The 72089-nt window shown below is 43.2% G+C and overlaps 1 protein-coding gene across 1 annotated transcript; it reads left to right on the top strand.

Moving 5' to 3' along the window:
- Window positions 1-39823: 39823 nt before the first annotated feature.
- Window positions 39824-70914, top strand: LOC147451924 (RNA-binding KH domain-containing protein). The gene is made up of 12 exons (XM_086517803.1): window positions 39824-40144; window positions 40436-40512; window positions 41100-41210; window positions 41301-41369; window positions 41474-41530; window positions 41634-41672; window positions 69373-69474; window positions 69545-69627; window positions 69748-69829; window positions 69968-70111; window positions 70295-70393; window positions 70504-70914. The coding sequence occupies exons 1-12, from the start codon at window positions 39952-39954 to the stop codon at window positions 70591-70593; spliced, it is 1146 nt and encodes a 381-aa protein (XP_086373929.1). The 5' UTR covers window positions 39824-39951; the 3' UTR covers window positions 70594-70914.
- Window positions 70915-72089: the final 1175 nt, after the last annotated feature.

Here is a 72089-nt window from a genome sequence, read left to right as displayed (position 1 = left end):
GCCACTTGATGCATATTAGTACACAGTCATGCTACCCAACGTTTTTGCACATCAGAACACATGAGCAAACGACTAAATTGCACACAAGCTATGTCGAGAAGTGCGTAGTGCGGCTAAGAAAGCATTGGGCCTCGAACTGTGAGGGTTCGAAGAAAAATCAAGTGATTTGTAGAACCTTTGAAGCGAAAGACACACTTCAAAAGACCAAAACTCCAGCCATGAAATCATCACTCTAGAAAACAACCAATATCATTTTAAATTTCTTGTGTGTATGGTGATTTGGTGTAGCCTCACTCCCAATTGCACATATGCGATGGTCTTTTGCTCTCATGAAAACCCTAAATTTATTCTTGATTATTTCATCATGACCATTTCATGGGATCTTCAAAACTTCATTAGATAGGCCCAAGTGATTTTTTTAAGGAGGAAACCCTAATTGGTGGCCTCATAGCCTCCAACATGCACTAAATCCTGACTTGGAACTGTAGTATCTCCTTTGTTAGATGTCCAAAAGAGCTCATTCTTGGCTCTCTAAACTCACCCTCAACTTGATCCAGGATGGCACCATCATTGATGTGGAATTTTGAGCTATTTCATGCTTATTCTATGCTATTTTTTTAATGTTTACTCATCAGTTTTAGCCCTTTTTAGCTCAAAAAATGTCCTTTTTCGTTCGTAAAAAGCTCAAACAAGCTGCAAAGATTTCCAAAATTTGTGGAAAACTCCCATTAGGTTCAAACTTCATGTTGATCCTCATTTTTCCACTTGGAAAGCACTTTGAACACATCTTTAATGGCCACATTGTCAAGAAATGTGTAGTGTGGCTAGGAAAGCATCAGGCCTCCACTTGTGAGAGTTCATAGAAAAAGCAAGAGAGTCATAGGAGATTTGAAGAAAAAGACACACTTAAAATGATAAAAACTCTAGCCATGAAAGGTTCACTTTGAAAAAGAACCACGATAAACTCAAAACTCTTGTGTGTGTGAAGATTAGATGTAGCTTTGCTCCCAATTGCACAGATGCGGTGCTCTTTAGCCCCGATAAAAACCCTAAATTATCGCTTCAATTCTTGGTCATGACCATTTTATGGAAGCTTTAGAACTTCATTGGAGGAGCCTATGTGGTTATTTGAAAAGGGGAGACCCTAATTGGTAGCTTCATAGCCTCGAACGTGTAGTGAAAGTACCACGGGACTGCACAGTATCTCTCTTCTTCCAAAAGAGCTCAATCTTGGCTCTAAAAAATCAAAAACAGCTTGAGGGACAATTTCACAATCTCTTTTGTGGCATTCTCATCTTGTTTTTTCTATTTTTGGCTATTTTGATCATTTTTAGATCTTTTTAGATCCCTTTTTGTTCATAAAATATCCAAACGAGCTAGGGGAATGACAAAATGAGAGAGAGAGAGAGAGAGAGAGAGAGAGAGAGAGAGAGAGGGTACATTGTAATATTTGGTCCCACACATCAAAAGCATTAAGAGTGAGGTAGATATTTTTAGTTTCACATTATGCACGTGCCATGGCACGACATACACCCCATCTAAATGTGCACATCCTTTGACATGTGCCACACATATAGTTTTACAGCAGGTTCAATCTTCATTTAAGTCAACATACATGTCAATTTCATCATCGCATTCAAAAAAATCTAATTAATTTTCCTCTCTTTCTTATCCTCACCCATATCATTTTCATCAGAGCCTTCATTTTAACTTTCCTGTGAATCAAAGGGATCTATATCACCTCTTCTTTTGAATAACTTGATTCTTTTCCTTGCAATGGGAATCTTAATTTCAGTCCTATGTAATTCATGTAGGGTATAAGTTGCATTCCCATGTACATGCTTGACCACATAAGGACCAACCCATCTCTTTGGAAGCTTTCCTATTGTTGAATGCTAGTTGTCAAGACTACTGTCATACACCAACACCCAATCACCTTGAATAGCTTTAGGTATGAGCCTACTCCCTCTTATCAAATTTGTCCTTATTTTTTAACCTTGCATCTTAAAGTTGTTCTACCACAATCTCAATACCTTGAGGCCTTCTTTCTAACTGCTTTATGCACAAAGAAAGAGGGTCTTTCTTACTCATTCCATGATATTCCATGTGGGAATTACATCCTCAACTGGCATTACAAGATTTTGACCAAAGTCAACTCAAAAGGCACATAATCGATAATTGAGCTATGACTTGTACGATCATTTCATAAAGCATAAGACATTAACCTAGGCCACTCTTTGAGTTTACCTTTGCAAGCCTTAGCCAATGCTTTAATGATAAGAGGATTCCCACACTCTAATTTACTATTTTTGTTAAAATTATATGCAATAGTGAAAGCAAGTTTAATGCCAAACCTAGAGAAAAATGTCCCCTCTTTTCCAGCATCTAACTCACCAATGTCTGCGATTTTTACCCCAATGCAGCCATAACGGCTAATTACATCATCCAAGAGGAACTTACATATCCTTCCGTACTTTTTTCTCTTAAAGCATGCTTCAACCTGGTTAGTTAAGTCTTCTCATGCAACACTATGCAATATCATTTGTCATAATCCCAATGGCATTCTAACCACGGAGCTCTCCTACACCGGCATCAAGGTCATGAAAAAAGCATTAGCCTTGGCTGCCAAGGCCACACCACTATAGTATCTCAAAGGCTAGTTGTATATCTACCCACTCAGTTGGGGCACCTCCACCACCCTCCAACCTAGGGGATCTATCCCACCTCATGGCTTTGACTCGCCAAGGCAACCTCAGCATCCCCTACAAAATCACCATCTCATCACTCTCGACACCACCTTCAGCTTCTCCCTGTTCGGGACCTACGCGGAGCTCTCTCCTACACCAGCATCCAGGTCACAAAAAAAGCATCAACCTTGGCTGCCAAGGCCACACCACTGCAGTAACTCAAAGTCTAAATGTATATCTATCCACTCATAGTTTAATAATGCATCAGCGCCCAATATAAATAACTAATGGCATTACATAGGCCGTCATTGTCCCACTCATCCCTATACATGGACAACTTTATAAATGAAAACCGAGTAGTTCTCAAAAATACCACAAGGTCATTATTTGCCTCCTCCCCCTCCTCCTTGTTAGGAAATATGACGTAGCTAAATAGATGTTTGAGTAGATTACTTAATGGAGAGAGATAGATTTCACACACAAGAGATTATAGAGTACAGAGAGAGAGAGAGAGAGAGAGTACACACGATATACGTGGTTCACCCAATGTGGGCTACGTCCATGGGAAAGCAGCCACTCAATGGCTTTAGTACTTCAAAACAAGAAGTAGTTTACAAAGGGATTCTACCCTTAATAGAGCTCCCACCTTGCTTCACTCTCACCACCTCACACCCATCTTGTTGCATCAACTTCACACTATATAATGTGTGTAGAAATGGCCTCCTTTTTTAGTCCAAAAGGGCTGCCCTCTCTCATGAGAGGCAGCCATGTGTAGCCACCCTTGTGTAGATAAGTCCAAATCGGGCCCTCCAATCCGCCCATGTGTTGTTAAGTATGGAGCCTGATTTACGCTTGTAATTTTCTGTGGTAAAAGCGCACATTTGTAAGGCCCCCATTATGAGGAGAAGCCATCGTGCGTGAAGGAAAATCACTCACCGGAAACCAAAATTTTCACGGACAAGAATCAGGGGCAACTTTAAAGGCCTCGGGGGCGGAGGCCCCCGAAACTTTTTTTTTCGCCGGAATATTATGGCCGAACGGCGGTCGGAAAGTTGTCGGAAAACAACCGGTCGGTTGGCCGGTGGCCGGTAGTCAATGGCCGATGGCCGGTGGTCGGAAGTCAATGGCCGGTGGCCGGTGGCCGAATTCAAAAGCGGACTTGCCTTCTCAAGGGCGGCCACACATGGGCGGATTGGAGGGTCCGATTTGGACTTATTCGCACAAGGGCGGCTACACATGGCTGTCTCTCATAAGAGAGGGCAGCCCTTTTGGCTTATAAAAGGAGGCCATTTCTACACACATTTCATAGTGTGAAGTTGATGCAACAAGGTGAGTGTGAGGTGGTGAGAGTGAAGCAAGGCGGGAGCTCCATTAAGGGTATAATCCCTTTGTAAACTACTTCTTGTTTTGAAGTACTAAAGCCATTGAGTGGCTGCTTTCCCGTGGACGTAGCCCACATTGGGTGAACCACGTATATCGTGTGTACTCTCTCTCTCTCTCTCTCTCTCTCTCTCTCTCTCTACTCTATAATCTCGTGTATATAAATATGTCTCTCTCCATTAAGTAATCTACTCAATTATCTATTTAGCTACGTCTTATTTCCTAACAACTGGTATCAGAGCAAGGTTTGCTCGTAGCTAAATTATCTCAAGGAAAGGATTCCTTGAATTGAGTGGGAGTTATGGCGGAGGAAGGGAAGCTCAAGATTGAGAAGTTCAACGGCAAAAACTACCAACATTGGAAGATGCAGATTGAAGACTATCTCTACCAGAAGGACCTCTATTTGCCACTAGGCGGTCTTGCGAAGAAGCCCGCAACAATGGCAGATGAAGCATGGATTGTCCTTGATCGCATGGCACTGGGAACAATCCGGTTAAGCTTGGCGTCAACGGTGGCCTTCAATGTTTCGGAGATGAAGACCACAGAGGACTTGATGAAGTCACTTGACGACTTCTACGAGAAACCATCGGCATCCAATAAGGTATTTCTTATGAAGCGCTTGTTCAATCTAAAGATGGCAGAGAATGGTTCAATTGCAGAAAACCTAAATGACTTTAACACAAACATAAGTCAACTTCGATCAATGAAAATCAATTTCGATGACAAAGTACGAGCTCTCCTTATACTATCATCTCTACCGGATAGTTGGGACAACCTTGTGATGGCTGTAAGTAATTCTATCTCTGGCACAAATACTCTTAAGTTTGATGATGTTGTGGGTGTTCTCCTAAGCGAGGAAATGCGAAGAAGAAGCACAGGAGAATCATCAAGTGCTGCACTATCAGTGGAAACAAGAGGAAGGCCTAAGGAGAGGTTCAAAAACCAAAAGGGTCGTGATCGCTCAAGGCGGAGCAAGTCACGCACAAAGTCAGTTCTTGAATGTTGGAACTGCGGCAAGAAGGGCCACGTCAAGAAGGATTGCTGGTCCAAGAAGAAGAAGGAGACAGAGTCTCAAGACAACAAGCCAACATTGGAGGCCAATGTGGCAGGTAAAGTAGAGCAAGATGCTCTAATTCTCTCATTAGACAATGTGTCTAATTCCTGGAGAGTAGATTCCGGGGCTTCATTCCATGCGACACCACACAAGCAACATTTCCAAGACTACACCAAAGGTAATTTTGGGTATGTATACTTGGGAGATGATGAAGCTTGTGAGATTGTCGGCAAAGGTACAGTTTCTGTCAAAACTGCTAACGGAAATGAATGGAAGCTTAAAGATGTTAGGCATGTTCCTTCTCTTCGCAAAAATTTGATCTCTATAGGACAATTGGACGATGAAGATCACAACATTGCATTCGGAAACAAACGGTGGAAGATCTCAAAGGGATCTTTGGTGGTTGCCAAGGGAGAAAAAGTCGGTACACTTTACTTGTGTACTGTTAGCACGCAACCTTCAACTTGTGCAGCAACTACAGAAGTTGACAGTGCGGTGTGGCACTACCGACTTGGGCATATGAGTGCCAAAGGAATGCAAATCCTTCAAACAAAGAAGCTTCTACCAGGTTTGAAAGAAGTGGACTTAGAGTTCTATGAAGATTGTGTTTATGGTAAACAAAAGAGGGTAAAATTTCAAAAATCAGGAAATGAAAGAAAAAATAAAAAACTTGAGTTGGTTCATTCTGATGTTTGGGGTCCTGCAAGTACACCATCACTTGGTGGCTCATTGTACTATGTAACATTCATAGACGATGCGACTAGAAAAACATGGGTTTATGTCATGAAGAATAAATCCGATGTATTTTCCATATTTCAAAGGTGGAAAGCCTTTGTGGAGAATGAAACAAGTACCAAGGTTAAATGCCTCAGATCCGACAATGGAGGCGAATATTGCAGCCAAGCTTTTGAAAGCTTTCGTGCTAGCAATGGCATTTGGAGGAAAAGGACAACCCCAAGGACACTTCAACAAAATGGGATTTCGGAAAGGATGAACAGGACAATCATGGAACGAGCACGAAGCATGCGGCTACATGTAGGCCTACCGCTTGAGCTTTGGGCGGAAGCTGTAAGTACGTTTGTGTACTTAATCAATCGGTCACCCTCAACGGCATTGGATGGCGGAGTTCCAGAAGAGGCATGGACAGGTAAACCGGTGAATTATGCATTTCTCAAAGTGTTTGGGTGTGAGGCTTTCATGCACATAGATAGAAGCCTAAGATCAAAGTTAGATGCAAAGTCCAAAAAGTGTTTCTTCATTGGCTATGGAGAAGAAGACTTTGGGTATCGCCTATGGAATCCTGAAGATGGTAAAATCTTAAGGAGTAGGGATGTAATTTTTAACGAAAAAAATATGTACAAAGATTACTTGGAAAGAAAACAAACAAAAGAAACAGGTGATGAGTACATGGAGCTTGAGGACGGTGAAGACTCAAGGACTGCAAACGGTGACAATGTGCAACAACGTCAACCAAATGAGGAGCCTCAACCTATTCCCCGAAGATCTACAAGAGCAAGTAGACCTCCAGAAAGGTTTGTTCCTTCCTTCAACCATCTCTTGATCTCAGATTCTAGAGAGCCGGAATCATATGAAGAAGCTATGCAACATGAATCCAAAGAAGAATGGACGAAGAGCATGTAAGTGGAGATGGACTCACTACATCGCAACCAAACATGGGAGTTGGTTGAGTTGCCTAAAGGTAAGCGGGCACTTCAAAACAAATGGGTGTACAAGCTAAAGGAAGAAGAAGGTGGGAAGAAAAGGTACAAGTCTAGGCTTGTGGTAAAAGGTTTTTCTCAAAAGAAAGGTATTGACTTCAATGAAATATTTTCTCCTGTTGTAAAATGGACTGAATTAGGCTTGTCTTAAGCCTTGTGGCTGCTCATGATCTAAATCTCGAGCAAATGGATGTAAATACAGCATTCCCTCACGGTGACTTAGAGGAGGAAATCTACATGCTTCAACCAAAGGGGTATGAAGTAAAAGGTAAGGAGAAAATGGTTTGCAGATTAAAGAAGAGCTTGTATGGTTTAAAGCAAGCATCAAGACAATGGCACTTGAAGTTTGATCGATGGATGTTGGATCATGGATTCACAAGATGCAACTCGGATCACTGCGTCTACACGGAGAATTTGGGAGATGGGAAATTCATCATCCTAATGTTGTATGTTGATGACATGTTGATTGCAAGTGCTAACATGCAGGACATCAAAGACCTAAAAGAGGAGCTGTCCAAAGCTTTTTCAATGAAAGATTTGGGTGCTGCAAAGAGGATACTTGGTATGAAAATATCAAGGGACAGGACGAAGAAGACAATAAAGCTATCTCAAGAAGATTACATCAAGAAGGTACTAGAAAGGTTTGCAGTGCAAAATGCAAAACCAGTTTCTACACCTTTGGCTGGTCATTTTAAACTAACGAAGGATATGTGTCCAAAGACACAAGAGGAGATAGCCTATATGTCTAAAGTTCCATATGCTGCAGCGGTAGGTTCTCTAATGTATGCTATGGTCTGGACAAGGCCAGACATTGCACATGCAGTGGGAGTTGTGAGTAGGTTCATGGACAACCCAGGTAAAGAGCATTGGCAAGCTGTGAAGTGGATACTTAGGTATCTAAAAGGGACAACAACAAATGCTTTGTATTTTGGAGGAACTGATATTTTTCTAGAAGGGTATGCTGATGCAGATATGGCAGGTGACAAAGATACTCGAAGGAGCACTACTGGCTATGTGTTCACGGTTGGAGGCACAACAATAAGCTGGGCTTCAAAGCTGCAGAAAGTGGTTTCACTTTCTACCACGGAAGCAGAGTATGTAGCAATGACGGAGGCAAGCAAAGAAATTCTGTGGCTTCACAGATTCTTAGAAGAGCTTGGATTCAAACAAGACAATTGTGTCTTGTACAGTGATAGCCAAAGCGCTATCCATCTTGCGAAGAACTCAGCCTTTCATTCAAGGACAAAGCACATTGAGGTGAGATATCACTTCATACGCACTCTTTTGGAAGAAGAACAACTAAGCTAGGAAAGGTGCATACAAGTGAAAATCCTGCAGACATGTTTACAAAGGTGGTCAACAAAGAGAAGTTGAGCTTTTGCTCATCTTCAATCGGCATTCAAGGATAAGAAGCCAAAATGGAAAGCAGTCACAGGTTTGGTTTAGAGATCGGTCTCCAAGTGGGAGATTGTTAAGTATGGAGCCTGATTTACGCTTGTAATTTTCTGTGGTAAAAGCGTATATTTGTAAGGCCCCCATTATGAGGAGAAGCCATCGTGCGTGAAGGAAAATCACTCACCGGAAACCAAAATTTTCACGGACAAGAATCAGGGGCAACTTTAAAGGCCTTGGGGGCGGAGGCCCCCGAGACTTTTTTTTTCGCCAGAATATTATGGCTGGACGGCGGCCGGAAAGTGGTCGGAAAACAACCGGTTGGTTGGCCGGTGGCCGGTAGTCAATGGCCGATGGCCGGTGGTCGGAAGTCAATGGCCGGTGGCCGAATTCAAAAGCGGACTTGTCTTCTCAAGGGCGGCCACACATGGGCGGATTGGAGGGTCCGATTTGGACTTATTCGCACAAGGGCGGCTACACATGGCTGTCTCTCATAAGAGAGGGCAGCCCTTTTGGCCTATAAAAGGAGGCCATTTCTACACACATTTCATAGTGTGAAGTTGATGCAACAAGGTGGGTGTGAGGTGGTGAGAGTGAAGCAAGGCGAGAGCTCCATTAAGGGTATAATCCCTTTGTAAACTACTTCTTGTTTTGAAGTACTAAAGCCATTGAGTGGCTGCTTTCCCGTGGACGTAGCCCACATTGGGTGAACCACGTATATCGTGTGTACTCTCTCTCTCTCTCTCTCTCTCTCTCTCTCTCTCTCTCTCTCTCTCTCTCTCTCTACTCTATAATCTTGTGTATATAAATCTGTCTCTCTCCATTAAGTAATCTACTCAATTATCTATTTAGCTACGTCTTATTTCCTAACATGTGTGGCCGCCCTTGAGAAGACAAGTCCGCTTTTGAATTCGGCCACCGGCCATTGACTACCGGCCACCCGCCAACCGGCCAACCGACCGGTCATTTTTCGACCACTTTTCGGCCACCGTCCGGCCATAATATTCCGACAAAAAGGAATATTTCGATGAAAATTTTGGTTTCTAGCGAGTGATTTTTATTTTCGGCGAGTGATTTTCCTTCACGCACGATGGCTTCTCCTCATAATGGGGGCCTTACAAATGTGCGTTTTTACCACATAAAATTACAAGAGGTAAATCAGGCTCCATACTTAACACTCTTCACTTATTTTGTGTGATGCATATAAAGATAGTGAAGAGTAGAAATCAGATCTATAGGTACTTACTACAACTAAAAGTCACTGGATGATTGCCCTTACGTGCTACACAAATCATCCATTCCACGGCTTGTAATTACCCGCTAGCTAGCTAATCCCCGCACTATTACCACAGAGAAACCATAAAGCTGCTGTATAGTTGAGAAAAGGCATACTAGAAAAATAGCCTCTTAAGCTTGGGAAAAAACTATAGGCATGCATTCATGCACATTTTATTATATTACAAATCACTACAATTTATTTCAACATGTGTGTGATTTTGGCATCCACACATGATAAGTCATCACGATGTCTATTAAAGTTATCATTGTATTTTCCGCTAGATTCATATTAGTACACAAGCATGTTGCCCAACAGTCTTGCACATCAGAACACATCAGCAAACGACTAAATTGCACACAAGCAATGTCAAGATGTGCGCAGTGCAGCTATGAAAGCATTGGGCCTCTAGCTGTCAGGGTTCAAAGAAAAATCAAGTGATTTGTAGAACCTTTGAAGCTAAAGACACACTTCAAAATACCAAAACTCCAGCCATGAAATCATCACTCTAGACAAAAACCAATATCATTTTAAAACTCTTGTGTGTATTGTGATTTGGTGTAGCCTCGCTTGCTCTTTCTCTCTCATATAAACCCTAGATTTACGCTTGAATATTTCATCGTGGCCATTTCATGGGATCTCCAAAACTTCATTAGAAGGGCCAAGTGATTTTTAAAAGGGGAAAACCTCAATTGGTGGCCTCATAGCCTCCAACATGCACTATATCCTGACTTGGAACTGTCATATCTCCTTTGTTAGATGTCCAAAAGATCTCATTCTTGGCTCTATAAACTCACCGTCATCTTGAGCCAGGATGGAACCATCATTGATGTGGAATTGTGAGCTATTCTATGCTAATTCTAGGCTATTTTTTGACTTTTTTCCTCGTCAATTTTAGCACTTTATAGCACAAAAAAATGTCCTTTTTATCTGTGAAAAGCCCAAACGAGCTAGAAAGATTTCCAAAATTTGTGGAAAATTCCCATTCGGTTCATATTTCATGTTAAACCTCAGTTTTCCACTTGGAAAGCACTTTAAACGCGTATTTTATAGCCACGTTTTCAAAAACTTTCGTAGTGCATCTACGAAAGTGTCGGGCATCTAAATGTGAGAGTTCGCAGCAGCATCAAGAGAATCGTAGAAGATTCAAATCAAAAGACGCACTTAAACTGATAAAAACTCCATCCATGAAAGGTTAACTTTGAAAAAGAACCACAATGAACTCAAAACTCTTGTGTGTGTGAAGATTAGGTGTAGCTTCGCTCCCAATTGCACAGATGCGGTGCTCTTTCACCCCGATAAAAACCCTAAATTATCACTTCAATTCTTGGTTGTTACCATTTCATGGAAGCTTTAGAACTTCATTGAAGCCTATGTGGTTATTTGAAGAGGGGAGACCCTAATTGGTAGCTTCATAGCCTTGAACATGTAGTGAAAGTAGCACGGGGCTGCACTAGGACCCTCCCTTCGAAGAAATGTATCTCCTTTGTTCTTCCTCCTGTTGGAATTAGGGTTGCAGAGAAACACACACAGCTTGGAGAAGACGAAGGAATCTCAAGCACACAATAGAGAGTGTGTTACTTAGTGTGCAATGGAAAGATAGATAGCCCTAGAGTGATGGGCTCTGACTGTCAGTGTAGATAGTGTTGGCGGTGTCCTGTCCAACACCCAAATCAACCATAAGGCGTCTGAGCCATACACACTCAATCGTAGCTGTGAAGACTGCCATGTACTCAGCCTCACAACTCGAAGTGGCCACAGTAGGTTGCTTCTTACTCAACCATGATATACATGAACTGCCAAGCATGAAACAAAAACCACTTGTGGACACTCTCGTGTCAAAACAACCAGCCCAATTTGAGCCCGAAAAAGCATGTAAGTCTGGCGGCAATGATCCCCCCTTGGGATAAAACAAGCCAAGATATAAAGTGCCACTAAGGTAGCGGAAAATCCTCTTGACAGCCTGCCAATGCTTAGACCCAGGCCTATGCATAAATCTCCAGACCTGTGAGACTGCAAAATGAATATCCAACCTCGTGTTGCATACATAAATGAGGCAGCCAACATCAGTTTGGTAAAGAGTGACATCAGCAGGATCACCTCGTGTTGCATACATAAATGAGGCAGCCAACAGCACTTTGGTAAAGAGTGACATCATCACGATGGCCAGCATTGACGGGAGCAAAGCGAACCCCGAACCCCGACGGCCTCTAAAACACCGGGGACCGAATGGCGCACCTCGAGCCTGTCATGGTAAAGCAAACAGGGGGCACCACCTAGCTTCAGCGGCTAGGACGCAAACAACACACCACCATAACAAAGTTTTCATCCAAGAGAGATGGATGCTTAGGAGTAATGATGAAGAGGAAAGGGAATGAGATCAAGTGAGAGAGAGAGAGAGAGAGAGAGAGAGAGAGAGAGTGAGGGAGGGGGTATAGCGGCTTAGTACTTAGGCACCACAAAAGGATGGTGAATCCGCACACCCTTCACACATACACAAGCTCACTCCAAAACACAAGACTAGGTGGCGATTCCACACACCTCACATGGGCAAAACATTGCAAGAAAACATACTCACAAAACCTCAAGCATTATTTAGAGAATTAGGCGATGAAATGGGGAGCATAGGGTAGGGGAATGAGAAGGGAGAGAGTGGTAGAGCACATGGCGGATAGGTGGGAGTTGATGGCGAAGACTCGCACGAGGATTATGGCCATCATCCTTCATTTAGTTGCCCTTCATCTTCCATAGCCACGGGTGTAGAGGTCATGCTCAAGACAAGCATGGTGATTGCGGTGATGGTGATGGTGATGGTGCGAGTGTGTGTGTGTACACTAGGCACACACAGTGCATAGTGTGTTCTTTGGTGATGTTGTATTTAGTGTGATGGTGACCCCTCTTTATATAGGGGAGGAGGGGGGAGGAATTCTAGAATTTAGAAATGAAGAAATCATTATCTGCATAGGCCATGTGACTGTGGGCCCCACTTGTCTGGCTGTGTGTATATGTGCCAGAACAGCAGTCTCATGAGAGAGAGACTAAGAGAGAGAGAGATGGGTGAATGGAAAATGAGAGGTGACATGGAGAATAAAGTAATTACAAGAGGGGAGAGAGGGGAGTGTGTTCAGAGGTGAATCTGTGTGCAGATGTGTGTGAACACAAGAAAAATCAGGTAACCACTGGGTGGGGATGGGTCTGTGGGCACCTTTTTCAGTGAAACTGAGTGTGTGTGAGTGTGGGGGAGGTTATTTAGCTACAAAACAAGAGACATGGCGCCCTTTAGAGAGAGAGGGGGGTATTTGGGTCATGGGATATGATAGGAGAGAGAAAGAGGGGGTGGGGTATACTATTTTGGAAGATAGGGTAAGTTGCATGTGAGTTGGTGCATTATTGGTGAGTTATAATGCATTATTGGTGAGAGGTGGGGTAGCTTGAGGGGAGAGAGAAAGGAGAAAGGACAAGGGGAAGAAAGAGGGGGGTTGACCTTTTGAGTGGAGGAGAGGAAAAGGGACACACGATGGGGCAACAGTGAAGAAAAAGGAGGCAAGGTGGGGATGGGCTGCCCCGCAGGCATGAGGTGGCCAATTTTACCTTTCTCATATATTTACATAGTCATACTTTATTTTTTTCTTACTTTTTCCAATGCTTTTTATCACTCCCTCCCTAAGAGGGGGTTTTCATGGGGTGGGGACGAGAGAAGAGGGGTATGGGAGCTTGGCTTGTGAAAAGCCCCCATCATTAGCCCTCCCCTTTTGGCTAGAGGCATTCATGCCTCTAGCTCATCTGTTTCTTCTTCCGCTTAGCTATAGGATCCGATATCGAGTTGCCTTCTGAACTAGCCATTCCATTTGGCCATTGGTGAGATTTCTGGGATATTCATGAATCTGTAACAGGTCCGAGTGATAACTTGTTCCTTGGAATAGTGTCGGTTGATTAAAGGGGAAGCCCATGGCTTCCAGAACTTTGTGCCAGTGTCCTCCTGGATCTCAAGTGAAAAATAGGATCATTGTCTGCAGTGTCCGAACAATAAAATTTGCATGCCAAATTGGACCAAATTTGTAACCACCAATAGCGAGAGGGGAAATGAGCATCTTGGCTCCTGCAAAGACAGAACCGAAAATTATGATTCCCAAGAGTGTACCAAGAATCCACCATCTATGGCCGCCTTATTGGTGTGGTGAGCTCAAGTTGTCTTCAGAGTCCTGCTTACTGCCATGACTAGAAAAAACTGCAAGCATATCATGCTTCTTTTGGGTGTGCTCAAACATGTCAGCTTCCTTTATTGATGCTAATAGCAAGCCACCTCCCTTGCGGCTTAAATAAAAGCGTAATTCACTTACCTTTCTCCAAAGAGAGGATGCACTATTTGTAAAAAATTGTACCAAATTGCGAATGAGGTCTTCATTCTTGCATTCTATCAGGCTTTTGTCTATCCATGGCTCCTTTGCTCTTATCTCCATGCTAATCTTCTCTCTATATGTTATAGCAGCTAGCCATAGCCATAGGTCTGATGCATCCCATGCAAACACAATGATGTGTTGTGGAGGAGTTTGGAACATCCTTAAAAGGTTGGCAACATATTGATCATCAAAATTACTATGAACATCCTCACATAAACTGGAGGCATTACCCATCTCCAAGTTTATAACATCTTTCAGTAGACTAGAGGCATTACCCATCTCCAAGTCTATAACACTACACAATAAAATCTTGCTCGGCTGCCAAGCCTCTGGAGAAATATCCAACTCCAAACCTTCAGTCATACTTACCTCTTTGTTATGGTCCTCTAGTGAAACTGCCTTGATGCAAGATTCCTTTAGCTTGCTACACTGTCCTGGGTCCATGCTGGTGCACAGGCTTCCGTTTTCAAAGCCCTCCCCTTTGCTTGATATGTTGTCCATCTTCTGCAAAGCCTTGCTAATAGGCTGGTTTTCCTCTTCTCTTGTATCTTTCATGACCTTTGCATTCCTCTTACTCTGACGAGGCCTAATCAACACTTTACACCTTCTTACCCTTACTGCCCAATGCTGTCGATTGATCGCTTTGGTGACTATTTCATCCAAGGTTAAAGATGTACTCACATTTGTAACACAATTTTCTTGACTTACCTCCCCCACCTGGGTAGCATCTTTTGATTCTTTAACCTCTTGTTTCACTGCTTCAGTTCTTTGAATAGTCTTCTTACTTAATCCTTCTTCTGTTACACTCATCTTGACCTCTTCTGCAAGACCAATAATACTTGGTGTGCGGATACCAATTGGTGGTGGGCGTAGGATGATTGTAAGTGGTGATTGTGGTGGTGGTTGCATTGGTGACTGGCGTCGAATTGGTGTGGCCAGCTGTGGTTGCACCGTTGGTGGTGTGATTTGAACAGGTGGGATTGGTTGCCTGAGTGGCGGTGGTCTTGCTCTTGGTGGAGAGATCTGATTCTGTCTCCCCCCTCTATTGAAATTATGCCTCCTCGGGTGTGGGCAGTAGTACATTTCATGGCCATCTTCCCCGTAGTTGTAGCAATGATACTCCCTGTTTTGTCGTCGTGCTCTTCCAGGGTCTTGATCTCTTTCTTGACTCCTCCCTTGCTGTATTAAGTGGACAGACAAATTCTGCAGTTGGTCAGTAATATGGGCCAACATATCTTGTTGGTCATCTCTTACCCCAAGAGCCGGTGGTGGTGGTGGAATGGTGGTTGTCTTAGTTGCTGGTCGACGCTATGTTCGTGATTCTGTTGACTCGGTTTCTTTGGCTTTCATTCGCAGCTTCTTGTCTTTAAGGCGAGCAATCTCAACGGCTAACTCGTACGTAGCCGGGAATCTACCTTTCACCTTCTCCTTGAGAAGCGGCCATAAGCCATGCGTGAACCGATCTTTTTTTAGGAAATCGGGTGCAGCTTCCCCCCTAGCCAGTGACTCAACCCACCGTTCCCACAAATCCACAAATTTGGACTCATAGGTGGCATATTCTAAAAGACCCTCCTGCTTCAAGTCTTTCAACTTGTCCCACAACTTTTCTGAAGTGGTACCTCCCCCAAAGCGCCTCTTAAAAGCGGTTTTTAAGGGTTCCCAGTCATCCTTGGTTGCTTGTGGAAGTGCATTGTACCATGATCTAGCTTCTAGCTTCATGAGATGCTTAAAGATCCTAACCCGGGATTCATCCGTATCTTTGTTGCTCACTACACATGCTACTTCAAAGTCATTTAGGAAGTCTGTTACCAAATCCTCCCCCTTCTTTCCTTTAAATGTTGGAAATGCTACACTTGCCATGATTACTGAGAGAGAGCTAGAAAGACACACTGCTTAACTTGCAAAAGTTTTTTTCTTCTTTACAAGGAGGCGTGTATACCCTCTTATACTAGGACATAGATTAAAACTTCAAACGGTACATTGCCTTGTACCAAAGGTAAGACAAATGGTTGATCTGATGCCAGAACCTCCAAAAACCGCTCCCCACCCGGCATGGTGTCAATGACGTGCTGGTAGTGAGCCTTCAAATCCAGTATTACCTTGATTGAGCGTACACGTGTTGGTATGTGTGATCTGTCTTGAGGTAGGTTGTACTGATTCATGTGAAGCTTAGAGGTGCTTAGTCACTGTCCAAGCTTGTGGGAGAGGGTGGTGTTCTTTCCTGAAACAAACTCAATAGATCCCTAGTTTCTCTAGTGAGAGTGTGAGCCAATGCTTCCGTTATCTGTGTTGTAGCATCAGGTGCGACTTGAAAACTGACTATGATAATTACCTCTGTGACTTGAGTTACCCGATTCTCAAAGTAGAATAGTGTTGATTCTCTATTGTGTAGAGCTCCTTCCATTTTGTTGTTGTGGGTTGGTTGTAGGTTGCGGACATGGTTTTGACCTTCTCCTTCTTCTTCTTGGCACTTGGCCTATGTATATCCACTGGGTTTGGCGTGTTGGTTGACTCTCCCACTGCAAATCGATTACCGTTACGCCTGGCACTCGAGCTTCGATGGAGATGCGGAGTTCGTCTAGTTGTGCTTGGAGCTCTTCTTCTTCTGTCGTCCAATTAGCAAATCCTGTTAGCCATTCATCCATTCACAATAGTTTAAGGGTTTCAGTCTTGTAAACTGAAGGGTTTCATGAAAAGATCCTCAGTGGGGGCACCAAATGACGGGAGCAAAGCGAACCCCGAACCCCAACGGCCTCTAAAACACCGGGGACCGAATGGCGCGCCTCGAGCCTGTCATGGTAAAGCAAACAGGGGGCACCACCTAGCTTCAGCGGCTAGGACGCAAACAACACACCACCATAACAAAGTTTTCATCCAAGAGAGATGGATGCTTAGGAGTAATGATGAAGAGGAAAGGGAATGAGATCAAGTGAGAGAGAGAGAGAGAGAGAGAGTGAGGGAGGGGGTATAGCGGCTTAGTACTTAGGCACCACAAAAGGATGGTGAATCCGCACACCCTTCACACATACACAAGCTCACTCCAAAACACAAGACTAGGTGGCGATTCCGCACACCTCACATGAGCAAAACATTGCAAGAAAACATACTCACAAAACCTCAAGCATTATTTAGAGAATTAGGCGATGAAATGGGGAGCATAGGGTAGGGGAATGAGAAGGGAGAGAGTGGTAGAGCACATGGCGGATAGGTGGGAGTTGATGGCGAAGACTCGCACGAGGATTATGGCCATCATCCTTCATTTAGTTGCCCTTCATCTTCCATAGCCACGGGTGTAGAGGTCATGCTCAAGACAAGCATGGTGATTGCGGTGATGGTGATGGTGATGGTGTGAGTGTGTGTGTGTGTACACTAGGCACACACAGTGCATAGTGTGTTCTTTGGTGATGTTGTATTTAGTGTGATGGTGACCCCTCTTTATATAGGGGAGGAGGGGGGAGGAATTCTAGAATTTAGAAATGAAGAAATCATTATCTGCATAGGCCATGTGACTGTGGGCCCCACTTGTCTGGCTGTGTGTATATGTGCCAGAACAGCAGTCTCATGAGAGAGAGACTAAGAGAGAGAGAGATGGGTGAATGGAAAATGAGAGGTGACATGGAGAATAAAGTAATTACAAGAGGGGAGAAAGGGGAGTGTGTTCAGAGGTGAATCTGTGTGCAGATGTGTGTGAACACAAGAAAAATCAGGTAACCACTGGGTGGGGATGGGTCTGTGGGCACCTTTTTCAGTGAAACTGAGTGTGTGTGAGTGTGGGGGAGGTTATTTAGCTACAAGACAAGAGACATGGCGCCCTTTAGAGAGAGGGGGGGGTATTTGGGTCATGGGATATGATAGGAGAGAGAAAGAGGGGGTGGGGTATACTATTTTGGAAGATAGGGTAAGTTGCATGTGAGTTGGTGCATTATTGGTGAGTTATAATGCATTATTGGTGAGAGGTGGGGTAGCTTGAGGGGAGAGAGAAAGGAGAAAGGACAAGGGGAAGAAAGAGGGGGGTTGACCTTTTGAGTGGAGGAGAGGAAAAGGGACACACGACGGGGCAACAGTGAAGAAAAAGGAGGCAAGGTGAGGATGGGCTGCCCCGCAGGCATGAGGTGGCCAATTTTACCTTTCTCATATATTTACATAGTCATACTTTATTTTTTTCTTACTTTTTCCAATGCTTTTTATCACTCCCTCCCTAAGAGGGGGTTTTCATGGGGTGGGGACGAGAGAAGAGGGGTATGGGAGCTTGGCTTGTGAAAAGCCCCCATCAGCATCATGTAGACTCAACTTCAAACCTGTTTCCATGGGATTGGAAATAGGTTTGCAATCCTCAAGTCCAAACTTACATAGAAATGTCATAAATGTCCTCTGAGCTTACATTATTGTCTCTAGTACATGACAGCAAGGGTTGAACAAAATCTTCCACAAACACTACATCCCGAGAAACCAGAATACGTCTTGTTTGCGGATGATACAACCTGTAACCTTTGCTTTTAGTACGATAACCAACAAAATTACATTTGACAGCCTTATCATCCAATTTTCTGCGCTGCACTTGTGGCACCAAAGCATATGCCAAACAGCCAAAACACGCATGTTCTCAATAGAAGGCTTTCTATCATGCCATGCTTCATATGGAGTAATAGACTGCAAAGCTTTCGTAGGACACCTGTTAAGTACATAAGTGGCACACATGATGGCCTCAAGCCAAAAAGAATGCGGCAAAGCTTGACTTTTGACCATACATCGTGCCATTTCCGTCAGTGACCTATTTTTCCTCTCAGCAACACCATTTTGCTGAGGTGTATAAGGCACTGTACATTGGTGTTTTATCCCACGACTAGCCAGAAATGCATTAAATTCATAAGACATATACTCCCCCCCTCGATCGGAACGGAGGGTGCCCATAGTACATTTCGAGACATTTTCATCCATAGCCAGAAATTGTTTGAAGCACATAAAAACTTCGGACTTCGCTTTAAGCAAAAATACCCATGCATGCCTGGAGTAATCATCAATGAAAGTCACGAAGTACAGGTAATTGCCCAAGGACGGAGTTTGCATGGGCCCACAAACATCACTATGCACAAGCTGCAACCTGCATGTGGCCCTAACTGAACCATCCTTTGGAAACTTAGAACGTTGCATTTTACCCAGAATACAGCCTTCAGAAACATGTTTGACAGGTGCTTCAAGAGGCGGCAAAGAAGCAACCATATTAGATTTTTGCAAACGCAACAAGCTGGCAAAATTCAGATGACCAAAACATGCATGCCAAAGTTTTGCATCTGAAATAGCCCTTGAATCTGCAACAGCATTTGCAAAATTTTGTCCACACTTGTCATACAAAGTGAGCTTATACAGCCCACGTCACAAAACCCCAGATGCAACAATTTCATCACCAAAACTGAGATGTACATCTGTCATCCACAAATTTGACTACAAGTCCAAGTCTAGCAAGTGCGGATACAGACAAGAGATTCTTCTTGCTCCCAGGTACATAAAGTGCATCAACAAGTGTGAAAGAACTGTCATTAGCAGCAGTAAGCACAATCTTTCCAACTCCTTGAACTGGATAAGAGGCATTGTTGACACAAGTGACTTAATTCCAATGAGGGACAGACTCGAGAGAGGTAAACAATTCACGATGTGAGGTAATGTGCTTTGTAGCACCACTGTCGAAATACCACACATGTGAATTTGCAGCAACAACTGACAATCATGCATCATGGACAACAGGATTGTAAGTGCACTCTGTGCTAAAAGCCCATTCTGCATCAACATCAGCATTATAATCTCCTTTCACAGAAGACTCAACAATGGCTGCATTTGTAGTGGAACCAGCATTTGCAGTGGAACCACCCTCTTTCTTCTTAGCCTCTTTGGCCTTCAACTTAGGACACGACTTGATCAAGTGATCATTAGCTTTACAATAATGGCAACGCATCTTATTTTTGCCCTTATCACCATTGCCAGACGAAGTGCTGCCAGCAGAAGCATTAGGAACATTATTTTTGCCGCTCGCAGCAGAACCATAAGAAGTGGCTGCATTGTTGTTACCACCCTTTCTTTGAGAAGCAATAAAAGCCTGTTCAACTTCACGTTGCCTAGTCCTATTTTTTCTGGAAAGTTACTCTTGCAACAGCAATGTGCATAATGCATCAAACTTGACAACTTCAGGATTCCCTTGGGTCATAAATCTCCAAGTACTAGCAAAAGTCTGGTAAGAATCTGGTAAGGCATCAAGAACAGGTTGCACAAGGGAACTGTCTGAAATGACTTCACCTGCTGAAATAAGTTGCTCATTGATATCCTTGACACTAGCAAGGAAAGTGTCCATATCATCTTCCTCGTGCATAATCTTCGACTCCAACTCTTTACGCAACAAAGCAATTTTAGCCTCATTGCGGCTTGCATAAAGACCTGCATAAATATCCCAAGCCTTTTTTGTAGATTTTGTTGAACAAATGTGAGGAACAATGGTGCGCTTCACAGACAATGCAATCAATGCATGAGCCTGCGCATCCTTAACATCCCAACGAGCTTGTTCTGCCGTAGGCAAAACAACTCTAACAGCTGCAATCCTTGCAGCAAGACCTGCAACATCCCCAACATCGCGTACATCCTCAGAACCAGGACGGTCATTAATGCCCTGCACAATGTTCCAGACACCCTTTGACACAAGAACATGTTGCATCATATAAGCCCACATAGGGTAGTTGTCCCCATCCAACATGTCCTCGGTAGCAAACATCTTGAACACATCTGTGTTGTTGTTGTCAGCCATAGTAAATGCTGCACCTGATGTGAAAACTGCCCGAAAATAGGAGAAACGGAGCGGGAACAACCTGTGCTATATAGCACAAACCGTAGAAGACAATAAGGCACCTGTTATACAGAAAACGGCACTGACAAAAATTTGCACAAAACGACGAAATAGCATGTGCAATACTACATGTAGTGGAAACGGAGGCCGAAATGAGCCCAAACCAAAATATTTGTCGATCTGCGAACGCTTGCCAAAGCTCACTGAAATCGGAGAAAGTGAGTAGGCGTGTGCTGGAGCAGCTGGCGACTAAGCCCGGGAGGACGTGACCTGCTCTAATACCAATTGTTGGAATTAGGGTTGCGGAGAAACACACACAGCTTGGAGAAGACGAAGGAAGCTCAAGGCACACAATAGAGAGTGTGTTACTTAGTGTGAAATGGAAAGATAGATAGCCCTAGAGTGATGGGCGTATATACAATGCACGAGGGAAAAAACCTCCTAAAGAGGGAAAAAATGGCCTGGCGGTCCTAGTGTGTTCACACACATCACTACCACATGTATATGGTAACACCTCCAAAAGAGCTCATTCTTTGGTTCAAAAAAATTCACAAATAGCTGGAGGAACGCTGTCACCATCGATGATGTGGCATTTTCAGCTCTTTTTTGCTATTTTGACCATTTTTAACTCTCTTTAGCCCAAAAATACCCCTTTTTGTTCATAAAATACCCAAACGAGCTGGGAGAAATCCCTAAATTTGTGGAAAACCCCTTTAGGATCAAATTTCAATCTTAACCTCATTGTCCCACAAGGGAAGCACTTTGGACATGTCTTTTATGGTCGCGTAAGAAACCTACTATTTTTTGCCAAGATCGCTTGCATTGAACTTTCATGCAAAATGAGCGTACTACTTTGAAACACTTTGACATTTGTACATTCTAAAAGCCAAGTAGGCATGTTTTAATGTGATAAAACACGCAATAGTGCCATGTCATGGGCCTTGCCTGCCCAGAAAGGTATGTACACACTTTAAATTGTATCACATAAATCAGACTATGTCCACTGTAACATTTGGTCTCACACATCAAAAGCAGTAAGAGTGAGGTATATATTTTTAGTTTCACATTATGCACGTCCCACACACATCTTCATTTAAGTCAACATACATGTCAATTTCATCATTACTTTCAATTAAATCTAACAAATTGTCATCTCTTTCTTATCCTCACCCATAACATTTTCATTGGAGCCTTCATTTTGACTTTCCTATGAATCAAAGGGATCTATATCACCTCTTCATTTGAATAACTTGATTCTTTTCCCTGCAATGGGAATCTTAATTTTTTTCCCATTTAATTCATGCAAGGTATAAGTTGCATTCTCATGTACATGCTTGACCACATAAGGACCAAACCATCTCTTTGAAAGCTTTCCTATTGTTGAATGATGGTTGTCAAGACTACTGTCATGAGACTGTCATACACCAACACCCAATCACCTTCCTAAATAGCTTTAGGTCTAAACCTATGCCTCTTATCAAATATGTCCTTATTTTTTAACCCTTCATCTTTCAATCGTTCTACCGCAATCTCAATACCTTGAGGCCTTCTTTCTAACTGCTTTATGCACAAACCAAGAGGGTATTTCTTACTTATTCCATGCTCCCAAGGCAATACATTCCATGTGGGAATTACATCTTCAACTAGCATTACAAGATTTTGACCACACATCAACTCAAAAGGTATATAATCAGTAATTGAGCTATGACTTGTACAATCATCGCATAAAGCATAAGGCATTAACCTAGGCCACTCTTTGAGTTTACCTTTGCAGGCCTTAGCCAAGGCTTTAATGATAGGAGGTTGCCCATGCTCTAATTTACAACTTCCTTAAGAATTATATGCAGTAGTGAAAGCAAGAGTAATGCCTAACCTAGAGAAAAATTCCCTAGCTTTTTCAACATCTAACTCACCCTTAATGTCTGTCGTTATTTTCCCATTGCAGTCATAATGGTTTGGCCACCAAGGCCACACCATTGCAGTATCTCAAAGGCTAGATGCATATCTACCCACTCCTAGTTTAATAGTGCAATGAAGCCCAATATAAATAAATAATGGCCATACGTGTGCCGCCATATCCCACCCATCCCTATACATGGAAAACTTTATAAATGAATACCGAGTAGTTCCCAAAAATACCACAAGATCATTATTTGCCTCCTCCCCCTCCTCCTCACTTTTTTTGTGTGATTCATATAAAGATAGTGAAGAGTAGAAAGTAGAACTATAGGTACTTACTAGAGCTAAAAATCACTGCACGATTGCCCTTATGTGCTTCAAAAATCATACATGCCACGGCTTGTAATGACCCGCTAGCTAGATAATCTTCCCACTATTACCACGGAGAAATTATAGTGCGGCTTCATGTATAGTGGAGGAAAGTCATACCAAAAAAATAGCCTTTGAGGCATGGGAAAAAACTATCGACATATTGTGATAGGAGGATGCCCACACTTTGATTTACCATTTCCTTCAGAATTATATGCAGTAGTGAGAGAAGGTAATGCCCAACCTATAAAAAAATTTCCCTATCATTGTTGGCATCTAACTCACCCTTGTCTGTTGTTATTTTCCCAATGTAGCCATAACGGCTAATTACATCATCCAATGTTGTCAAGCTGGTGTCGTGCTTGTGCAGTCAAAACATCAACTATTGTGGATATATGTCCTCTCTGCTAGACACAAAACAAGAGTCGAGACAAATGCAAAAGATACGGGATATTGAATAAGCTGAAAGAGAAGTAGATCTAACTTTATGTTATATGTGAAGGGTCCACTACATGAAGAGTTATGGATGCTTTTCTACAAATGTCTTGCAAACCATACTTGCATTCACTTAAAATTTGACTAGGGGAAATTGGCTCAGGTCACTGAACTCGAATGGATCCTCCAGTCAAGTTCTAATTTGACCAGCTTCACTGTTAGAGAGAGAGAGAGAGAGAGAGAGAGAGAGAGCATGAGGGGACAACTGGTGAAGTTAAAGACGTTGGACAGCCAGCTGGTGTTGCAGCTTCAAGCCATCGATCGGGCACTGGTGAAGCCATTGCCTGATATTAAGTGACTAGCAAGCACATCAACTACCTACCTATGCAAGCTTTCGAAAAGAGAGCTCAAAGAATCGGAAGTTGTATTTCACAAAAAATGCAATGCTGGTAGCAAGTTCGACGACACGAGCTCCAGTTCGATTGATACAGAGACACTTCTCATTTGAGAATGGCTTATTCTAGTCTTTTTTCAGGGTGAGTATAGTTCAACAGTAAGGCTTATTTGTTGCAGGTTTGGGTGGGTGGAGGCATACTCTCTCACACCCCTTTGTGACGTGTTTTATCATCCGCAGTAGGTTGCGATTCGGTTCAAGTTATACACAGTGGTAGGGATGAATTTTGCAAGGTTTTTGCGGGCTAGTTTTTGTCAGATCTATACACCAGCTAGGTGTCAAGCAAGTGTCCTCAACGGGCTTGTGCTTGCTAAGCAGCCTGGTCTTTGTTGAGCTAGAGCGTGTTGATTCCTTTGTGGTCTTGAGACTTCTATTGGTTACTTTGTGAATTGTCAAACCCCTCATGTGTACACCAATTGTGGTTTTCCTGGTATGTGGTTTTCCTGGTACGAGCTAGGAAGCTCTTGTTCTCATTCCTTTTTGGTTGTAGAGCCCTGTACTGGCTCTACGGGTTGAGATGCATAAACTCTCTCTCGTTTCTACCCTATTGTATCAAGTTATCGGGTGAGCCAGCCCCAATAGACCCGATCTTTGCGTTGCTCCAGGGCTCGAGAGGAGCAGCCCATCTATCAATACATGCAACCACTCTTTTGCAGCAACCACTTTCTTCTAGTTTGTAAGCAAAACCATATTATGATCAACCCTGAATGCACATCGCTACGTTGCCTTTCAGATTCAGCAACTCTTTTACCATGTGGCTTTCTCATTGAAGCCTATATAATAGACTTCCATCGCTTTTTCTACACCTTAGTCGCTTTTTCTACACCTTAGTCGCATCTCCATTTGCAGTCTTATGTTCTTGCCTTGATGCAAATCGGATGGCTAGGAGTGTGCATCATCGACAGTAAAGAGGCAAAGATAAAGGTTTGATAATTTCAGCCTATAAGTATTAGCAAACAACTATATTCAATCAGCGGGTTGAATTTTTTGTCATGATAAAATAACAGCAGCCTTCTTGCGCTCATCAACTACCACATCAAAAGGCATCCATCTGCGCATGATCAGAGGGCTACCTTCTTGCGCTTATCTACAACCCCATCAAGAGGCATGCAACTTGGGGAGCAACCTCACGACAGTAATGAGAACAAGGTTACATAGAGAGAGATGCCTGTGTTTACGTGTTGATGGATTGGCTAGGGTGCATAGCTGTTCACAAAGCTACTTAAAATAGCATAGAGCCTTCTTGCCACAGTCATGTTGACATATCCTTGAATCAACACATTCCAAGAGATGACATCAAAATGAGGATGCCCATCGATATACATCTCGACCAAAGCACCGCAAGCATGGCATCTTCCTTCAACATCCCTTGACCAACAACAATTCTCTCACTCATATCAACGTCTTGCATAAGGCAACTAGCCTTGAAGATTTAAAAACATTTGGAAGATATTAAGCATTGCTTGTTAGGTAAGCTTACAAGTTTGTTGGTGAAAATGCTAAAAAAACTCAAGTTTGCCATATCCATGCTGGGAATATTTTGCAAATAACGACTTCCAAGTGACAAGGTTTTGACACAAATCTTTAGAGGCATTATTGGCTTGGGGTCAGAGATCATCGTGTTGCTAAACACAACGTTTTTTGTCAACAACCCTAGAGTAGCAATCTCATCGTGAATGCTTTGAACCATGTCGACGTTTTGCATTAGGCTAGACCTTCAAGGTACAAGAAAATGTGATTGTATCTGGAGAGTGACTTTGCCTTTGCATCTTGTGAAAACAACTTGTAGCATTTTTGCCACAACCATGTTTGACATATTTTTCAATTAATGCATTCCAAGGGACAACATTTTGACAAAAAGCTTCAGAGGCTTTACTACTAGCTTGCCAATGTGTTGGGCCATCATGTTGCTAAACATGACATTTTTTGTCGAACAATCCCCGAGTAGTAGCAATCTCATCATGAAAGCTCTCGCCTATGTCGACATTTTGCATAAGGCCACAAGCCTCAAGGCGCAAGCAAAGGTGATCGCATATGGATTGTTGATTTCTCTTTGCATCAAGTGAAAACAACCCGTAGCAGTTTTGCTCAGCATGGCAATTTTTGCATTCCAATGTGGTTTTGACATTGGCTTACCCACGTGCTCGGTGAGAGGCCATTTGGTGCAACTTACGCTTGTCTATAGCGCTAACTGGGCTGATTTGCGAAATATGCTCATTGCATCCTAAAATGCTAATCCATACAAAGTCGACCAAAGCACCGACAAGAGACCCAACTAGCAATCTCGTTGTGACTTGTCTCAACCAGGTCAATACCTTGTTGAATGTCAAAAGTCTTCAACATGCAAGAATAGGTTATTGCATTTGGGAAAACAGGCAAAGGCTGCGTTTCCCCAGGTTGCTTTGTCGCAACCATTTTGGGCATGTCTTGCAATTTGCATGCTCTAGGATTTGGATGAGGAGAGGCATAGAAGCCTTTCTCACAAGGGCTTTGTAAAGAAGGGATTCACTATGAGGCTAAGAGATGTAGTACAACTTCTCAAGAATACCATAGTAGAGTATAAGTAGCACTACAAAAACACTAAACACACAAGGGTAGAGCCACTGTAGGTGGTGATCTAGGCATGTTGAAGATATATATTCTCTCTCTCTCTCTCTCTCTCTCTCTCTCTCTCTCTCAAGCACTCTCAGTCAAGGGGTTAGAGAGAGAGAGAGAGAGAGAATAGATATTTTTATAGATATATATGAAGAGAGAGGGGGGTGGAGAGAGAGATGGAGGGGAGGGAGGTACATATAGAGAGAGATATATAGATAGAGAGATGGAGGGGAAAGAGGGACAAAGAGAGAGAGAGAGAGAGAGAGAGAGATCTCCTAAAGCTCTCTCCACGAGGGAGCTTTCTAGGAAGCTTTTTCTTTTTGCTAGTGAAGTAAAAATTTTAAAAAAAGCTCCCTGAAAAGCTCTCTTCATACCTCTACTCTAGGATTTGGACTAGGAGAGGCATAGGAACCTTTCTCACAAGGGCTTTGTAAAGGAGGGATTCACTAGGAGGTTGAGAAATGTAGTACTTCTCAAGATTCCTTGGTGATGCATTCTCCACCATTATCAGTGCTCAAGCTTTTGATCTTCTTGCCATACTAATTCTCTATCGATGCTAATAATTTTTGGAAAGTAGAGAAGACTTGATCCTTACATCACAAAGTATAAACCCACACCTGAAAGTCACAAAATAGCTAGCTCCCCATGCCTTTACGCAAGCCATTAGATGTGGCCAAAGTGAAAGGGGAGGAAATTCGTCACTCTCTCAAGCTGCGTTCAACCATTAATTTACCTGTATCACCTCCCGGATGGCTTCATGGCTTGCCAATAAAGCTTACATCTGCCCCCAATGCCACCCGAATAGAAGAGTAGCGGTCCTCTTCCTTTGCCACCAAGCTTGGAGATACGATCGTGCTTTCTTGGGAGATATGATCGTGCTTTCCCCTTCTCTTGTGGGCCCTTGATCACAAAACAAAGACCTTGTAGCATGCTTCTCTATTGCTCCTACTCCACCACCACCCTCTATTTCTTTTCAAGTCCCTTTTTTCCAACTCGACTTGAACCCTGAGCTTTAAGAAGACTATGGCAGTGACTACAGTGATGAGGATGGAAGCTCAAATCAGTATGTGTGGGATTTGACCAATTTGCACATGTATTGAATGTTTAGATTGATCATCGAGATCAACTTGTGGTGTTCAATCCATGTCCACATGTGCTTGATGCCGTTTGACTTGATGGGAGACATCACGAACCTCCAAGACTAGGACCAGGAGAGGCATACGAGCCTTCTTGACAAGGCCTTTGTAATGCGGGAGTTTGCTAGGAGGCTAAGAGATGTTGTACAACTTCTTGAGAATACCTAAGAAGAGTATGAGGATTACAAAAACCCTAAACATGTCAAGAGTAGACCCGTTGTAGGTGGTGGTCTGCCTCTTAGGATGCGCAAAAGAGAGCTTCAAAACTCTATCATACTGCAAAGATTGATGTAGGCATACCAAGCCTTTAGTTGTGGCATTTTCACCCACTCCTTTACATTGGGCATGGGGAGGAAACCCCTCAATCTCTCGAGTTGCCTTCAGCCGGTGGTTTACATGCACCACCGCTAGGATGACTTCCTAGCTATGCCAAGGAGTTGCCCGCCTTACCAGCCTGGATCTTGACGGATGCTTTGGCTATGACCAAGATGGCCAACTTAGCTTCTGTGTCTAGCTAGCACCTCATCCTTTAAACTTCAGTTTTTTTTAATACAAGCTTCAAAAATCTACAGCAACATACCTTGTGCTTGTGCTTGATCTCCTCTGTGCTCGAATTCCTACTTGATCCTCTGTGTTTGAATCTCCTGATATCAGCAAAGCTTTTGGTTCATCGCGCTGCTGCATTTGAAAGCTGGAGCGCAAAACTGTTGGATTATATAAATTCCTAATGGAGGATGGGGATTGAGCCAAGTGGCACTTAACTCCCTGGCCTCATTTCAAAAAAGCTCTTTAGAGGGGCTCCACATGATGGGTTTCATAACCCACACTCTCCATAAAAAGGTCTAAGGAGAGAACAAAGGAGGAGAGGATGAGTTCCACCAACTTTTGCAAATATGCAAAAGTTCGCATAGTATGGAAAAGTATAAGCATTTCTAGAGTTTAAATTAGAAACTTGACTATCCCTGCCTACTTTTAGGCTGCGTGAGAAAGCGCTATTCAATTTTTACTTGGTGAGCCCAAGGCTCTTTTTGCAATATCTGAACGTAGAAGCCACCACGTGGCATTAGACTTAAATTTTTAAAAAACATTATTGCCAAAAAAATATATAAAAACTCCGCGTGAAAAGCTACCAAGTGAATAAAATAAAAAAAGGACACTGCGTTGCTCGCTCTCAGAATCAGTTCAAATATCTTCTCCACAAGCAGTTCGCAAGTTCCCCAGAAGCAGCTCGGAGTGTCTGCAGGTTTGTCGTTGGCCACTCTTTGCGAGAGAGAGAGAGAGAGAGAGAGAGAGAGAGAGAGAGAGAGAGAGAGAGAGAGAGAGAGAGAGAGAGAGAGAGAGAGAGAGAGAGTAGGCTATGAAGTAGCTAGTAGGCGATGATATTGGCTTTGCTCGCGCATGAGCTTTAATGGAACCATCAAACGCGGACCCTACAGCCTTCTCATCCTCTGATCTATGGTGATGGAAGTGGCAACTCCCATCTTATATGGTGTTGGAAGTGGCAACGCCCAACTAGCTGTACTAGCACCTTATACCTGTTCACATGAAAGCGAAGAGCCATAATTAAAAGCCTACCTCATCAACATGATGAGAGCATTCTATGTAGGCCAAGCTCCTCCCTATTCATTCCAGCGGTACAAGGTCAAAAATATCACTATTTTCCCCATCCTCACATTGGAATTGGCCTTCTTTTGCAGTGAAGCCTCAATACCTAATTATAAGCCTGCCTGCGCCTTCCCCGCGTAGCGATCATAGCAGCTTTGTGTGCAACAAGACCTAGTTGCCAACTGAACAGTATGTCCAGCTTCAACTACGGCCTTACTCAGCTCGTTTCTGTAGGTGCAACTAGTTATGGCAAGCATTATGCCGCTCCAAGTATAACTCGTGCAGATTCAACAATCATATTGTGCCCTTGGCCATCCTTCAATGTTCATGGAAATTATGATATGCAGCAGGTCCTCATGCCTAATTATCAAGATTCACACCAATTCTTTTTCGCGCAGTAATTTGCCCGTGCAGCGGCAAGCCAAGCAGAATCAGAAAGGATCAGTACTGGAGACCTTTCAAACCCTGGTTATATTTCGCAGATCATCAACCTAGAGGGTACTTTGGATGCTTTCCGACGTGATGAGCACTCTCAATGATCAGATATTTTGTGCAATCAACCCATGGCAGAGGTCTATTCTACTACTACTAAAATAGAAGATATCAGATTTCAATTGATGATCAATTGGCCTAATTTAATTAATTTGAAGTCGAATCACCAAAACTCATTGCCTTCATAGGCCCATTCAACACATTTTTGTGCTGATGCTATCAGGCTATTGGCAATGCAGACGGCAGAGGCCGAAGAAATGTAAAGAGTAAACGTCAAAGTGGACAAGAATAGGACACAAGATCTTAGCAGGATCAATCACACCAAAGCTTATGATGGTTGTCCTCAAGTAATTAAGCCAGCTCCTTCAGTGCTAGCTGCTTGCACTTTTAGCACAAAGTGTGAGGGGATTAGTGGCAGTCAGCTCAATGTCGAGAGAAAGGCATTAGGGAATATTGCCACTAGTGCAAGTCATGTTCTGATGAGCCGTTGGCTTCAGTCGCACTCCTCGTCCAGCTTTGTCAATAGCCTATCTAAAAATTTCATGACAGAACATTACCAATTCAATTCAAAATATGGTGTCCGCCACCAGAGCGAGTTGGTCAATGTGTAGCTCCAAGGAGATGCAACACTAGCATTGTAGTGGAAGTCAATCATGCAGGTGCCTATGTTGCTGCCGACCAGGATCACAAGTCAAAGAGAAAAGGCGTAAGCTAATTCTTTTTTTCACACAAAGAAATTTGATGCTGGAGAAGCCAAAGAACACGGACTCTAAATAGTTGATATTATACTAGGTGTCTAAATAATTGATGCCATACTATATATGTCCTCGTTTTTCTAGTACTAGGTGTTAGTATGAAGTGTTCAAGACCTACAAGATTATAGTCCAAGCGTTAATAGGCTAGGGAGCAAACTGCTGCCAACTTGAGACTAGCTTATCGTCCATATGCTAGGTCATGATTTGAAATTACTGCATTGTATAAAGGTTGGAGCATGCAATGTGACATCTTGCTCACAATCTAAAAATATGTCCCTCTTGCACGGCGGCATACCTCACATATATAGCAATAAACAAGGTCGACAGAAAAATGAAATAGACACTCTTGCTACTCTCACTTCTGTATTATTGTTGGGTGCTTTGCCATCGGAGCAACAACAACAAGACTTAGCAGCATTGCTGTAAGGACATGGGTCCTACGAACAAGGCCACCGGCATGGCCGGACTGTGTGTACGCTAGGGAGAGGCTATAAGATAGCACGGTTGGGTGGAGACTAGCACACGCATTACCACCGCCCTTTCACTAGTATCCAAGATATTTTTGGGAAAGGGAAAAAGCGGGTTGCATGTGCATGCGATGCGCTACTTCTCTCCCACGATTCAAAGACAGAGACATCGATGTGCTGTGTAACAAAAAGAAGACAACAGGGACAGATTTCTGTGCACGACACCCGAAGGCAGACAACGACAGCTGGTCACCCAGCCCCACCTACACCCCCCACAACGGGCGGCTAAGGCGGGCGACCAAGGCAAACTCGATCGACAACTCTACAGCATTGAGGCTCCGTTGGCTGCACGCATAGGAAGGCCCTCTGAACCCTTGCGTGAAGAAGGGTTGAACCCACCCCATGAAGGTAAGAGGCCAACACTCTACCATCCAAGCTATTGAGCCTTGTTGTGTATAACGAGGAAAGATAGCATACTTCTGTTGACAAGAAAGCTAGAAGAAAAAGGAAAGCTTTAAACTTCAAGAAAGTAGTTTCACCCTTACTTTTCACTTCTTGGAGAAAGGCAAGTTTTCCTCCAAAAATTCTTTTTTCCTCGAGGAGGAAGCTTCAAAATGAACAAAAGCCTTCACAAAAACAACGAGTTTTTGTGAAGAATCAACGAAGATGTTCTTACGACAAATGACACGTGAAGCGCTACAATTTTTGCAAGGCGAGGTTCGCATGCGACGCAAATCATCGATCATAAAAAACACAAAGATTTCAAGCTTGACAAGGTACAAGTTGACGTTTTTCCCTCTCTCTTTATATTAGTGTGTGTTTACCATGTCCAGTGAGGATATCCCACCTACACACACTTTTGATTTTGAGCATGTAGACCAAAATCAGGGCACCACGGGTACTGCCGACACTAATATGCATGGCCTTGTAAATATGGCTGCTTTCAAGACTTTGGAAAATCACCAAAGCGTACTTGAACGCAACCTTTCTGCACTCAATGCAAATGTTACAAATCTTAATGAGCTACTTGTGAAATTTATGAATTCACAGACGACTCAAGGAGCCACATGTGGCACAGTTCAATGAAACAAAGCTCGCACGACTCAAGCATTCCAAGGGTCTTGACAAAGCCTATCGTCTTCATGTCAAGACCCAACATCCAAAAACTTTGGAAGAAGCTATCAGTCATGCCCAAAGATATGATGATGACCAAGAGAGGAAGGGAAATGTTCCCTACTCTAAGAATAATTTTCTAAGAGCAATGTGGCTAAGAGCCAATAGCGAGGTAGATCTCCCACACATTCCAAGTGGAATAAGAGACAATCTACCTCTCCACACCCACAAGAGGCTAAGAAGCCGAAGCAATCACGAGATACTCCAGGTGGGTCTCTTAGCACTGATGATTTTGAGTGTGCAAAGAAACACAATTTGTGTTTCAAATGTCTTTTGGACCAACATAACAAGAAGGATTGTCCTCTTTTGCAAGGCAAAGAAAAGGCCATGCACACGGTGCAACGGCTCACATTAGATTCATCTCCTAAATATTGTGTTGTAGAGGTTCTTCATATGGAAGAAAAACACAAGTGTTGTGTGCCTGCTTCAATGTGGCAGCCCACCTTTGGCCCCCATGATTTGATTCGCATGCATGGTACTATTAATGGACAACGTGTTCGTATTTTAGTGGATGATGGTGCAACTCATAACTTCTTGAACTCAACTCATAACTGTTGAGATAGGCATGGGACATCTCTCTACACCTAAGCCTAATGACGTTGACACCTTTGCATATGTGTTGTATGGCCAAGAATAAGCCATGTATAGGCATTTGTGCCAGCCGTGTAATATCAAAGCTCTATATAAAGCCTTGTATTGTACATATACTATATGCTATGCAATATGATATCTTACTTTTATGTGTATCTTAATTTGTCACTTTCGTGGTCTTGCATCTTTTATTAAGTGTGTACAGCTCACTGTGTAACAATGGAGCGTTTCACCTTTGAGCCTCCTTGAGCTCCCTTCCCTTCCCGATCCTTACAACTGGTATCAAAGCCAGTTAGCACCATCACTAGATTAGGAATATCATGCACATTCCATAGATATCCCATTTGCGCACTCTCTACTAATCACACAGTCGATTAGAAGCTCATTAAGAGACAAAAACAACTTATTTAATCGGCTGAAATCAGTCCACTCAAGGGGAATCGAGTTAATCGGAACCTACGGATCCTCTTCCCACGTCAAGAAGGACCTTCTTATATGCTTGGAGAGCTTTATGAGCTGAAGATTTCAACCTCTTGCAAAATCGACAGTTTTTGGTTGCTTGAGTTGTTGCACACACTCTCAAATCGAATTTTTCAAAGGCATCGAAACCTTCTTTTGCAACCGACGGTTCGGATTCTATCTCACATACATCCTTGATCTTCAGCCTTGACTCAATCAGCTTGCATAGATGATTTTGACCCTGCTAGCGCTCTCCATCTGCGGTGCTTGATCGAGCTGCAGCACGAGATCAATTTGCTCATCTAGTGGATGGCCCTGCTCGGTTTTGTGCCGACCTCGCCATTTTCTGTGAAGTCGATTTCTTTTTACTTACTCTCTAGTTTCACATTAAGGCCTTTAAAGAATTAGTTTGGCTTCATTTAAAAACCTCAAAAAATCAAGTGCTCAAGTTGTTCAAATTTTTAGTAACGGCTTCGGCTTCCCGACTCGGCTTCACTCTCAAGCCACACAAAATTTTCACTCATCTTTGGACTTCGAGCTCATCAAATTCAAGGCTCGACTTCAATTTCTTAAACGATGCCACTCGAAGCATCAAATTCATATGGAAATTTTTCGTCGACTTGCGGACCGTTCAAGAGCCCATGGCAAATTAATTTTGTCTACACACGACGGTATTCTTTTCTTTTAACCACGCAGTGAAGAGGAGCTTCACACAAGTGAAGAGTGACTTCACCTATTGGTCAAAATATCCGTGCTGTGTACATTTTGTAAAAAAAAAAAATTTGGGCAAGACACTGCCGTAGAGAGAGTCTCTCTGTCGGTAAGACTGAGACCCTCTGCATTTGGAACCACTTTGCATCGTGGGAGAGAAAGGGATTGAAAAATTCAATGGAGACGGTTTCCACACTTGGCAGATCAAGCTGCAAGGATATCTTATGAAAAAGCAACTATGGTCTGTTGTAAAACCAAGAATAAGTGAACCATCCACTTCTGCTGAAGGCACTCTCACTAGAGCCCAAATCGCACAAGCACAAGCTAAAGATGAACAGGCACTTGGCATAATTATCACATCACTGCACGATAATTGTGTGCATTTTACAGATAGCTGTACCACTGCAATCCAAGCATGGGATATTCTGGAACATAACTTCGGTGCTAAACAAAAGCAAAGTAAGATTAGCTTAAAGAAAAATATTTACGAACTTACTATGCTTCAAGAGGAGGATGTTTCAAGCCTCGTTAACAGACTAATGAGTATAATTACGCAGCTCACTTACATTCAATGCCAAGTCCCGGAAGAAGATCAAGTCGCTGTGCTACTGAGTGCTCTACCTGAAAGTTTTGACAACATAGTAACAGTCTTAGAACAAAAGGAACCCATACCTTCTCTGCAATATGTTACAGGGGCAATCCGTGAAGAAGAAAAGAAAAATAAGAAGAAATCTGAATCAGTGGGATGAGCTTATTTTACATCATCATCATCATCATCATCTAGGGCGTCATCATCATCACCTAGATTAAATAACAAGAAGTGTTATGAATGTGGCAAGCCTGGACACTTCTCCAAGGACTGCTACAAGAACAAATATTGTAGCAATTGCGGCATCAAAGGTCATCCACCATCAAAGTGCCAAGGAAGCAACAAAAATAGAGTCAATCTTGCAGAAGAAAAGGATGGAGATGCAGCTCAACAGGAAGAGAATTGTCTCCATGTGTGTGCCGTCCCCAATTACTCTTGCGAGTATACTGATGTACTGTAAATATGGATGGTCTTCCACCTTCTTTGTTTGAGGGGAGGATTTCTTGCTCTGTGTGACACCATATGATGAGACCACTCAGTCTCTGTGACTTTAGTCTATGTGACTACCTTGGTCTGTGTGGCTTTAGGTCTCGATTCAACTTCATTCAGTATAGTCGATGCCTAAGGGGAGGATTGTTGAGATAGGCATGGGACATCTCTCTACACCTAAGCCTAATGATGTTTACACCTTTGCATATGTGATGTATGGCCAAGAATAAGCCATGTATAGGCATTTGTGTCAGCCGTGTAATATCAAGGCTCTATATAAAGCCTTGTATTGTACATATACTATATGCTATGCAATATGATATCTTACTTTTATGTGTATCTTAATTTGTCCCTTTAGTGGTCTTGCATCCTTTATTAAGCGTGTACAACTCACTGCGTAACAATGGAGCGTTTCAACTTCGAGCCTCCTTGAGCTCCCTTCCCTTCTCGATCCTTACAACCACTTCCTGAACTATAAGCTAGTCAAGAAAATTGAAGCTTACACAAACTCCCTGCTCCCACAAGTATGTGGTAGAGCAGATGTCTGGGAATGCTAAAAAAGTATGGGACACGGTAGTTCAAGGGGTTGAGCTTATTGTTCAAGATCATACGATGACCATCGACTTTCAAGTTATGAACATGGATCGTGCTGATGTAGTTTTAGGATAGGAGTGGCTGCATAGTTTAGGAAACACATTGCACACTAGTTATGAACACAACCCCTTATCCTTTATGGCCAATGGTAAACATGTGCTTTTGCTTGGTGAGAACAATATACCATCTGCCCCTCTTATATGTACAGCCGAGCTTTCTATTTTACTTAAAGCAAATTTAATAGATGAAGTCTTTTTGTGTTACTGCTTGTCTCCAAGTCTTGTGAATTTCTCAAGAGCAAAGTGCTGTGAATTCTAGTAATGGTATGCAAAGTGCAATGAATTCTAATGATAAGCAAAGTGTTAACAATTCTAAAGAGCAAAGTGCTCTCAATTTTATTTCTATTGAGCAACGTGCAACTATTGTAAAACAAACATTACAAGAATTACAGGATTCTCCATCCTAGCATAACCCTAGTTTACTTTCTCCTTTTGCACGGCAAAAGCTGACTTACTTAAGTACTCACGGAGTATAGTGATGTATTCTCAAGTGATTTACCGCGGGGTTTACCCCCTGCACGTGATGTGCAACATGGCATAGATGTGTTGCCAGGCACTAAACCGGTGAGTAAACCACCTTATCGTATGAGTGCTAAAGAAGACAAGGAGGTTGAGAGTTAATTAGCTGACTACCTCGCCCGTGGTTTCATTAGACCTAGCACCAATTCTATTGGTAAAAAAGAAAGATGGTACTACGCGCATGTACGTAGATTGTCGCGGATTAAACGCTATAACCATCAAGAACAAGTATCCTTTGCCTCGAGTGGATGAGTTGTTTGATCAACTCCATAGAGCAAGATACTATAAAAAGATAGATCTTCGTTCAGGATACCACTAGGTGCGTATCCTTTTGCTAGATATCTCTAAAACTGCCTTTAGAACACGGTTCGGGCATTTTGAATTTTTGGTTATGTCTTTTGGTTTAACCAATGCTTTTATGACACTCATGGATAGTGTCTTACGTCCCTATCTTGGAAAATTTGTTGTGCATTTCCTTGATGACATTCTCATTTACAGTAAGACTGAAGATGAACACATAGAACACTTACGATTAGTATTCGAACAGCTACGAGCTCACGCTCTGTATGCTAAACAAAGCAAGTGGAATTTCTTTAAAACAGAGATACATTACCTCGGTCACGTGATCTCTTATTCTAGAATCAAGATGGACACTAACAAGGTCGCTGCCATTCTTTGATGGCCACATCCCAACACGGTTGAGGAGCTTCAAATATTCTTAGGCATGGCTGGATTTTATCGACAATATATTCGTGATTATGTCAAAAATTCATGTTCCTAGACGGATCAACTTAAAGCAAAAGGTAATACCTTTTCTTGGAAAAAAATGCAGTTTTGAAAAGCTCAAGGTAGCTATAGCCACTACTCCCATCCTAGCAATTGTTGACCCACTTAAGCCGTTTGTGGTAGAGACTGATGCTAGTGATAAAGCAATTGGTGCGATACTTGTCTAGGAGGGAAGACCTATAGCTTTTGAAAGTAAAAAATTAGATAGAGCTCAACAAAATTATTCTGTCTATGAGAGAGAGCTCTATGCCATAATTCATACTTTACGAAAGTGGCGACACTATTTATATGGTGCCGAGTTTGAAGTACTTTTTGACCATGAGAGTATAGAATGGTTTACTGCTCAAACCGACTTGAAGGGCCGTAAAGCTAGATGGGAAGAAATCCTTCAAGATTATGATTGTAAGCTACGATATTGCAAGGGGCAATATAATGTAGTAGCGGATGCACTAAGTGGGATGCTTCACATTAATTTACTTGCTTTCACGAAAATAAAGAGTGGATTTTTGGAGTCATTATGTGGTAAGTGTGCACAAGATCAATCATAGGCTAAAGTGTGGAGTGCGGTTTTAAAAAGGGATCCCTCACACTCACATGTCTCTGTACAGCCATATCAACATGTCTCTGCACGTGCAAATAAAAATTCCAACACACAGAGCTTCACCCCTACTCAGGAAGAGCTTAAGCGATGGAAGAATTTTTCCATTGATGATGGCTACTTACTCCACAAGGGTAGAGTATGTGTGCCAACTGACTGAGACACTAGGTGCCAAATCTTATTTGAGTGTCATGATAGTCCAAGTGTTGGTCATCTAGGTATTCATAAGACATATGCCTTAGTTCGACGGCAATTTTATTGGCCGGACTTACATCAAGATGTTCAAGAGTACGTACTAAACTGCCAACAGGTCATCTAGGTATTCATAAGACATATGCCTTAGTTCGACGGCAATTTTATTGGCCGGACTTACATCAGGATGTTCAAGAGTACGTACTAAACTGCCAACAGTGCCACGTTAATAAGGCAGAGTGCCTCAAGGTAGGTGGCCTTTACATCCTTTAGAGATTCCACAAGGTAAGCGAGAGAGTATCTCTATGGATTTTGTAGTAGGACTACCTACTACAAATTGTGGCCATGATGCCATATGGGTAATTGTAGACCGTCTCACAAAGATGGGTCGATTAATCTCCACTAAGACTACGATTAAGACACCAGAATTAACACGGCTATTTGTAGAGCATAAATGTAGACTCTACGGTCTTCCAGCTAGTATCGTTAGTGACAGAGATCGAAAGTTCAGTAATCACTTCTGGAGAGCTGCGTTTCAAAAGTTGGAAACTAAACTTAATCTAAGTACGACTGATCATCTAGAAACAGATGGTCAAACCGAAAGAGTTAATCAAGTGCTAAAGGATATGCTACGAGTGTACGTTAGCAAGAAGCAAACCAATTGGGAAGACTACTTACTTATATTGGAATTTGCTTATAATAGTTCAAAGCATGTGACTATAGGGTTTAGTCCATTTATGCTTTTATATGGATTTCAACTTAGATCACTCATTACGGAGGGGTTGGTTAAGGAGAAGATACAACAAGCGAAAGATTTTCTTCAAGACCATTTTGATATGCTTTGAGTTGCTAGACAGAACGTTAAGCAAAAATTAGATCAATATAAGCAGTATGCAGATGAGCATCGTCGTCTTGCTACTTTCAAAGAAGGAGACAAGGTTTTCCTCAAGGTTCCGGAGCATTCAGAAAGTCTGAAGATGGGAAAATTTGCTAAATTTTCACCACACTATTGTGAAACGTTTACCATTCTGAAACGTATAGGTCAAGTGGCCTATAAGTTAGCTCTTCCACAACACTCACGAGTTCATCCTGTTTTTCATGTTAGCCGTTTATGAAAACAGCTAGGACAGAATGATAATGTCATTGACACAGGTGTGTCAGTTGACCTTATCGAACCGCCAAGCATCCCTCACGAGCCTAAAAAGATTTTGGATTCTCATGAGCTTTGCAGCAGACATCATGTCAGATGACAGGTGTTGGTAAAATGGCTAGATAGACCTGAAGAAGGTTCTACATGGGATAATGTCTCTGCACTTAAGAAACGTTTTCCTATGTTCGTTTTCAAGGACGAAAATGATTTTCCAAGGGGGGGTAATGTAAGGACATGGGTCCTACGGGCAAGGCCATCGACACGATCGGACAGTGTGTACGCTAAGGGGAGGCTATAAGATAGCACGGTTGGGTGGAAAGTAGCACACGCATTACCACTACCCTTTCAATTGCATCTACAATCCATTACTAGTTCAAGATACCGGTCCCGAATCGATAGTATCCCCTCTCTATTCATGAGACCGATGAGTGATATTTGGACATAAAAGAGGCATATATTATAATTATAGAAGACCTATCCATGTTAATCCAAACGAATTTTGACCTTTTCGTAAGACAAAATGTCAACATAGAAAGTAGGACATTGGAAAATCCCTTCAACAACAAATGTGTTCTCTTGCTCGGTGACCTTGCCCAACTATTCCCAGTTTGTAATCACACACGGGAGCTTTGTAACACATGCCATATCACAAGCTCGATCCACTGGCTACTTGCAAATTTATACAAGATGTCATGCTTTGTAAGACATGCAACGGACCTTGAATCTCCAGTTCTTGACCATTATTTGTGAAAGAAAACCAGTCCTAGATGAGATCAATTGTACCTTGGGTGCATGTATTCTAAATGAACCAAACTGACATTACAAAACTTGAAATGAATGTTAATTTGCATATGCATGTTATATTCTATAGATGTTATATAGCAAGGTCCACCAAGCAAGACTAGCTTTGGTGAGTTAACAAACTCACCGTGCGAAAGCCCTGTTAGGCTCACCAAGTAATAATTCTCTCCACAATTCTTCACGTCCTGAGTTCGGAACTTCAATTCTTCTTCTCCTCTTCTGCCCCCCTCTTTCGCTCCAACTGTCGCAACCAGTCGAGAGAAGAGAGACAGCGAGGCGCACACCTCGTGACTAGAGATGGAAATGGGAGAGCAGGAGAAGGAGGTCCAGTACAATGCCCAGGGGAAGCGGAAGGGCAAGCACGACAAACCCAAACCTTGGGACACTCCCGATATCGACCACTGGAAAGTAGAGCCGTTTCAGCCTACTTGGAATGAAGGCGGCCTTTTAGAAGAGAGCTCCTTCTGCACGCTCTTCCCGCAGTATAGAGGTGCAACACGCTTTTGTCCTTCTCTGTCATCCCTATTGTGGTGTGAGAGTGCGTCTGTGCGTGCATGCTTTTATGGGGTTCGTCGCTAGTCGCATACTTTGGTGTATGCCAGTAGTTTGGCGAGGAACTTGTGTGGAGGCTTCAGACATTACAACATGCTTATTATGGTCAAAGAGCTTAGAGTAGTTTAAGCTGCTGGCATGGAGTTGCACCTTGAAGTGTTACAGAATGCTACAGACGTATTTTCTGCATGGGACTAAATATGTAGAGGAATTCTTGTTTTTCTTGCAGAAAAGTACTTGCAGGACGTCTGGCCCGTGGTCACAAAGACTTTAAAAGAGCATGGCATAGCTTGTAAGCTAAATCTAGTAATTCTCCATTCCCCTTTTCTCTTCCGCACTTTTCCTTCGAGCAAGCATATGCTTTCAATAATGGTTTGTAGTGTTTCGCTTCCTGGCAATGTCTTATTAATTCTTAATTGAAAAGACTCATAATTGTTGCTTGAGCCCAGAATTCCGTCATTCGCTGAAATTGCTAATTGTGGTTTGAACCTTGGAAATAACTGTCTGTCTTGTGGCTTGGTTAACTTTGGTCGCAATAAATTAAGTACTGCAGTCAACAAGACCAAGCATCTAATCAAATGCAATTACGTGACCTCCTTAATTGGACTCATGCTTAACAACAAGACGTTCTCTACCTGCAACAATATGCATTGGGTCTAGTTTCATGACATTTCTCAAATATTTAGGTGGTACAACCTATTAGGCATGTTGCAGTGGTGTAGCATAAATTTTTGAGGAAGATTGGGTTTAGAGAGCTGAGACACACAATAAGATACACTCTCCATGCTAGTGTTAGATATGAGCTTGGTGGCATCTCTAGTCACAGGTAATTATTGTTTGTATGACGTGGAGTCACAAAAGTATAGTTAATTGGTACAATGTGACGAAGACAGGTTGAGGGTTCGATGACTGTCTCAACCACTCGGAAAACACGTGATCCTTACATCATCATCAAAGCACGTGATCTTATTAAGCTTCTGTCTCGAAGCGTCCCTGCTCCTCAGGTGATTGATAATTTGCTGATTTCTGTTCTATAAATGTGCTCTTTTCTTTGCTCATTATACAGCTTCAATCTTGTGCCAAATCTTATCCAGGCCTTGAAGATACTAGATGATGAGATGCAATGTGACATAATCAAGATTGGGAATATGATCCGAAATAAGGTGCCCAGGATTGCAGCTTGTGCTTAGCATTCTAGAGCATTAGTAGCATACAACGTTGTAAGCTTCTTTGTGTTGCAACTTGACACTTTTAAACCATTTTACAGGAAAGATTTGTGAAAAGAAGGCAAAGATTGCTAGGGCCAAATGGGGCAACATTGAAGGTAAGTTTGAATAAAGGTTGCTATGAGATTGGAGAATTTTGAAACACTTGATTTGTATAGGGTTTTCTGTTTCAAATTTTATGGGTGGATGCCTTTATTTCAGGCAATAGAGCTTTTGACTGGCTGCTACATGCTGGTGCAGGTATTTTTCCATCTAATGTGATAGTGGAATATGGAAATCTAGGAGTGTACATGAAGAACATTGTCATTCCTGCAGATGCTTTTTGTCAATTTGAATCAAAATTCTCTCTCTTTTTGGAGATTAAAATTCATAAAGGAGAAAGAGACTGGGTGCAAAGCTAGATTGTGTTTGAAGGCATGTTGCCTACCATCTGCCAAAAAAAAGAAAAAGAAATGGAAATAAGATTACAACTTGTTGAAACAAAACTTAATATGAGTCATGAACATACACACAAAAATCTCGTACAAGTCCTATTGAAGGTTGAGGCTTCTTAGCATGACGATGCTTGGGTGCCGATTCTTTGGAACGTAGAGGACATTGTGATGAAGTATGGCTGGAAACATCCAAGGCATCCTCCTTCCATCTATATACTTTCTCTTTGTTGAGGAGTTAATTGGCTTCTGAAAGGTGCTATCTTTGGTTCTCTTAGGGAGCAAATCTGTTCAGTCCGTGGTTCCATGGTGGCAGCTTTTGTCTTTTTTGGTTCAGAGGTAACCTTGCCTTTTATCATGAGATAACCAACTGTCGTAGATTCCATAAGCTCATGCATGGCAGAGACTTGCTCGGAAAGGCAATAGTGAAGGTAATCCAACGGTGTACCCCTCACACTGACGTGTCAGAGATAAATTCTTTAAGAAAGAGACTGGTGGGTAAGTGTCCCAAAACCCCTTGTTGACTTTTGAAGATGTCGATGGAGATCATCTTCAAAATTACCCTTGTCAGCGATCAATTGCACTTTAATGGTAGGCATTAAATAACTTTGGGTAAAATTCGTTAATTCTTGTCAAGTCTTTGGAGGATAAGGCTTGGTTGAGCAATGTAATGTGCAGCGGAAGTGATTGATGGTGAATGCTCAGGTTGAGTGCTCAACACGTACTCAAGGTTCCTTTTACTTCATGAGATATGTGCAAAGACGAGAGAGAGGAGAGAATGATATTGTGAGTGAAAGAGAGAGAGAAAGGAGACCGACACCAGATGGGGTTCCAAATCCCCTTGGTATTTGCTTTAGATTGCACAAATGCTGATACAATGGTCCTAGTCTCTCCTAGATGTTGAGATGCTGATGGGATCTTGCTGTAGATGCTTGGATTGCGAGGCTAAAGGCTGAAAAATGAAAACGCTAGGGCTAATTGGTTTGGGGCTGCGATTTGACGATGAGGCTAGGGCTGAAATATGAAAACGCTGGCTGATCTGCTGTCTCGGGCTGAAATTGAAAACATTGGTACTGATGGTTGGATCTGTGATGATACGGTGAGGTTACGGCTGAAAACTGAAAACACTGACTGATCAGGTGCAAAAACGCTAGAGATGCTGAGGTAATGCGGGTAGTTGGTGCTGGTGTTGAGGGTACTAACTTATGCTTGAGAATTGAGCCCTAGGGTAACTTATATATGGAATTAAAGCTGGTCAGGCAATGCCACTAAAAACCCACGATTTCTTAAAATGTCAATTATTAATATGTTAATTAACTCACTTATAAGAGGTGTTTCAATGCAGATAAAGACATAGGCTGGAACACTCCACACCTTTCAAGGTGGTGTCAATACCGCAATGACCCGTAAAAGGTGGACAATGGCATTCAGTTAGAACCTTTTCTTCATCAAGTAGCCATCCCGTTTGGAATATCCCGCTACTACCTCCCCATTCTGTATCTGAGTGAATACATCTGAACAATCTAGATGTGTAGCATACTGATTGACCATGTCCTCGAAGCTCCTATAATGAATCGTGGAAATAGCCAAGACTAACGGCTTCTGGGACAAAGCATGTGCCTTCTGTCCCTATACATGGACAATTTGGAAGTGAAACTGTGACAAGATGTTAGCCCATCTCATCTGCTTTTCCGAAAGCTGCTTCTGTGACAAGAAGTAGCGTAAAGTCTGATGATCAGTGAAGACCGTAAAATCGGCTCCGAGTAGGTAATGTCGCCACTAAGTAAGAGCATGGATAACCGCCAAAAGCTCTTTCTCATAAATCTGTGTTGTCAATTCCGGCCTTGGAAACAATCGGCTTCCATAGGCAATGACATGGCCTACTTACATTAAGACCGCACTCAGTGTAACAAACTATTGACGCGTCAAAGCCTAAAGAATGGAGCCAACTTACAGATGTGGCCGAGGGGCCTAAACTGTCACAAAGTGATGACGTGGCTGCCCGAGAGCAGAAACCCTAACCCTAATTTCTACCAAAAACCCAAACTGTTGAAACCCTAATTTTGGAAACCCTAACCCTAAAACTGTAGAAACCCTAACTCTAACCCTAACCCTAACCCTAAGGGCAACATGGAGGTTTTCGAAAATTGCCCTGATTGATGACGTGGCAAGCTATACGGATTTCCGTGATTTACGCTGACAGCTTTTTGGCTTTGCTTTTGGACCAGAAGCTTTTGAGTTTTAAAGGCTTTTTGCTGAAACTGCTTTTCAGGCCATGGGCCTTTGAATATGAGGCTAGGGCTCATTCTCTGGCATGCTTCCTGGTGAAGGTGTAGAGTCTGGAGTACCGGCTTGTACTATGTCGATGCAATATAAAGAAATACCGAAAGGGGCGCCAAGGTTTGGGGCCACTACTCTCTAGGGTGGAATTCCGCCACTCCATGTCGCGTGTTGTCTCTCTCTCTCTCTTTCAGTTCAGTTGTTATTAAAGTGCTAAAAAGTATGTTCAGTCTGTTCTTTTCTATTGGCATGTGGTGCCCGTCTTGTGACAGTGGTATCGGAGCATCAGGCGTGTGCTTTTCTGAAAGCATACCGGTCCTACAAAAGAGCAGACAAAGCTATTGATGGAATTTTATTTGAGGTATCTTCGCACTCCAACCCGGACTTATTAGCCACTCCCGCCCTTACTTCATCGCGCATCGGGCGTGCTCCCGTCTTTACCGCTCATGTCTTACAGGGCATAAGCCATTAAGATCACTTGCAAAAGAAGGATCCAAGATTTGTTTCGAGTCACTGTTTTTCTCAGAGGTAGTGCCATGCAGATGTTGATAGCTACCAAGCAACACACTCCAAGTACTTGCTAGCTTTCAAGAAAAAAAAAAAAAAGTCTGAAGTTATATGGTTTCTAACATCTTCCTTCGGAGTGCAACTTCTCGCAGAGGGGTATCTTGAAATGCTTGCCCGGAAACCCTAGCAGATTATAACTTAAAGTTTCTCGACATCTCCTAGTAGATGTCTCTTCATGAGCAGATGACCTTGGAGATTTGGTGCGATTGCTATCTTGGGACTACCATCGCCACCAAAGCAACACTGTTTGTTCAAGAGCTGACGGACCATGCTGTGCTTGCCACGACCTATGGAAGAGACCTAACCCTAATTTTTGGTGTAGGTTTCAGGAAGGAAAGTCAGTCGAATTTTCGAGCTCGGCTAATGTCGAGATTGCTTTTTAAGTTTGAATTTTGTACGAGAATCTGTTTGATCTTGTTTGGTGATCTTGTTTGGAATTTGTTTGAAATGGATGGTATCTGTTTTGAACCCGTTTGGTGCTGATTTGAATTGTTTGACTCTGGTTTGATACTGGTTTCAATGATTGGTGATTTTACTCCTGGGTGGAGAAGTAAGAAATTATGTTTGAGAATGCTTGTTTATACTCATGGCCCAGACCCTTGTGGTTATTTGCGGGGGGAGTATTGAATGATTGAAAAGTGCTGTTTCTTTTTTTTACTCATGGCCCAGACCCTTGTGGTTATTTACGGGGGGAGTATTGTTGTTGTGACTCCCGGCCCGGACCTGGATGGTTATGCGGGAGGAGTATTAAGAAGTTTGAGCAGTGGTTACTCTCAGCACCTCCAAACGACGCAGGCTGCGGTCTGGGGGGCGTTTGGTTGTAAAAGGCCTCTATATCTCCCGGCTCGGACCTTTTTAGGTTATGCGGGAGGAGTGATGAGGGAGTCGTTGAATATCTCCCAGCCCGGACCTTATTAGGTTATGCGGGAGGAGTGTTCATCGGCGGCTTTATGTTTCTATGTGTTGTAACATGCATATGTAAGCATTTGTGTTGCATTGTGATGTGCCAACTACTGAATATTCCTAATTGGATGAGATTGCCTGGGTATGTAATTTTAGTGCATCAAGACATCCGTGGAAGATCAGTACGGTCTAGGTGTGATGGCTATTTTTACTACGCTGGAATATCAAGAGTTCCGATTTGGACGAAAGGAGAAGCCTTGATCAAAACAGCCGAAAGGAGAAGCTAACTCCTTGATCAAAAGAGCAGAAAGGAGAAGCTAACTTCTTAATAAAAAGAGCAAATTGATTGTCCCTTGGAATGACCCTCGGAAATTTTTGAGCTAACTTGAGTTGTTTTGCAGATATGCTGTAATCGCGGACGATTACTCTCTTTCAAGAAGGGGAGATATAACAAACTGCTGACGTGTCAAAGCCTAAAGAATGGAGCCAACTTACAGATGTGGCCGAGTGGCCTAAACTGTCACAAAGTGATGACGTGGCTGCCCGAGAGCAGAAACCCTAATCCTAATTTTTGCCAAAAACCCTAACTGTTGAAACCCTAATTCTGGAAATGTATGGATTCTAGGTACTAATCCTTAATTAAGTACTTATACTCATGATTAAGACTTAAGAAACTGGAACTGTACTTGAGACAAGATTTAGAAGACTCTGTGTTTGAATGATTGAATGTGTGATACAAGGGCTCCTTATATAGGAGACGAAGAGACATAAATGAAAAGACACGTCTCTTGGTGAAGAGACATGATGTAAGGTGCAGCGGAATGAATGTTGTATTTTCTCAATATGAGTGATCCATATTTGCTCAAGGTTCCTTTTAGTTCTTATGGAAGGGAGAGCCTTCTGTTCTTTATGGAGAGTGCTGTGATCACGAACAAAGTGGGTGGATATTGTGCGTGCAAGTGTATGAGACTGAGAGAAAGAGAGAAGAGAGATACGACCCTAGAGACGTAAAACCCTCCTCCGAAGGCCCCACTCTCGTCGGCGAGAGTGGTCTACTATTGATTGCACGAAGTGGTACAATGATGATGCGTGGAAACTGATGCAACTTGGGACTATGTTGGTGACGACGACGATGACCTAAGGGCTGAAATTTGCGACCTTCTAACTGCTGTCCACAAAACGCTATTGCTGAAAATCTGGGGCTGATTCGGGGCTGCTGAGAACGCTGATTTGGCTGCGTTTTTGGGAGGCTGAAATGGTGTGTATCTGCAGATGTCTATGGCTGAAGTTGCTGCTGTCCTTAATGCTGAAAATGGTGGTATATCTGCTGCAAATGAAGGCTGAAAACGCTGCTTATTTGCAGCTTTGATGGCGATCTTAAAAACGCTAGGTGTAGGGGATGCTGGCGATGAGAGGTTTGCTGAAAACGCCAAGGTGTAGGAGATGTTGGCAATGAGCAAAAACGCTAGGCTGAAGGGAATCGCCAAGGGAAGCTTGGAGATGTATGCTGAGAGAGGGGAGTACTTGCTGCCTGGGGCCTGTTGTGGTCGTTGCTCATCTGCCAAAGAGTGCTAGCTTTGGTTTGCTTATATATTTTCTTACCCAAATTGCCCTATCTACTTTTGTTGGGAAGTCACTTAATAAGTGAAAAATGTCAAAAATAGGGAAAATAGGCTAAAATCACTGGAAAATTCCCCCGACTGATTCTGATGGGAATGCTTATGATCATGCTATGTGCAACCAGAGGATATGCATCTACGCTAAGTTACTGGGCATGCACAGTCTACGATTAGACTCACAAAAAGTGCCAGATCACTTCTAATCTAGATTGACTGGACTAGACGGAAACCCTGTTATGGTGTAGCTTGTCCACGGACACATAGGGTTGGATGTGTGACGTGACATCCCTCCTTTTTAAAGTGAGGTACTCGTACCGAGCTGCATGGCTTCCTTGTAGTCTGCCAACAACTCTAGATAATCCTTGAAGAACTCTTCGTCTACCCACACCGCTTCATGGGTTCCTCGATCCTTGAACTTCAAAAAATATTGTCGCACTTGCTTCTTCGAACCATGGCGAAACCGATGCAACAACACTTGCTCCGGCTCCATTGCTTCAGCTTCAGCGATGATCTCCGGTTCTTCTTCTTCCGAAATGTCCTTTGGAGGTGTTGCCTGAAACACTTTCAACCAAGAAACATGGAAAACGTTGTGCATTGACCATGAGTTAGGCAACTGCAATTTCATTGAAACCTCATTTATCTTTGTAATGACTGGAAATGGACCATACATACGAAAAGACAACTTTGGACACTTCTTTCCAACTTGCTTAAGACGTTGCTTCATGATTCTTAAATACACCCAATCTCCTTCCTTGATCGAAACATCCTGACGATGCTTATTAGCCTGCCGTGAATAAGATTCCTGAGCCTTGCTTAGCCGAAGCTTCACACTCTCAGAAATCTCATCCAATGACTGACTTTCAGCATTGGCATCAGGCATTTGAGTGACCGAGCAAGTCAAAAGTGACTGGAACGGACGACCAAAAGCTGCCTCATACGGAGTCCGACCAATAGCAGAAGAAAAAGAGTCATTCAAAAGAGCTTGTACCAATGGAAGATAGAGCTCCCACTGAGACTGCTGATCATGCACATATGACTTTAAAACATCAAAAGCCAACTGATTGTAATTTCTGTTTGACCATCTGACCGAGGATGAAAAGCTAATGAAAAATTCAACTTAGTGCCAAAATTTTCAAAGAGTGCGCGCCAAAAATTGGACGTGAACTTAACATCCCTATCTGAAACAATTGACTTTGGCAAACCACAGAGGGGGTACCAATGCTTAATGAACAATCGTGCTACATCTTGTGCAGTAACTGTGGCTTTACAAGGAATCAACATGCAAAATTTGCTGAAACGATCAACAATTGTTAAACATTGAGTGTTCCTTGAATGCAAACTTGGTGGTAGGTTAGTCACAAAATCCATGGAGATATCCTAAAAAGGTCCATCGAGAATAGGTAGCGGAAGTAAGAGGCCTTGCTGCTTACTCCGAGGAGCTTTTACTTTTTGTCATATAGTGCACTGTGTGACATAACGAAACACATCTTTTCGCATTTTAGGCCAATAAAAAAATCGTTCAATGTTTTCCAATGTGGTGTTCATTCCCCTGTGCCCACCCATGAGAGAATCATGTGCATCATGCAATATGGTTGGCCTGAGAGAGGGCAACACACATAAACGGTGACGAAAAAACAATTCATCACAAATGAGATAGTTGCTTGGCCCTTGGGAAGCAAGAGCCTGCAACCAATGCTTACCAAACTCGGAATCCGCATACTGATTCTTCATGCTGTCAAAAGACGCACCCTGAATAGAAAATGTGGTTCTTGGCTCAAGAGCCAAAATCTGTCCTTTGCGACTCAACGCATCTGCCAAACAGGGTTAGCTTTTCCAGGCACATACTCAATCAAACCTCCAAATTGCTCAAAAAATTGTGACCACCGTGCTTGGCGATCACTCCAATGTGCACTAGGCATAGACTGGAGCCACTTGAGGGCTTGACGATCTGTGCGCACTGTAAACTCTCTACCATACAGAAAATGCTTCCAATGCTTAAGAGAGTGAATGACAGACAAAAGTCCTTATCATAAACTGAATAATTCTTTTCTGCACTATTGAGCTTCCGGCTAAGGAAAGGTATTGGACGACCATGTTGCTGAAGCACAGCGCCTATGGCAACATTGCTCGCATCCGTCCATTCCTCAAAGGGATTATCCCAAGAGACAAGAATAAAACACGGTGCTTCTGTCACCGCAACCTTGAGAGCTGCGAAAGCCTCAATGGCTACCTCGGGCAAGTCTACGTGCTGACGGCGAGTCTTTACCCCTTTCAAAACATCAATCATAGGTGCATCAATGCGTGCAAAATTCTCTATGTGCGAACTATATGCTTGACATAAACCAAGAAAAGAACGCACATCATATGTAGTTTTGGGCAAATCCCAATTACGAACCTGTTGCACCTTCGCGGGATCTAGCTTGACGCCTTGTGCAGAAATGATATAACGCAGATAAGTGACTTCAGTAAGAAAAAATTCAGACTTCTCAGCTGCAATGTACAAATGACACTCATCCAAACGAGTTAGTACCCTTTCAACATCTCTTTTATGTTGTTCCCACGATGCAAAAAAAAAGAGAATATTATCTAAAAAGATGAACACACATACCCCAACCATATCGTCAAAACGACCTACCATGAGACGATTGAATGTACCCACGACACGTGTCAATCCAAAAGGCATAACAATATACTCCCATTGCCCTCGCTCGGTGCGAAAGGCGGTCTTGAAAATGTCGCCTTTGAATACCCGAACCTGATGGTATCCACTTTTGAGATCGACCTTGCTGAAAACTTTTGCCCCATTGAGCCTATCGAGGATATGCTCAATGCGAGGCATCAAAAACTTGTTCTTGACGGTCATCTTGTTTAATGCCCTGTAATCAATACACAAACGAGACGAACCATCCTTCTTGCGAACAAACAAAATAGGAGCAGCAAAAGGACTTACACTAGGGCGTATGAATCCTCTAGCCACCAACTTCGTGAGTTGTCGCTCTAACTCTTCCTCCCGTGTCTTGTTCAATCGATAGGGAGCCTTATTGACAGGCTGTGCTCCCTCCATAAGCTCAATGCGATGATCCTTCGACCGCTCGGGTGGGAGACGAGGTGGAAGATCATCTTGCAAAAAGAGATGTTTAAACTTCGTAAACAACTCTGAATACTTACCTGGAGCCTGAATGCTCTGGGAAACTGGAGCAGCATAGATGAATGCCACTTGTGCTCCTCGTCATTCACGCTTTACTTGCACATGAGAGATGAGAGACAAAGAATGCAAGCCCTCCTCAGCACGAATGATGAGGGGGGAATCAGTTTGGGCAAGTAAAGTGAGAGTGTTAGCCTCGCAAATCAATGAGAGGGTTGAGTTCACGAAACCATCTTATGCCCAAAATCATATCACATCCTGAGAGAGGAGACACAAGAAATTTCCTTCTAAAAGAAGCTTGTTGAACGGTAAACATCACATCAAGGCACTCCTTCGTGATGAGAGAGTCCATACCAGGAGCGAAGCCAGAAACCTCGAGAGGAGATTTCTGACTAACCTCTAGGGGGGCTCTCTCAACAAGAGGGGGACTAATCACATCATGCATACTGCCTGGATCAAACAATATGATAAAACGCTGACCTTTTACATGACCATAACACTTCATGAGGGACTCATCAATATGTGTGTCAGAGTCAGGAGAAGATGCAAGTTGGTTTGTGATAGTGCTTGTGGTTGCTGTGGGTGCCTTTTGTTCTTTAGGTGGGACTGTCTTAGGACAGGCCTTCTTAATGTGCCCCTTGACGTGACATTGAAAACATCTACCTTCTTTAGCATAAATCACTTGTTCTTCAGCCGTGATGTATCCTCCTACAATTCCTTGTGAAGCTTTTTCATCAGGGGTTAGCTTAGGTTTTGCAGGTGCTTTAGCTTTACCCTTAGATTCATTATTAGAGTTTTTTTCCGAGGAATTAGAGGAAAAGGGACTAGAAGAATTACCATTCTTACCATTTTTACCGTTCTTACCATTCTGTGTGTTCTGAGAATTCTGAGAGGTCCCTTGAGAAGACTTGTTCTTCTTAGGCATTCCCTTGTTGTGCTTCATCTCTTGGGGGAGAGCGATCGCTACCGCCTTGTTGAGATCCGCGGGGTCAAAGACTTCGACATCAAACTTGATGTATTCGTCTAACCCAAAGAGAAAAGCCTCTTTGCGCTCATCATCCGATTTGCGTAATTGAGTGCCGAGCTGTAAAACACGGTTAGAAAACGACATGACTAGCATACCATGTTGCTTGAGATTGTGCCAATCCTCTTTCAGTTGTGCTAGGTACCGAGGTGGCATAAACCGCGCCTTGAGCTTGTCTTGGAAATCAGCCCAACTAAAGGAGAGGGGCGTGAATTCGTCGGCTTCCTCTAGGTGCGGGGCTAGCTGTGCCTCCTGCCATGCATGGTACCAATTGATGGCATCACAAGCAAGGTACATAGTTGCCGTCAAAACTTTGCTATTTCCTGTTTTCTTAGTTGTCGCAAAATATGCATTAAATTGATGCAACCAAGAATGAATAACCGTAGCGTCCATCTTACCATCATACTTACTGAAAGTCAACTTCTTGGTGACTGGGTTGTTGGAATCCGCATCGTGGCTTGCGCCACTTGAGGAACTCCCATGATCTTTGGTTGGTTCCGACTTCGAGGCTAGCACTTGTCGAAGCAATTCTTGAGTGCGTAGCTCTCTTTGAGCCTCTTGCTCGGCCTCCCTTTCTGCTTTTCGTTCGTTTCGTTCATCGCGCTCGCGTTCGAAAGCAAGGCGATTTGCTTCTTGTTGTGCCAACGCAACTCAATTCGCTTCCTGTTGTTGTATTGCATTTCTTTTATTTCGTTCTTCGCGCTCGCGGTCCAAAGCAATGCGAGTCGCTTCTTGTTGGGCCAGCGCAATGCGATTCGCTTCTTGTTGTGCCAGCGCCAGGCGAGTCGCTTCGCGATTCGCTCTTGTTGTGCCGCCATCATGTCCAACATCGACTTGACCATCATCTCCATGGGAGTTGGTACAACTTGTGGCGTAGATGGCGAAGGGGGAGGGTCGAAAAAATCTCCTGGTGGGGAAAATCGCCTCTCTCATGCTCATCACCTGTATGCGAAGTATCCATTCCGCTTTGGGTGACGACCATGCACTATGATCTTTGGTTCTTAAGTCCACGAGAAACTTGGGTTCTTGAGGTTCTTGAGGTTTTCTTTTGCTTGCAAACCGTGTTTGAGAAGGATCTTCTCTTCACCCGAGTTCTACTCCTTTCCGCGGGCGCATCCCTTGGCGGCCTTGCGCTCACACCAAGGTTGCTTTTTCCCACCTCATGTCGATTGGCCGGCCGCTAAGTGCACGGTCCGCTCTCAATGAGTGAAAAGAGACACAAGGGGAGGTTGGACAAGCCTTTCTTTCTTGGGATTCCTGTCACTCTTCAAAAACACGATTAGGAATCGACACGCCCAAGCGAACGCGCGACCGCAACAAGCAAAAAAATTCTTGTGATTCTTGTGGTTCTTTCCTTGAGTGATACAGAACACTGCCAAAGCTCTGGTACCAATGTAAGGTGCAACGGAATGAATGTTGTATTTTCTCAAGATGAGTGATCCAAATTTGCTCAAGGTTCCTTTTAGTTCTTATGGAAGGGAGAGCCTTCCGTTCTTTATGGAGTGCGCTGTGATCACGAACAAAGTGGGTGGATATTTTGCGTGCAAGTGTATGAGACTGAGAGAAAGAGAGAAGAGAGATACGACACCAGAGACATTGTAAAACGCTCCTCCAAGGCTCCACTCTCGTCGGCGAGAGTGGTCTACTATTGATTGCACGAAGTGGTACAATGATGATGCGTGGAAACTGATGCAACTTGGGACTATGTCGGTGACGACGACGGGGGCGACGACGATGACCTAAGGGCTGAAATTTGCTACCTTCTAACTGCTGTCCACAAAACGCTATTGCTGAAAATCTGGGGCTGCTGGGAATGCTGATCTGGCTGCGTTTTTGGGAGGCTGAAATGGTGTGTATTTGCATATGTCTATGGCTGAATTTGCTGCTGTCCTTAATGCTGAAAACGCTGGTATATCTGCTGCAAATGAAGGCTGAAAACGCTGCTTATTTGCAGCTTTGATGGCGATCTTGAAAACGCTAGGTGTAAGGGATGCTGGCGATGAGAGGTTTGCTGAAAACGCCAAGGTGGTAGGAGATGTTGGCGATGAGCAAAAACGCTAGGCTGAAGGGGATCGCCAAGGGAAGCTTGGAGATGTCTGCTGAGAGAGGGGAGTAGCTGCTGCCTGGGCCTGTTGTGGTCGTTGCTTATCTACCAAAGAGTGCTAGCTTTGGTTTGCTTATATATTTTCTTACCCAAATTGCCCTACCTACTTTTGTTGGGAAGTCACTTAAATTAATAAGTGAAAAATGTCAAAAATAGGGAAAATAGGCTAAAATCATTGGAAAATTCCCTTGATTGATTCTGATGGGAATGCTTATGATCATGCTGTGTGCAACCAGAGGATATGCATCTATACTAAGTGACTGGGCATGCACGGTCTACGAATAGACTCACATAAAGTGCCAGATCACTTCTAATCTAGACTGACTGGACTAGACGGAAACCCTGTTATGGTGTAGCTTGTCCACGGACACATAGGGTTGGATGTGTCACATGACACATGACTTTAGACGTAAAGACACATCCTTTCGGCGAAGAGTTGTAACCATTGGGCGAAGAGTCGCAACCGTAGAGCGAAGGGGTGTGACCAGTCGTCGAAGGAGTGTGGCTTTTGGCGAAGAGGCATGTCTCTTGGGTGAAGGGGTGTGACCATCCAAGCGCAGGGGTCCTCCTTGGCATGGCACTTCGCGTATCTGCATCAATGAGTAAGTATTGTAATGTAGTTAAGTCACAAACGTGACATTCCCTCCCATTTAAAATGAGAGCCCGTGTCAAAGAAATGATTTCTGATGTTGATAGAACTCTGGAAAAGCATTGAATCTTCGAAAATCTTCAATCTTTGAGTTATCTGAAACCTTTGTCTTTAACCTTTGCCTCTTGCGAAGCCTTTTTACTTTGACTGCTAAATCCCATGTCATTGCATTATTCGAAGACTTTTTAGAGGAATTTGGCATAATCAGGTTGACTGCAACAAGAGGTTGATCTTCAAAATTCTTCATACGATGTAAGACTTCTGGTTCAAAATCTTCGAGTAACTGCGAAATATTTGGGAAAGAGAAAATCTTCTCAAGGTACTCTTTAGATGGGGTAACTTCAACTTTAGTAATCACTAGAGAGTATTTTGACTTGAGACTGTAATCATCTTCCAAGAATGAATCCCAAAATTCTTTAGAATCATCTTCTGGAACTGTCACTTCATGACTTGCAATTGGCATATCATCATCCAGTAAAGAATCAAAGAAAGCATAGTCGTCTTCAGACTCGGAATTTGCAACTATCTTCTTATCTTTGTCTTCATCAATTGATTCATGAGAAGTTAATGAATTCAAAAAATCATCAATAATATTTGCATTTGTATCAGAAATCATATTCTCTTCATAATCCACTGTATCATGTCGCTTGACTAGTACATGTGAGGCTTGAATCACTCTTTCCGCATGAGAAAGCCCGTGTAAAGTCAATTCACGTCCATCTTTGAATAAATTGATAGTATGTCCTCGAAAGCTAATTGCTGGATCATATTGGAATAACCAATTCTGACCAAGAATCATGTCGTAATAAGATAAAGGCATGACTTCGAAATCCAATTATTCTGCATAAGTTTGAATCTCGAACTGCAATTGTCGAACTGTCTGATCACAAGGCAAAATGGATCCATCTGCTAATTCCACATCATATAAGTGAGATGTCTTTTGAGTTGGTAAACCAAGCTGTTGAACTATCTGAATGCTGACAAAATTATTTGAGCATCCGCTGTCCACCAAAATATTGATGGAGCGACCATTAATAGCTTCAAGAAGGCTCAAAACTTGCTTTGAGAGAGGCCCCAAAATTGAAGAATTGCATTGAGCATGCTTCATAAGAATAGTCGTATCCTTTGAGACTCGAATCGTATTGACCACAGATTTTCCTTTATTATTAGCAGAATCTGGTTGTTCAACATTCGATGATGTTACCGCGTTGGAATTTCTTTTCGAATTAGATGGATTTGGTTTCTTTGGACATTGATACCATCTATGGTCACCACTGCAAATTGTACATAATCCTTCCTTCTTTGAAGTCGAAGATCCATTTGACGAAGAGCCTTGCCGAGTATTGGAATGCCGATCTTGAGAAAAATCACGTCCTTTACCACGATCAAGTGGAGGAACATGTGAAGAAGATCTGTTTTCAGATTGTTGATCTTGAGAGTAGAATCTTGAAGCTGAATAAGGTTGCGTTGCTTGCTGTCTGAACTGGGACAGATGTTGCTTACTTTGGCTATAGCTGTCTCTGCGATCGCGCTGTGAAAAGCGAGCGCTATTTGAAGATCTGTCACCAGGGAGAAAATTCGGTGAAGGGCGTCGATTATCGCCAAGACGCTCCACATAGGCAATTACAGCATCCAAGGTGGTACGGTTGTATTTGTGCACATCGTCCTTCAGGTTGGGTTCAAGTCCGTCGATAAAGCTGTGAAGTTTATCTGAGGGACTAAGGGTCTCTATCTCCAGAGTTAGCCTTTGGAACTCTGTGATGTACACGGCCAAGGAACCTGTCTGGCTCAGGCGGCGAAGAGAGGACCGGGCATGAAAATCCGCATTGACAGGTCTGAACGCCTTGGGAATAGTACGCCGGAATTTATCCCAAGAAGCTGTGTGTTTACCATCAACAACCCGTTGTTGCCACCAAAGAAATGCTGTGTCCTTGAGCAGAGAACTAGCAAGTGCAACTTTTTTACTCTCGACCAAGTTTGTGTTCGATAAGTAAACCTCCATTTTGAATAGCCATTGGTCCAGCACGCGCTTGTCGCGGCGTCCAATGTATGGTTCCAACAATTTAACATCAAGCTTCTTCTTCTGTGCAGCATTAAAAATTTTATAAAGTAATTGAAGTTCGCGATTGTCTACCTCTTCAGTTGGGTCTGGTTCGTCCACTGAAGCTTCGGAAGAAGGTGTTGAAGATGCTGCATTAGTAGTTCGAGAAACAACAGGTCGACTTCGAGAAGTGTTTTTTGTGTGCATCTCATCCAAGCGAGTGTGAATTGATGCGAGGCTTATGGAAATTGTGGCCATCTACTCCTTAATAAGAGTAAGGGCATCGTCAGATTGACCACCTCCATCCTGAGAATTCGGCATGGTTACGCCTTAAAAGGAACTTGAACAGGTGCAAGTTGTGGGTCGGGAACAGGTTCTTCGGGAGGAAAAAGTTCGCGCTATGGAGTCGAGGAATCAGAAATAATTATCACGTCTGGCTATGAAAAATCGAGAATCTCAATAACTTCCGGTTTTGGAGTATCCAAAATAATTATGACTTCGGTGTAGTAGGAATTTCCGCGAGAACGCTGTTCGGAATCTCCTCTTTGTATGAAACTTAGGGGATGTCCACTTTGAATTCAACGTTTGCCATGGATACGGTGCCGATGGCGCACGGACGAGAGGAAGAGTGTGAGAGGAGGAACCACTGGGGGCCAAGGTGGCAAATGTGGAAACTCTCGCTAACTATCATGCTGGGTTCTTCACTTTTTTTAAGTAAGTTTAATTGAAGGGTTCAAGTGAAAAGGGGCATTCACATGGTTTTTAAACAATATGGGGTTGGGTGGCCACTTATAAAATTAAGGGCCTTGTGCTTAGCGTAAAAAAATGTATACGCTGCTGGTGTTTTAGTCTTTACGTAAGAAAGCCAGAGATCGTCAAAAACAGCGAGCGCATGAAGGGGCAGCCAGCGTTTGAATTCAGCGAGCGTTTCAACATGGGCAGCCCAGCGTTTGCAGAAAACTCAGCCCATTTGCGAGTCTCATGGCGCCAAGGGGTACCGCCAAGGTGAAGGGGTGCTGCTGGGTAGCGATCCTTGGGAAGGGGTGCAAACTCTTCAACTGAAGGGGCACTTCCAAGGAGTGCGAGCATTGGGAAGAGGTGGCAGCCTGCCGGCGTGGTACCCTTTCGCATGAAGGGGTGCGACCATGGGTTTGAAGGGGTACTACCCAAGGAAAGGGCGCTCGAAGAGGCTCCAATAGAAGTTGTCCCGAAAGTCACCGGGTACGCCACACACAAACTCTGGGTACGCCACACACTCGCACACACTGCTGTCCCGTTCTGTTTATGCTGCTTTTATATGCGTAGAATTAATCAGTTACCTCAGACCATCGGCGAAGAAGTTGAATTCCATCTTTCTTCTGCTTCCATGCAACTCCAGGAGAGGGTAGCGGCAAGTGTGAGGCTCACAACCTTTGGGTCCCAGGAAAAAAATTGCTCTAATACCACTGTATGGATTCTAGGTACTAATCCTTAATTAAGTACTTAAACTCATGATTAAGACTTAAGAAACTTGAATTGTACTCGAGACAAGACTTAGAAGACTCTGTGTTTGAATGATTGAATGTGTGATACAAGGGCTCCTTATATAGGAGACGAAGAGACAAAATGAAAAGACACGTCTCTTGGTGAAGAGACATGACTTTAGAGTAAAGACACATCCTTTCGGCGAAGAGCTGCAACCATTGGGCGAAGAGTCGCAATCGTAGAGCGAAGGGGTGTGACTAGTCGTCGAAGGAGTGTGGCTTTTGGCGAAGAGGCACGTCTCTTGGGCGAAGGGGTGTGACCATCCAAGCGCAGGGGTCCTCCTTGGCATGGCACTTCGCGTATCTGCATCAATGAGTAAGTATTGTAATGTAGTTAAGTCACAAACGTGACCGGAAACCCTAATCCTAAAACCTGCAAACCCTAATTTTGGAAACCGTAACCCTAAAACTTGCAAACCCTAATTTTGAAAATCCTAACCCTAAAACTGTAGAAACCCTAACCCTAACCCTAAGGGCAGTAGGGAGATTTTCGAAAATTGCACTGGTTGATGACGTGGCAAGCTGTACGGATTTCCGTGATTTATGTTGGCAGCTTTTTGGCTTTGCTTTTGGACCAAAAGCTTTTGAGTTTTAAAGGCTTTTTACTGTAATTGCTTTTCAGGCCAAGGGCCTTTAAATATGAGGCTAGGGCTCATTCTTTGGCATGCTTCCTGGCGAAGGTGCAGAGTCTGGAGTACCTGCTTGTACTATGTTGATGCAATATAAAGAAATACCGAAAGCGTCGCCAAGGTTTGGGGCCAATACTCTCTGGGGTGGAATTCCGCGACTCCATGTCGCGTGTTGTCTCTCTCTCTCTCTCTCTCTCTTTCAATTCAATTATTATTAAAGTGCCCAAAAGTCTGTTCAGTCTGTTCTTTTCTATTGGCATGTGGTGCCCGTCTTGTGACACCCAGACTACGACCACAAGCATCACAATATACTTCAAATGACTTTTGCAAACCCAACAAAGTCAGGACTAGTCTCGTAGTCTCAATGTCTGAAAAGTAGTCACCTCTGTGGGTCCCCACGAGAAAGGGACTCCTTTCTGTGTCAGAGTGTGCAAAGGGGAAGCTACCTGTGCAAACTTTCTAACGAACGGCCGGTAGTAAGAACATAAGCCCAAGAAGCTTCTAACTTCATGAACATTCTTCAAATCGGGCCAATCACGTATAGTGTCAATCTTGGCTGGGTCCATCTGTACTCCTGCTTCTGAGGCGATGTGTCCCAAAAAGTGTATCTCCGGCAAGAAAAATTCACTGTTCTTGGCATTGATAACTAACTTGTGATCTCGCAATGCCTGAAAGACCTGAAGCAGATGGTGTCTATGTTTTGTCTCATCCTTGGAGAAAACTATAATGTCATCAAAGAAAGTGCCGACTGTCACAAACGGGAGCACATAACAATATAAAATACATTCGGATAAATAGGATTTATCACTTATTACTGAAGCCAAAAGATATAGAGAGAAATAAATAGAGAGAGAGATAGAGAGTGAGAAGATCGACACAGTACTGGGGACCAGAAGATGGGCTGGTCCCCCCCCCCCCCCCCGTAATAGTATCTTTATTACTGAGGAGAAGTCTATACAAGCACTTGAACCGAACGTATTACCACGCTCGTTCTAGAATAAGACTTGATGGTTCCTGGAAGCCGCAGCTTCCGATCCCTAGGGCAAAACCCTATTCCAAGGAACTTGCGTTCTTTATTCCAATTCCTCGAGAATCAAGGTTCTCGCCTCTGGATCTCACCTTCCAGACTCAGGGCATGGCATCCCTGCAACTCTTTTCCAACTCTCTTTCCAGAGTCCTCTTCCCGCAGAACAACTCTGCTTTTCCTGACACGAAGTCCTTACTTGGGAATCCCAACTTCCGGATCACAACTTGAGAGACTACCTCTCTCCGATCCGTGGATCTACTTCCCAAACTCGGGTACGAAACCCTTGGGCTGATCTGGCTCTAGTTCCACAGAGCGCTTTTCTCCTGCAGAGGCTCATGCCTTCCTCTACTCCTACTCCCTCACGAAGAGGAAGTACACCTGCAATCAAATACTCAAAGATCAGAACATGAAAATCGTTACCTTCAAAGTCTCGACGCTCGAAACGCAACTCGATTCTCGAAAAGCAATTCCTCGGAAGAGATCTCTCCATAGAAAATCCTCTCTTCCAATCCTACACACAAAAGAGGTGTGTTCTCGGGTTCCTTCTCGTAAATTAGCCCCATCTACGACGTTTATGGGGTGAAAACAGAGAAAAACAGCAACTTGTCGCGATGGAAACACGCTTCGTAGGCACTTCTTCGCGAGGGAATTCGCGCAATGGGTCTTGGAGACATCTGGTACACTTGGGGCAGCCATGGGCATCACCGGCAACGTCTTCTTTACGGCTGAAATCTGCAGCAGCATCTCCTTCTTGCAAAGATTGGTCCTCCCCTCTAAGTGAGGGCATGTGATGCTTTTATAGCTCCTAGCCACGGGCACGAATAGCTGCTCGCGTAGAGATCGCGGCCGTTTTTTTTTTTTTTCCGTTCTGCCAGAAAAAAAGAGAGAGAAAACGCTGGCTGATCCGTTGCCTTATTTATCAGATGGCTGTTCACTTATTAAGTGGGCGGCCGGCGTATTTTAAAAATAGTCTGAACCTGCCCAAAAACTCAATAAAACCTTATAAGTTAAAAACAATGCTTTCACAGCACTTCCCAGGCGTCCGTGGATGCAATCACATGCAAGGATGCAATCACATGCACAGTTGCAATGCAGACATAGACTTCCTCGCGGGAAAGCATCTGCTTTCCCGAAAAGCAATCCCACTTTCTCAGAAAGCATCTGTTTTTCCTCAAAGTTTCCTCTGAACCCATCTTCATTCAAGTGCTTGCTTTTCCTTGTGCACAATTCTAACACAGTTCGGAATTTCCTCCCGACTATGGATATTCCCTTTCCGATGCACCCGTCACCCACCTTGTGACGCATCAGGAATACCCATCACCTAGTCCTTTCCTACTGAACTTACGGTACAATCTCCTTCACGATGCTCTATGTCACCCATCCTATGACACATCAGAGATGTCCGTTCACGGATGGTCGGATACTTCTTTCCGATGCTCCTTGTCACCCATCCGATGTGACGCATCAGAAGTACTCGTTCCTGGTGGCCTTATAGATATTCCCTTTCATAGTGCTCCCGTCATTACTCTGAATGACGCACTAGGAATATTCTGTACTCGGATGTCTCCAGTGAGAAAAACCCTCTTACTTAAAATTCCAATAATTCATTTAGAATTATTTTTCCTTGGTGTTCCAAGCGAGAAAACCCTCTCACTTATAAATCCAATAATTCATTTAGAATTTTTTTTTTTTGGTCAGATAAAGCCCATTTAGCAACACCGACAAAAGATCTGTACTCTCTGAAAATCCTATCCATCGTTCGGTTGAAAGTCACTGGAGCATTGATAAGGCCAAAAGGCATCACCAAAAATTCATATAAACCCGAAAAGCTGTCTTGTAGACATCTCTCGGCGCGATTCTGATATGATGATATCCGCTTTTCAAATCAATCTTGCTGAAACAAGAGGATCCCTGTAGTCAATCAAGAATACCATCGATCCGTGGAATCGGAATCTGGTCTTGATGGTGATTTTATTGAGAGATCTGTAATCAATGCACATTCTCCAAGATCCGTCTTTCTTTAATACCAACAACACTGGAGATTAGTAGGGTGAAAGGATAAGTCCCTTTTCCAAAAGGTCTTTCACTTGGTTCATAATGTCTTCATTCTGGGCTCGGCTAACACTGTAAGGTGGCCGGTTCGGTGGTGTGCTTCTAGGTATCAGATCGATAGTGTGATCCTCGGGACGAGATGGTGGCAACTTGCTTGATTGGCCCTCAGAAAAACAATCGGCATGAGTGTGGAGAAAATCTTGGCTTTTTTTATCAAGTTCAGACAAATTTGTTTTGTGTTCATCATTTAACTCTTTCAAGTAGATCAAGTAAACAAACAGATTGGATTTCATTAATTTGGAAATGGTCGAAGCCGATACAATATGGACAGACTCGCCCTTCAATTTTACATCAAGTACAATTTTTCGGCCCTTTTCATTTGTCAAAGTCTCTTTCTTCGCTTGATAATTGACCACGATGTTGTTCTTATGGTACCAAGGGACTCCAAGGAGGACGTCACAACCTTCAAAGGGCATTATGTAAAAGTCCTCGTGCCCCAAATACCCCTGACAATGCCAACTGAAGTTTGCCAATGACAGGTGTAATGGCTATGTTCCGTCCGGGTGCCGCTAGAACTGCCTCTGCTGGTGGTCCCATCCGATCGGGTGTAATCTCGAGCCATGTCGACAATTCAGGTGAAATGAAGTTGGCCTTGGCTCCTCCATCAAAGAAAATCAGGGCCTCTTGATCTTTCACTTTACCCCAAGCTCGACAAAGTTCTGTACTTTCATCACTCGTGCTTGGGTCAATACCCATGCAATTTGGAACAAGTCCTGCTTTCATCTTGCCTTTTCTGCCACGTTCCTCAGCTGCTCTCGAACTCTTTGGCTTGTCTTCATTCTGTTCTTGCTGTGCCTTTTTGGGGCACTTTGCGAAGACGTGCCCATGTTCCCCGCATCCAAAACACTTCCCTTCTTTGATGTAATTGGCTCTCTCTCGAAGAGTGAGCCGGGGTCGTGTATCCTTGTCTTTCTTTTCTTGGGAACTCTTTCCTTTCTCTTTCTACTTTCATTGTTAGAAGTCTGCTGGGTTCTCTGAGTGAAGATCTCATTAGTGGGGTAAGTCAAATTTCCCGAATGTATCGCAAAACCTTGTTTCGCATGACCCATCAATTCTTGAATAGAATTAGACTTTTGTTCCAGGCAGTAGTCTCGGATCTCTATAGGGAGTCCGCAACAGCAAAACCGCTCAATCTGTTCCTTAAACGAGACCTTTTTACATGAAGAGGTTGGTAGAAAAGAGTTCCAAAATCTCTCGCAATAAGCGTGCAAAGAATCTCCCTTGGTCATTCGAAGATGATTCTAAGCGGTTCGTATATCTCGTTCGTACTCCCGAGTCAACCAAGAAGAAATAAAGAGCCTTTTGAATTTTAACCATTTAACTGGAGCTTCCTTCCTCAGAAGAAGAGTGGACCACCATGTTTGAGCATTTTCCTTGAAGAAAGATGTAGCCCTTCTAATCTTGGAGTGCTCTGAGTAATGCCCTCTAGAGAAAGCTATGTCAAACTGCTGAATGAAGGCGAAAGCCCTCCGAGCATCTCGAAACCCAGAAAAGGATTCAAATTTGATTGACTGTCCACTTTCTTTGAATTCTTTCACTTTCTTGCGTTTGTCTTCAAGAAAGTCATATTGGTTGGCTCTGTAAAAATGCTTCTTCTTTGTATAAAACATGTGATCCTCGGAGTCCGAACTGTGGAGGATGACTCCTCTGTAGAACTGTCAGAAAGTCGGCGAAATCTGAGCTTCTTTGCCTTTGTTTTGCCCTTTCCGAAGCTTCGCTTTTTGCTTCGCTTTTTGCCTTTTCTGTCTTCCTCGCTCGAGTCAGAAGAGCTAGAAAAATTGTCAGAAGAAGAAAAAGAAGAGGAGGAACTGGGTAGTCCTTGAAATTGTGCACGCTTCTTTTGCTTTCTTGCCGATGCAAAAGAAGATCGACGACCCAAATAACCCGGGAAGTTAGTCCCTTTCTTGTGCTTTTTCTCTTGCTTTTTGGATTTGTTGTTTGCGTCCAAAAGCTGGCTGATCTGTGTCTGAACCACCTCTTGTAATTCTTGCTCTGTAAACATCCTCGGAGAAGGAGGTTTTGTAACAAACTTCTGACGTGTCGAAGCCTAAAGAATGGAGCCAACTTACAGATGCCAGCCGAGGGGCCTAAATCCTAAGAAGAACAAGTAGCAGAAGAAGTGTCACAGAGCGAGGACGTGGTTGCCCGAGTGCAAAAAACCCTAACCCTAATTTCTGCCAGAAACCCTAATTCTGAAAACCCTAATTGCTGAAACCCTAACCCTAAAACCTGCAAACCCTAATTTCTGCCAGAAACCCTAACCCTAAGGCAGCAGACAAATTCCGAAAATTGCGTTGACATGATGACGTGGCAGGCTGTACGGATTTCCGCGTTTTGCGCTGGCTGATGACGTGGTAGGCTGTACGGATTTTCGTAAATTGCGTTGGCAGCTTTTTGGCTTTGCTTTTGAACTAGAAGCTTTTGAGTTTAAAGGCTTTTTACTACAACTGCTTTTCAGGCCAAGGGCCTTTAAATATGAGGCTAGGGCTCATTCTCTGGCATGCTTCCTGGAGAAGGTGCAGAGTTTGGAGTACCGGCTTGTACTTTGATGATGCAATATAAAGAAATACCGAAAGGGGCGCCAAGGTTTGGGGCCAATACTCTCTGGGGTGGAATTCCGCCACTCCGTGTCGCGTGTCGTCTCTCTCTTTCAGTACAGTTGTTATTGAAGTGCTAAAAGTATGTTCAGTCTGTTCTTTTCTATTGGCACGTGGTGCCCGCATTTGTGACAGGTTTCTTGATTGCCGGTTGATGGGTGGTTTTGTGGCTTTCTGCCACCACTGAGTGTGCACTTTTGCGATGGATTGTTGAGACAAAAATTTTGCAAATTTCAGATCCTTCGCAATTTTAATCATCTGCTTTGTGCACTAGTCAACCTGCTGTCGACATTCCATCTCTTCAAGTTCGTATTGAGTAGGCCGAGGTGGCCCGTACTCTTCCTCTGTTTGATCATGTAAATCTTCTTCGTGATCTCCTCTCGCATTAGCAAATGCAGAAGAAGTCGATTGATTCTTGTTGGAATCCATAAGTGTCGCGAGAAAAGGATCAGATTTCCCGGTAGAAAAGAAATCGGCCGTGCTTTGATACCACTGTAACAAACTTGGACACCCCAAGTCAAGATTCTACCGTGACACAACAGAGATTCACTTCAAAATAGTTCACAAAGACGACACGGCCCGGCGTAGTTCCGTGCCTAGAGGTGTTGGCCCCAAAGATTGGCGTCCCTTTCGGCATTTCTTTTTATAATAATCTGTGTTCAAAGTACAAAGAGGGCCCGCGGGTCTCTCTCAGACTCTGCGTCCAGATGCTCTTAGAAGTGAGCCCCAAAGGCCACTTATAAATGTTACATAGGGTTGCTAAAAGCAAAGCCCCCAAAAGCTTCTCAAACTCAAAAGCAGCAATGTCCAAAAGCTTTAATGCTAAAAACAGCCATTGTAATTCGCGGAATTGCCATTGCTTTTTGCGGCAGTCTGTACAGTCAGCGCAATTCCCGAAATCGTACGGTAGCCACGTCATCATAATTCAACGCATTATTTTGTCTTCTTGTGTCCCCGGGGTCCCCTCGTAACTCGGCCATAAGTTGGGAGGGTTGCCATGTCACCAGTTTGTGACATTATGTCACTTGAGCCCCATCAGATGGGGTCCCATAAGTTGGTGGGAATTGTTCTTTAAAAATAGGCCACTCGATAAGACTTTGCAAGTTGGTAAAACTTCTTCTGCTATTTCTGCTTCCTCACTTAGGGTTTAGGCTCCTCGGTCATGATCTGCAAGTCGGCTCTGTTCTTCAGTGGCTTGACACATCAGCAATTTGTGACATCCCCCCTTCTTGAAAGAAAGTAATTGTTTGCGATTACAGCATATCTGTAAAACAACTCAAGTTAGCTCAAAAATTTCCGAGGGTCATTCCAAGGGACAATCAATTTCTCAATCCAAATCGGAGCTCTTGATTTCCTGGGTCGTTGGCTTCCTAGAAGAATCTCATCCAATAATGAGTCTTATTCCATATCGGAACTCTTGATATCCTGGGTCGTTGATTTCCCAGAAGTATCTCATCCAAAAAGGAATATTCAGTGGTTGGCACATCACAATGCAACACAAATGCTCACATATGCATGTTACAAGACATAGAAACATTAAGTCGCCGATGAACACTCCTCCTGCATAACCTAACAAGGTTCAGGCCGGGAGATATTCAACGACTCCCTCATCACTCCTCCCGCATAACCTAAAAAGGTCCGGGTTCGGAGATATAGAGGCCTCTTACAACCAAACGCCTCCTAGACCGCAACCTGCATTGTTTGAGGTGCTGAGAGTAACCACTGCTCATAATTCTTAATACTCCTTCCGCATAACCATCCAGATCCGGGCCGGGAGTAACAACAAGAATATTTTTCAAGCATTCAATACCCCCCTTGCAAATAACCACAAGGGTCCGGGGCATGAGTACGTGCAAGCATTCTCAAACATCATTTCTCACTATCGACAAACAAGCTAGCTACCGACACCTCGAGTGTCATAATTGTGGATCGGATGATCACTGTATTTTTTTTTTGCTTTGAACGTGATAAAAATGCCAAACCAATTGTGGCTTATTGCATGCAATGTGGCAAAAAGGGAGTCATTATCCAAAGGATTGTCTTGGAAACCCAACGAACTAAGGAAAAATGGTAGTAAACATAGTCAATGTCTTACCTGTTAGTTCCTTTGATAGTAAACCGATTGTTCCAATCAAAGTCGTCACGAGAGCACAAGCCAAAAAGCACAAACAAAACAGTGCGGATGAATTGGAAAGTAGCAAGAAATCATCTGAGAATCCAAGAGAAGGAGACATCAATGTTATGAGCTTAGAAAACAAAAATAGAGAAAGAGTCCTAAATTGTCAATCATCTGTCATAAGCTTTGACCCAAGAGGGTGGTTGTTGGGGCCCCTTGTGTGCATGCCCCCTAGTCACATAGGTTGTCTATTTGGCATGAAACATGGGAAGCGTCTGTTAGAGTTTTGGCATCTCAATGATTTGCCCAATGTGATCCCATTATTTAGTGGCTTTTAGGTTTTTTATTTTACTTCTCTCTCTCTCTCTCTCTCTCTCTCTCTCTCTCGCGTTGGTCTCTACGCTTCCGCATTGTCGACTTTGACATTGTATCAGAGCTGTGTGCTCCTCGACCTTGGGTGAGCAAGGGGGCGTATGTGTGGAGAAGACAGGTGAAGAGAAAAACGCTCTACTTTCTTTTTGCCGGCGTCCAATCTTCCCCCCTCTGTTGACGGCGTGCTAAAACGCAGCCTATCGGAGCTTCACAAAGTCGGCGCCACTGTTAGTCAGCACTTGCTATCCACGACAGTGTCTTGAGACGCTGCAACCCGCAAGCGCTTGTCCCTTTGTGTCGGCACCGCAGCCCTCCACTCACGACAGCGTTTTAAAACGATGTGTTCGACGGCGTCCAATCTCTTCTTGCGTTTTGAAACGCCCCCGGCGTCCAACACCCTCTTAAAGGCTTGTTGTTGCCTGCGTTTTAAAACGCCGTAGACAGCCTTGGCTTGGGAGAAGGAGTCAAGTGAGGGGCATCAAAGGTGTTTTTTGATTGTGTTGCTTAACGAAGTGAGAAGCGACTTGGAGGCTAGGAGTTTGGAGCTCTAGAGAGGGGCATGAAACGGACTTTGTGGAATTTTGCGGCCCCTTTGGAGTGCGAGGAGGAGCAAAAGTATTCAGGTCTCGTAACTTCAACATGGCCCCCCCTTGCTCGAGCGCTCGCGACCATGACCAAAACCAACTATCGGCTATGGATAGCAAATCAACCATCCAGTTAGTGGCCTATGCATTGACACAGTTCTCAAGGAAACCGGTAAATATTTTGGCTCGAGATTTTGAAGCCAAAAGAAAATGGACGAGTTTGCTAGAGGATAGAGGCAGCAAATCAACCATCCAGTTAGTGGCCTATGCATTGACATAGTTCTCAAGGAAACTGGTAAATATTTTGGCTCGAGATTTTGAAGCCAAAAGAAAATGGACGAGTTTGCTAGAGGATAGAGGCAAAGGCAAGCTGGACAAGGATGGCAGTACCAGTACTCAGTTAGTTGCCTCGGTACCCACGAGGTCCGACACCCAATGTTATAAATGTGTCATGACGCTTTGTTTGGCTTGGGAGTTTGAAGCCAAAGGCAAAAGCAAGAACTCACAGATAGACAAAGACAAAGGCAAGTTGGACAGAGATTACAGTAATAAAGATTTGACAAAGGAGATCGGCATGGCACATGTGGTGGCGACCACAGTGGCCACGACAATAGATAGTCAAAGGGCAGTTGCCGCCACCAGCTTTAGCCAGAGAGAGGCTTGTGAGTGGCAGAGAGGGGCAAGCAATGCTCCGTATAATTAATTTAGACCCTTGTGTTGGAGTTCAAGTTATCGGTGTTTGAACCCGTAGGTCGGAGTTCAAGGCACATGCATCTGGCAGGGAACCAATCAGATGTATCTAAAACACTATGGATGAGTGCACCAATCCATTGTTGTTGGTCGGATCATGGACAGGATGTGTTCAACAATTCACTAACTTGGAGTATTATTTTTGGACGTGATGTGTTCACAGTCCACAAATGGGGATTTTTGGACGTAGTGTGGTCTAGAGTTCCTTTTTCTAAAAGGCAATTGATGCTCAAGATGGCATTCTTCTAAGGTACAAAGTTGAGGGTAGCAAATCCGACGTGTATCCAGCAAGGAGTTGTTGCTGGGGTGTCCATGGTAGCTTCTTCGTCGACTTGGTCTCGCTATTTATGTCCACTATGAGCTGCAGGAGGGTGTTAGAGTTTTGGCATCTCAAGTGAATTGCCCAATGTGATCCCATTATTTAGTTTGTCTTTTAGGTATTGTTTTACATATTTGTCACTGGGTAGGGCAATTTACAGAGGTTGCTATAAAAGCAACCCTCAGCCCCATTGTATTAGAATCAGTTATTCATTGCCAAGGTTGGTTGGTTCAGGAGACTCTCTCTCTCTCTCTCTCTCTCTCTCTCTCTCCCCCCCCCCGCGGCCTCTACGCTTCCGCATCTTCGACTTTGACAGTGTCATGTGTGTAGCGCTGTGTACCCATGTGAAGTCGTGTGAAGAGTTCACCTAACATAATGTATTTTCATCATATCGCCCCCCCTCTATGCCTATATGTACGAGGCTCATTTTACACAATATTTGAAGTTATGCAATCATAGTTTTCTCTTTCCATCATGAAGGGTTCCTTCAAGTATCACTGATCAGCCCTAAGCAAGCAAAAAAGACTTTCCAGTATGAAAGTACAATGTGTTCCACTGAAGGATGATGATGTACGTGTCAAAGACCTTGTGCAGGATAGGTAATGGGCGTATTGGGACTGTGTGGGCGTGCGCGCGTGTGTGTGTGTTGTCAGCATGTAGGGTGTTTGACAAAGCTTAGCTTGAGTAGTACTTTGTAGACTCTATGGTTATGAACAGGCTATAATGAAAAGAGCGTTTGCGTTGACAAGATGATGATGGGGGTGAGGGGTTTTGTTTCAATCAATGTAGGATTACTCAACTAGTGTACTTACCCAAGACCATGAGACACTCTTTAGGAATTTGAATGGCTTAGCTTGTTTTGAGCTTTAAAATCCTCACACAGGAGATACTAAGAATCTTACCATATGGTGCTTACGCACCCTTTCAGAGGATGTGTGGAATTCAGATTACAAATGTACATTTAATGCGAGTCTTTTTGTTTCAGTCACAGTTCTGTTATTCTTGATATAGTTGAGTGTAGATTAAACTTGTCAAGGCACAAGACCTCTTTCATTATGTTTATCTTCTAATGCAAGCACCAAAAGGAAAAAGAAACTGATGAGCTATTCACACTTATATATCTTCCTTATTTTTTCTGAATTTTTTAGGGGAATACTGTGGCTGCAATGGGGTCTTTTAAGGGCCTTAAAGCAGTTCGACGTATTGTGGAGGACTGTATACGCAATGTGCATCCTATTTACCACATAAAAGTAAGTGTTCTTGCATAATCGAAAAGCCACCCACACGAAATGTCTTGTTACAAGTTTTCTGTTTGGTCAGGCCCTTATGATCAAGCGAGAGCTTGCAAAGGACCCTGAATTAGCCGATCAAAATTGGGACCGCTTTCTTCCTAAGTTCAAGAAGTAAGAAACTGCCTGCTGCAACCAACTGTGCATGCTTTTTTCTCATTGTGTCACTTAGTTCTCATCTTTATCTAATTTTGGTAAGGTTCATAGTTTAAAGCCTCATGTGTCGAAATACAGGAAAAATGTGAAGCAAAAGAAGGCTCAGCAAAAAGAGAAGAAGCCTTACACTCCTTTTCCACCCCCACAGCAACCTAGCAAGGTGCAATTCCCTTTCTTGGAGTGCCAACTTCATCATAGTAAATTATCTATTTTTTCCAGAAACATAAGGGTGAGAGCGCAATGCACTGTGTTGTCTTAGTTGATGAATGTACTTACATAAAGTTCTGTCCTGATGCAGATTGACTTGCAACTTGAAAGTGGAGAGTACTTTCTCAGTGCAGAAAGAAAAGCTGCTAAAAAGTGGCAGGAGAAGCAAGAGAAACAAGGCGACAAGGCTTTGGAGAACAAGAGAAAGCGAGAGGCTGCTTTCGTTCCTCCCAAGGTAATGTATCGATTAAATAGTGAACAAAAAATCATACTAGACCAGATGCTTTGTGCGTCTCGTGTATTCTTGTATGGTTGAGCTGGCAATCAATATTGCTGTGAGTTGATTATGTGAGACTCCTTCAGCATCGACAACTGCTCACAATTTGACCAGTGTACCTGCTATTTCTGTGTTTCGCAGGAGTCAAAGAAGAGGAAAAAAGATGCACTCTCTAATGGGGGCCCTTCAGAGATGGCTGCCGAAGGAATCAAGGCCAAGGATATCGCCCGGAAGTTGAAGGTGAGAATTTTTAAGAGGAAGATGTATATGGTGTACTAAAAAATTTGCTAGCACATTGATAGAAAATGCTATTTGATACTAGGCTGAGAGGGCATATGGCTATGTTGCAGGGAAAGGTTGAGGGATTGAAACAAGTAAAGTTGGCAAAATCAGTGGAGATTGAGTCTTTTTTGGCTGCTCCTAGAAAGCGTAAAGACTAGTGAAAGGGCTCCCTCTATGATAGATTAATGAAACTCTATATGAAGATAATTGCTCCGCCAACTTCAGTGAAAGGCAACCTTGTCGGCAAATTTTGTGTTACGTCTGATTATGTCACAGCTGATGGACATGGTAGTTGTGGAGCAGCCGTTGATTCTGTTTTGCAGAAATGGTTTTGGAGCATGTTAGTTGAGTCATCGTCTGTCTCTACTGAACATTGTGGTGAAACAGCCAACTTTGCACATTCCTTATGCAAAGGATTGATTTTGAAGAGAACTGAGAGTGACTTGAGCCTAATGCATTAAGGTTTTTTTGTGGAAGCATCTCTTGTGACACCATGTTAGTCATAAATGTGTGTGTGTGTGTGTGTGTGTGTGTGTGAGAGAGAGAGAGAGAGAGAGAGAGAGAGAGAGAGAGAGGGGGCAGGTATATAGTGGATTCACATTTTGTTTTCCCACGTCATAAGCATCTCTTTGCTTGGTGGGAAAGTCCTCGGTGAGAATCCCACCGATGGGATTAACCCTAAATCGAATCCTCTGAGAAAGTATTAAAGGCCCTGATGGCCGTCTGCTCCATCTGTAGAAAATCGTCAACAACAGGTTAATAGAAACTCAGAGTAATAGGGAAGGTGTTGATTGCTTAGAGGCATACTTCTGACACAAGAAGGCCCCTGTTAGTCTGTTTCTTTGATAATGAACTCAGGTTCTGAACTACAGGAGGTGAAACATGATAAAAGTAGCTTTAACTTTATAGCTGAAAATTGTGACAATGATCTCAAGAAGAAAATTGTTAGTTCTCCAAAGATTATGTGTAACATTTAATGGTCTAAAAACTTGTGTGGTGGAAATTAGCATGAACATAGTGGGCATTTCATTAGAATAGATTCTTAATGAGAATTACAAGAGTGCTCGGGTGGAGAGAGCAACAAAAAGCATAACACCTAGTTAGATAGCATTAACAATACTTTCAAAAGAGAGAAATTAAGCTATTGACAACAGTTGAGGACCGGATTTGCATGGAGCCGGTCCCCCTTCCAAAAGGCTTTGTATTATGGTTTCTCCCATCAAGAGAGACATTGTACAATACAATTCTTTGTGTTCCTTCAAGATTAGCTAGTGCAATGAAGATGAAAGCTTCATGCATTAAGCAAAACACTTAGCAAACACAACTTTAATTATCCCCGTTCTCAGACCCAAGACCTCACACACCTTCGAAGATGGTGAGAGCTAGCAGGGTATGAGAGTAGATTGAGAGGAAGGAGTATCTTATGAGAAAGATGTACATCTCCTCACATAATCACTCATGTTAGTATAGCTTTAGCTTAGTAATTAGCTTGGTAGAGGAGATGAGCATGCATTGAAGCTTTGTTCTTGGTTGGATTTGCATCCACATGTCAAGAGTGTGTTGATGTAGGCTTCTATCTCACAAGCTTGGAGTAGGTGATGAGCTCTCCATTAAAGCTTGGGAAGAGATAGTCTTCTTTTTCTCCACACATGAG

This window comes from Adiantum capillus-veneris, chromosome 8 (genome assembly GCF_014529385.1).
Source record: "Adiantum capillus-veneris isolate H3 chromosome 8, ASM1452938v2, whole genome shotgun sequence".
In the NCBI taxonomy this organism is placed as follows: Eukaryota; Viridiplantae; Streptophyta; class Polypodiopsida; order Polypodiales; family Pteridaceae; genus Adiantum; species Adiantum capillus-veneris.
The sequence above is the reverse complement of the archived record's forward strand: the minus strand, read 5'-3'. Positions and strand labels throughout refer to the sequence as shown.

Coding starts and splice junctions, on each gene's coding strand:
- LOC147451924 (XM_086517803.1), top strand. CDS start 39,952: ATGGAAATGGGAGAGCAGGAGAAGGAGGTCCAGTACAATGCCCAGGGG. Junction 41,531..41,633: donor CAAATGGGGCAACATTGAAG/GTAAGTTTGAAT, acceptor CCTTTATTTCAG/GCAATAGAGCTTTTGACTGG. Junction 70,394..70,503: donor ATATCGCCCGGAAGTTGAAG/GTGAGAATTTTT, acceptor GCTATGTTGCAG/GGAAAGGTTGAGGGATTGAA.